Genomic DNA, 72,089 nt, shown 5'->3' on the forward strand with positions numbered 1-72,089 from the left:
TAACGGCTTAAAAGTAAACTCAATAAATACGGGTAGCTTACTAAATCAGAGGTACGTATTCATTCCAATTCTACTCTGAATTCCTTTACACTCACACTTACTTGAGCGTTGGAGTCCCTTTACAGATACCCAACGCTGCCTCCCCATCAAAAGACGACGTTCCACTTCTTTATATCAAGAAAAGCTAGTTCAAGTATTAACAGAGCGAGCTATATCTCAGAGATTACTCCCGCACAGAAACAATATATATTTTTTTACAGTATAAAATATATTTTCATTATTTTATCAATTATTTTACTACTAAAAATATAAGTTATAAAAAAATAAAAAATTCCTCAACTAAATATATAATAGAATGAACATAGTTGAAAATACATTTTTGGCATGTCTATATGTCCGATTATTCCAATGACAAGGATGGCATGCATAAAAAACAGTCCTCTAATAATGAATTCTCCCCGACAATTATCCTTAAAACTACACACCAAATATAGAAATTGTCATCATTCGAAATTAATTCCACGAGAACCTCCGGAATATTATTGACACGTATACACTATACACACGTCCGTGATTTATTAAAACAGCTTTGATATAGGTGTGAGGAATCAACATTTTTCTTATAATAAAAAAGTTAATAAAGCAGTAAATGATTAATTTAAAGATATTATTAGGAGTAAAATTAGTAAAAATAAATTTAAGTAAATGTGCGTTAACTGGAAAAATTTAAAATTTATTTAAAATGTTAATAATAGAATTAAAATAAATTAAATATTTAAAATATTTTTTAATATTTTTAGAAACAAATTTAAATATACTTTATCTTATATTCTATTTTTTAGCATATTTATAAATATTAATTATATATTGACAAAATACATACTGATATATTTACTCAGTGAATATCATTATTATTATTGCATCAATAATATTGATTGATGGTGAATATCAAAATCTTTTGGCAAGTAAGTTCAACTCAGATAGTGCTAGGTATTTAGCTATATATTGTTTTAGATAAGTAGCTAGAGTAGGTAAAGGCTCAGAATTCTCCAGACTAGTCAAGATTACTTGTAGAAGTACAAATATGAGGACCACACAAACAAGCAAGGATAGAACACGACGCACCTTTGATCGTTATTTTTTTTCCTACTCATTATAGATTTATCATTTTTTATTGTCATATAATGTAGGTAAGATTGGTCCACACTTTACCTATTGATAAGAGTGTCAAAGGAGAATTCTAGTTATCAATAACTTGATAATTAATACAAGGCATATATATGATCAATTCGGTCCCCCTAAAAATAGTGTTGTTGGTAAGAGATTAGGATAAGTGTAGCAAATTCATGGTTTATAAAAACTAATATATAAGAAATAGTGAAATACGAAGAATAATATATATGTTGCCCCAAACTTTATTTTTTCCTTTTTCTTTGGTAAGTTACTCTAAAATTTAGTCTAATCTCTCTTAAAATTTGTATTTCTTTTTTATTACGAAATTAATTTTTATCCTTTTCTGAATTTAATATAGCTCTATCTCTAATACAGTATATTGTGATAATAATATGCCTAAGATCCAATCCATCATGATTGGCTCTCGTGTAAGTGGGAGATTGTTGGAAATAAGTAGTATGACCACAATTCAATCAATCACGTGTCAAATAATTTGTTATTGTTATTATATTAAAAGTCCTTGATTAAATTTAGAGATTTATCATTGTGATAGTGATCACAATATTGAGAGATAAATTTTTTATAATTTAATCTAAATTGTTCTTGGTCATAGGATTATTAAAAAGGACATTAATAATCCGGAAAGATCAATATATATATAATAGTCTTCATTGGATGAAGATTAATAGATCTCATTTATTAAATTATATATATAGATGATGCATATAGAGATATGACCATTGAACTGACTCACTTTGAGAATTCCTAATGGTTATAATTACCGTATATTTGTCAATAGGATATTCTCAAGATGAACACAGTAATAGAGTTTCCTTTGACCTGCGACTGTCATAGTAATTAACAATGTATTTATTATACTTTGATTCCGGACACCTAATACCCTAGGGTGCTAGTTGAATGGATATTGGGTATGATTTAAATACTTGTAGAATTAATGATTAGTCAATAAGGAATTCGTCAACTCTCGGTAAAGAGTTTGAGCTCTATGATTATAATGACTGAGATGAATAAAACCTTGGCTAAGGGGATTGAATGAATGAAGAAATGAGTTTCTTAGGTCATTCACAGTTCATTATAATAATGGTAACAAGTTAGAGTTTGACAATTAAACCATACTCTAAGGGTTAACCAAGAGTTGGAAAGATAAAAGGAATTACGAGAATAAAAAACAAGAGTAAACAAGAAATCTGTGTTTCTGGAAAAATTATTTAGAATCATGAATGAGTACCTTGATTGTCAAGTTGTTACTCATACCTATTCCAAATAAATATGATTAAATTGTATCACATACAATTATAATCCCAAATAATTATCTGGTTGTCAGACAATTATTTAACTGAATTATATTTTAAAATATTATATTAAAATGTTAATATAATAAGGTCCTTTATTAATAAAACTCTTGTTTTTTATTCTCGTAATTCCTTTTATCTTTCCAGCTCTTGGTTAACCCTTAGAGTATGGTTTAATTGTCAAACTCTAACTTGTTACCATTATTATAATGAACTGTGAATGACCTAAGAAACTCATTTCTTCATTCATTCAATCCCCTTGGCCAAGGTTTTATTCATCTCAGTCATTATAATCATAGAGCTCAAACTCTTTACCGAGAGTTGACGAATTCCTTATTGACTAATCATTAATTCTACAAGTATTTAAATCATACCCAATATCCATTCAACTAGCACCCTAGGGTATTAAGTGTCCGGAATCAAAGTATAATAAATACATTGTTAATTACTATGACAGTCGCAGGTCAAAGGAAACTCTATTACTGTGTTCATCTTGAGAATATCCTATTGACAAATATACGGTAATTATAACCATTAGGAATTCTCAAAGTGAGTCAGTTCAATGGTCATATATCTATATGCACCATCTATATATATAATTTAATAAATGAGATCTATTAATCTTCATCCAATGAAGACCATTATATATATTGATCTTTTCGGATTATTAATGTCCTTTTTAATAATCCTATGACCAAGAACAATTTAGATTAAATTATAAAAAATTTATCTCTCAATATTGTGATCACTATCACAATGATAAATCTCTAAATTTAATCAAGGACTTTTAATATAATAACAATAACAAATTATTTGACACGTGATTGATTGAATTGTGGTCATACTACTTATTTCCAACATAGTATATCAACAAATAGCTAGAAAGAATAGACACAAAAAAAAAAGTGTTTGTTTCGGTACGACAATAAATTTATACGTATCGATACAATAAAAATGTGGATAAATTAAAACACGACATATGAATTATATTTTCCACGTCAATAATTATTATTTTTTTAAATACATATCCTATCAATGATTTTACTAAATTACCCTTATACTTTAATAAAATTAAAAAATAAATTTTATTTAATTTTTATAAAAAGACTTAAATATTCTTTTTTTGGTATTGGACAAAAACAATCCTAATCCTTTTAATTTAATCAAAATTCAATTAACTTTAATTTTATAATTTTAAATATGAATCAATTTAAAAATCAAAACCAAAATACATTTTATTATTTATAATTGATTCCACGGTCGCCGTTGTGTCCCTCTGAAGATTATTCTCTGGTGTCACCAAAGCAGCATTGGCAGCAGCGCTGGTGATGTTGATGGAGCCGCCATGTGTCTCTTGAATTTGGCCCACAAAATTGGAGTTTTAAAGGTATTGATGGCCAGGGCGATCAAAAGATTCGGTTTTTGTAACGGCGTTAGAACCATGGCGATGATCGAAAAAAATATACGGTAGAAGATTGTTGAAGCTGAAAGGAGAGATTGAAAGACAATCAAAAGCTTCATCTAGGATTTGAATCTTAAATTTTTTATTATTCATAATTGAACCAGAATAATAAAATGTATTTTGATTTTGATTTTTAAATTAATTCAGATTTAAAATTATAAAATTAAAATTAATTAAATTTTGATTAAATTAAAAAAATTAAGATTGTTTTTGTCCAATACTAAAAAACATATTTAAGTCTTTTTATAAAAATTAAATAAAATATATTTTTTAATTTTATTAAAGTATAAGAATGATTTAGTAAAATTATTGATATAATATATATTTAAAAAAAATAATTATTGACATGAAAAACATAATCTATATATTGTGTTTTAATTTGTCTAATTTTTTATTATATCAATACGCATAAATTTATCGTCGTATCGAAGCAAACACAAAAAAACAAAAAAAATAAAAATGTATGTTTTTCCCAAAGGAACAGCCTCGTGTCGTGGCAACCTTATTACCACCATAATAACCATGCTGCTGCTCCTGCATGATGATGATGATGATGATGATGATTGTGATATGAGTTATCCATGCACTATTATTATATGATGGCTTGAGTTTTGTTTTGTTTTTTGCCTTTTTTTTTTTGGGAACTACTCAAATGAAGATGCAAAAAACATCTTTTTATGAAGATGCTTTGTATAAAAGTGTGATTTATTGATTTGGCCACACTTTAAATAAAAACAACATTTTTATAACATATCAAAATCTAACCCTACAATCCATCATCTAAGGGTCAAAAAGAAAAATCATCACATGATGACAATTATAATATCTTCATGGGAGTATCCACCTTTTTTTTTTTTCTTTACCATTATTGCTCTATACTCCCTCTTCGACAGAACGCCAAAGAAGAAGAAAACGTGTAGGTATAAAACTTCGAGTTAGTTGCCAGCAAAATATTAATCCAACCGCGTTCATATAAATATGAGAAAGTCTACGAGTCAGTATTTTTATTGATATTTTTATTGAAATTTGGGTAGCATTTAACTATAAAAAAAATTATTAATCATATATTATTAGATATCATCTCACATCATTAAAAATATTGATGATAGTTAATTAATGGTTAAACATCACAAATTTTACTGGTTCCCTAATACTCATCTATAAATATATACACTTTTATAAAATAATAGAAAATTAAAATCAATAAGAGAAAACAAAAAGTTGCCAATATTCAATACTCAAATAGTATAATCTTTTCATACTGCTGAATTAAAAAGTCACAAATTCGAGTATTTCTATCTTTGATTAAAAAAAAAAGTCGCATTTTTTTCGAACTATGGTTACTACGAAAATATTTTGATACGAAAATAATATTTTAAATAGTTAAATTATCTGATATATTTGATTAATTGTATTTAACTAAATCATTTAATGTTTTACAATAGTATATTTATATAAAAAATATTTTTATAGAAATAACCATCTTTTTTAATTTTCTTTTTATCTGGTTTTTATATGTGCACGATCACTGTTTTTGCATATACATTTTTTGTATATATTTTATTTTTAATATTAAAATTAATAGATTAAAAGTAAAAAATATTAAAAATTATACCATAAATAAAGTATAATTAAAAAATTTGTATAAAACGAATTGTTCAAGTATCATTTTCCATTTAGAGATGGACCCTACCAATGGAGGCAGATCATAAATCCATGTGGCAGCTGAGTAAGATTAGATCGATATTATAAGTGGTACAAAGTATTCCATTTGTCTTTTTTCAAGAATTAGTCAATGCTAATAGATTAGTAAAATTTTTTATTTTTAATTAATAATATTTAAAAATATTTAAAAGTATTGATTAATATAAAATTAAATTATTGACCTTGAAATTTTTATATTTAAAAATATTAGTTAAAGATATGATGTTGGAAAATTGAATTAAAAATATTAAATTATTTATTAAAAATGTAAATTAATATAAATTAAAATTATTAATTTTAAATTTTTTTAATTAAAAATTAATTAAATATTAATAAAAAGGGACAAAAAATATTAGTTTTTTAATTTATTTACAAATATATATCACTATTTGTTATATTATTTTAATTTTTCGTAATATCTCTTACACAATCAATTAAAAATTAATTAATCATGAATTAAAACTCCATTAAAAGATTTGTCACACGCAAAACTAAATTTAAATCACCGATACTTGTTTATAAGACATATAAAAGTGAACTCAATTTAATGCAACTAATTTATACGTACGGCAGAACAGAAATTATCATTGATCACTCGTTTTATTCATGATTGGATGTAATATGATGTTCGATCCACTTAGCTAACTTAGATCCATGTTGCACTTTATTCATCAATGACGAGGGTGTGGATGATTGACGAGTTAAACACTTAAACACTTAAACATAAGATAATGACTTTAATTAATTGATAGAAAAAGTTCAATTTGTTATTAGGCGGCGGAGCGAGGCGGCATCCATGAATTCACAGTCATTACCCATAGCTTCCAATATCTCATAGGAAAGACAAACCTCAATGTCAACACCATCTTCCGCCCCAGCAAAAACCGTTATCTTACCATGGCTCTTGTTCCCGGCTCCGCTTCTCACCGCCACCGGTTTCCCCCACCCGAAATCATTCCCATAAACATCAAACCTTGGCGAACTGCTTGTCACTAAAGCATTGCCAGCCATGCCTCCCTCCGTCAGAAGCCTAGGGTTCTTCACCCAACCCCTATAATAACTCTTCATCTTCTCCTCCGTGTGCAAATCAACTATCTTTCTCATCTCCAACGCACCCTTTCCAAGCCCTCCTTCTAGAAGCTCTTTAACCTTCATGCTCACTGTTCCGTCCTGCACCGCATTCCCAAAATAGTTTTCCGCCAATGCCGGACTCTTCATTCTCCCCCTACCACCTATCAGCAACCTGTAATTCACCTCTTCTTCGGGCTCAAGACCCTGGTTCCGAACCACGGATCTCCACAGGTGAGTCAAAAGCGCTTGCAGCGAAGATATTTTGTTTTTGCTTTCGCCTTCAAGTTCTGCCTTGGCTTTTGTCTTGAGTTCAGCGATCTTGTCTTTACTGAAATGGAAAACTCTCTCGCGTTGCAGTTCTGAGACGAAACCGTAGTAACCACTTTGGATCATCTTCTCCTTCGTCAAAGGAACCCGTATGGCAGACGCGGAGCAGCCATGGCCGCTGTCAAGGAACCAGCGTTCAAGCACGGGAGGCTTGGACAATTTTTCCGAACCACGTGAGATCTCAGCCCAAGAGTTCATGAAATGCCAAAAGGAAGTTCCGTCTCCAACAACGTGGTTCATGGTGCACCCGATGAAGTAACCGTCGTTGAGCTCCGTGACTTGAACCGCCAACAACGGCTTGGTTGTTCCTTCGTGGTTTCTAACCCTGTTGAGCGGGAACAAAGAGTGCACAAAGCGTGGAGTGTAAACGGAACTAACGATATCGTTAACGGAGTAGTCATCCGCAACTGCATGGACAAACAATGCTCCGGAGTTGTTGCAAATAACGGAAACGGAGGAAGTGTTGTCGTCATGTTCCGTAACGGAAAGGCGGCCCGCAAGCGGTGGGAAGAAAGAAAGGGTGGATGAAAGGGAATGTTTGAGGTGTTGGATTATGATCGGTGGAGTGACCGGGTCGTTACGGTAGAGGAGGCCCTTTTGAATGGGATCAACTAGGAGGAGTTGGAGATCCCATGGAGTTAACTGAATCTCCTCCTCCACCGTTGAAGCTTTGTTTGCTGCATGGATTGTACTTGTTGAAATGACTTTCACACTTGCCATATCTATGTGTCACAAAATCTAAATATGCTTATGATGTTTTGTCATAGACTTAGTGGTATATATATATATATATATATATTAGTTTTTAAACGAAAAATGAAAATTAAACCATATTTTTATTTTATTTTATTTTATTTTTATTTTTGCGTGAAGCGGATGTGGGGTTAGTTTTAGACTACTTATAGTTAGCGCGGATGAACATATAGTATATAGGGTGCGTCTGGCCGTCTGGGTATGAGAATGAAATTAAATAAGATAATACATAAATAGTGATATATAAGAATTAGTGTTATTATATTTTATTTAATGATAAATTAAATATAAGAGAGAATTAATTATAAAAGTAATTTATTTTTTTATGAATTTAAGTTTGATGCATTATTAGTCATTATAAGATCTTTATTTATTTGTGACAGTTTTTTTTTATTTGTAGAGGTTTATAACCCCACTAAATAATTTGTAGGGGTTTCTAAAATTCCAAAATTTGAGATGCCACGAGTTCTTTTATGAAAATTTTTAAAAAGTTTCACAATCTATTCGATGGGAGATTTCGTGTGTGTTTAGTAGGAGTTTTATATTAGACTTTTGTGGTGATTTTAAATCACTTTTGTAGTAGTTTAAAACCTCTACAAATTGATTTTTTAATTTAACAAAAATTAACTATTTTGTGCGGTTTTCAAACCTACACAAACATTATAATTATTTATTTATTTTTAATTTCAAATCATTCATTAATCTCATATCATTTACATATTCTCAAATTAGAAATTTATTTTTTAATATTAAAATTTAAAAACTAAATCTTTTATAACACAATTCTTCAATATTTGACATAATTCTATATATAAAATCATTCTCTGAATGCCAATTTCTATCACAAAACAAAGCTAACTTCTTTATTTGAATCAGCAATAATTAATGAAAAAAATACAGAATCCAAATATGATATATTACACAATGATCACCATTGTCAGGCATTATTATATATAATATATTATGAGTCTAGATCATTCTAAAGCAACTCAGATCAGAAACAATAAAGATGCAATAGCAATACAAACAACAGCTATGGTAGCAATAATTGAACCTTGTTCAAGTGATTTCTGTAAACTTGTTCTTGAGAAATGCTGGTAAGCCAAATACACTGCAATCAATAATGAAATGATAGCACCTTCTTTTGTGTCCCTGACAAAGACAATAACATTGAATCGTTTTATGAAGAAAATGCAATGGCTTGATGAACTCAAAACCCAAAAGGATGGATTTACTTACCTAAATCTCATGACCTCATAAGAGGAAAGGATGACCAAGAGAAGTGCTAGAAATGGCAACTCAAGTTCACCTTGAAATAAAGATCTAGCAGAAAATTCTTCATTCAATTAGTTTTTGAAAGTATGAAGAACAAAATAAACAGGAATTATTTGCATTATTTACAGCAAAAATAAGATATTAAAGAGGTTTTACGTGAAAAAGCCGGTTCCTACATTCTCCCCTCCTAATTAGGAATTTTGTCCCCAAAATTCAAATCGCGTGATATATTCTCCACGAAGCGTTCTACTACCAACGTTGTCAACCTAAACAAGTCGTCACAGCATCTCATCCACCGTCATCCTACCGTGTCGATGTTCCCTCTTGCCTTCCGCTGCGTCACTCTGATTATTGTCATTAAGAATCTGGATTACTCAGCCACATCCATCAAAAGCCTCCTTTTCCATTGGTCCCTCTAACGAATCTCTAAGTTCTACCAAACTTATGACAACCTTCCGTAAGATAAAACTAAGCCAACTAGGTCCTAATAATATATCATAACAACTTTATATGCTTACCTCTCATTAGCGGATCTGACTCTGTAACCTCCTTTGCATCCATAGTGAATATTCGGCCTGGTTGCTGACTCCTACCCACATCTCGGTTCCTCCCACGGCGGCAATGCATGGATATATGTCCAGGACGCCCACAAGTATAGCACTGACGACTTTTTCTCATTTGGTGGAACTGAGTATGTTGTCCCTTTTGAAGTTTCCTTGACCTTGAAGATGCTGAGGAGTGTGTCAATCTTTCTTAAAGTTCTGTCCCCTTGGTCCAAGATAATCGCCATGAGTTCGGTTGTCAGTATCACCACGGGTTCCTCTCGCCTCAGCTACCTTCTTGGCACAATCCTCCACAACTCGCACTTTGTTCACTAGTTTTGAGAACATCCTTATCTCCAAGGGAGCTACAGCAGTCATGATGTCGTCCTTGAGACCTCCTTGGTATTTGATACATTTTCAACTCTCATAGGACTTAGAGGCTCCCTGACATACCCTTGAGAACCTACAGAGTTCTTCAAATTTGCTTGTGTACTCTGCTACTGACAATGAGCCTTGCTTCAGCTGCATAAGCTCCAACTCTCTAGCTTCTCTTACTGATTCCGAAAAAATACTTCTTGTAGAACACCATCTAAAATACATCCCAGGAAATCTCAGCATTTGGAAGTCGCAGCAACTAGCACTCTCCTTGCCACCAATGTTGTGTTTCTCCTAACAGTTGATAGGCCGCAAACTCCACGTATTGGTTAGCCAGAAAATATTGAGCCTGTAGTGCGTGCTCCATAGCTCGGAACCAATTGTCTGCTTCAGTTGGATTGGTCGAACCTCTGAAAGTCGGTGGATGAACTTTTAGAAACATTGCCAAAGTCATCGGAGCACCTCCCAAGTTATTACTGTCTCCTTCTCCATTCCCATTTCCATTCCTTTTTTCGTTTTTATTTCCCACTGGTTGACCCAACCTCTGTACAGCTTGCAAAGTCGCAGCAGCATTCACTTCTATAGTATTAGCCAGGTTGGCCATCGCTGCCATAAACTCGGCATGGTTGTCGGCCAGTTGGTCATTCTCAATTTCTCCCCGTGTACGAGTACGACCTCGTCCGCAAGTAGTTATTAGGGTTCCTGTCTACACCAAACAATCAATATCAAGGTGATTAGTCTAAATATCAAAAGTCCAGTACTTCAATTATTCCAAAAAGGCACTCACAAACAAGCATGCTATGTAATATCAAACAGATGACCTAAATAGCATGAAAGAAAAAGACACATAGTACGCAATGAAGCACAATCGATCCATCCCTCAGTGTCACGAGGACGAACCGCTCTGATACCACTAAATGTAACACCCTAATTATCCTAAGCCTTACCTCATGCCGTAAAGCAAAGGTTAATTAAAGGTTATGACAATTCTAAGGCTTATACACAAGTATATATAGAAGGAATAATAATTCTAGAAACCCGATGAAGAAATAAGCTCAAAAACATAGTTTCAAAAGCGCGAAACGTTCACACGAAATTATAAACTTAAGGCACAAGATAAGGATACAAGATAGCAAGATATAAGTATGTAAGAGAGTATAATAGTCATAAGGAACTAGCCTCAGCCTGTGGAGTTTAGGCCGACTAGTCAATATACAGACATACAGAGTTTTGAAAGTTAAAACAGCATATACAAAATATCTCTCTCAAAGTAAGCCTCTAAAGCAAATATAAATACAAAAGTGAGAGAACTAGTCAAAATAACCAAAATGACAACAAAATAGAATAAGGTCCTCCGCTCTGCTACCATCAAGAAACTCACCGAGGTGGGTTGCGACCTGCATCTGAAAAATAATAACAAAGTATAGAATGAGAACCGGAGGTTCTCAGTATGATAACAGTGCCCAGTAATGTAAGATGTAAGACCCTGGGACGCTAGGGACAATCCTAGAGCTTCATACCAAACAGATATCCGGCTTAGCAATAATAAATAACTTAAACCATAAATAATAAACAGGGTCATCTAAACTTAGGGGATTTCTAACTAATACTAATCACACCGCTGTATCCCACAACCTTCACCAACCTAACCTCTGTGCGATCCCATCGCCATCGCCTACTGAACCTCATCAATCCCAGCAGAAAATACAAGTAATGCAGACAAGTAAAGCACAAGTAAGGTACATGTACAGCAAATAGAACAATTAGCAAGTAAACATGTGATTCGTTTAGGCATAATAGAAATTAAGCAAAGCAATCAAACAGATAGAAGATTCATATGATGAATGTCTGTCCTATTGGCTCGTGATATCACTTGTCGGTCTATAAATGCCAACCTGACACATCCTTCCAGATATAGCCTTCCTGCCATGCCCAGAGATATAGGCTCTGCACACTCATGCAGCAGAGAAATATGCCACGCCGATGTTATAGGCCCCGCACACTCATGCAGCAGGAAGTCTGCTATGCCAGAGATATAGGCTCTGCACACTCATGCAGCAGAGAAGGTTATGTGAGTAGGATACAACCTCAGCCCTCACATATCAACGTAAGTGGGATTAACCACCGTCCTTACGCCGGCACCGCGACCTCGACAAGCGGGAGACTGCCACAGCCCTTACCCGAGGCGCATAGCGACTCAACAGTCTCAGCATAAAATAATATATCAGTGGCTTTCACAAATCATTTTCAGTACTCAGTAATCCATTATTCCACTCCGAGTCCTAGACTCATCTCAAACATCCTCAATCGTAATTCCACAATTCATCTTATCAATCGTTGTTACAGTATTCTGTCATCTCTCTCAATTAATCCATCCTCAGTACTCCAGAAACGTAAGTCTCTGTCTTCTAAAATTCATACAAAAAAATTCATCTATTTAAGTCTCTAACTCATCTTTAGTAGTATTAGGACCTAAGCACTAGATAGTATTCTTAAACGGCACTTATTTGGAAAGCTCGAGAACATTTGAAAATGAAGAAAAATAGTTTTTCAGAAAAACAGGGGTCTCGCGTACGCAAGCCCCTATCTCGCGTACGCATGCAGTAAAAAATAGGTGGTCGCGTACGCGAGTGTCCTAACCCGAATGGATTGCTCGCGTCGCGTGTTACAGTTCGCGTACGCAAGGGTCAAAATTCTGATAGTTCGCATACGCATGCAATGCCCGTGTATGTGAGATGCCCAACCCAAATGGAATGGCCATGTCGCGTGCACTGTGTCGCGTACGCAACCCTCACTAGACTTAGAAAAATTTCAGAGTTGCAGAATTCAGTTTTAAATACCAAACTTTAAACGTTCATAACTTCCTCTACAAAAATCCAATTTTCTCAAATTTTATATCAATTTAAAGATCTTTGAATGAAATTTAATTTAAGACAAATTTTAACTAATTTCGAAAACTGAGACTCAAGGTATGATCCAATAAATTTTACCAAAAACTGGTTTTTACAAAAAATTAACTAGGTTCTCAAACTTCCAAAATTCACAATCAAAACCAAATATCCTACAACCAAAACAGTTCCGATAGACCTAAATGATGTTCATACACCTTCCAATTCATTCCTCATCCTACCATCATGCGATTTCACTAATTTCATCCAAAATCCTCCCTTACCTTCCTCAAATTATCAATGTTTAAACTCCAAGCATCATTTCTCCATTTCTAAAATTTATCAATATCAATAAGCTCATAATTCTCTGTCAACACTCCAATCATCATTTTCAAAGCTCATTTCAATAATGAATAACAACATCAAAGTTCAACATCACAATTCATCAAATCAGCAACACCATCATACATAATCAAATTCAACAATTTCCAACAATCAATTCAATCTTATCCTAAGGTCCACTAGCCTAAGTGTCCAGAAATATTACATATTACATAGAGGAAACTGAAACCATACCTTGGTTGATTTCCACCATTTTCAAATTCACCAAATAATCTCCAACCAAGCTTCCAAGCACTAACAAGCAACCCAACTTGATCCAGAAGCTCCAATAATTATCACATTCAAGCTATATATGTACATGATTTATCACAAATCAACCTAGGATTTCATATATACACAAAACCATAAGGAATATGAATGCACTCACCTTACCCAAAGAAAATAGGGGTGAAACACAACAATACTCCAACGCTATATCACTACTAAACAATCAAAATCACAAAACTTCTTCAAAACCCAAACCTAAAAACATGAAAATCGTTAGGGATGAGAAAAGGAGTTTAAAATCTTATTTTTTTTACCAAAAATGCCGAGGTAGAAATGACGGGTTTGGCAAGAGCTTCGCGTAGCCACAAACGGCACGCGAATCGGAGCACTGTAGTCTATAGCTCGAGTTACAAGCAAAAGAAGTTGAATGTGAATAGTGCCACTCTTCTTCTTTTACTCTCAATTCTCAGTTGGGTGTGTGTTGTGTTATGTTATGAATGAGCTGAATGGGGCTCATTTGAGTGTATTTATATGTTGGGTTTAGGTCCAACTTGGGTCCGGTCCAACCCATTAGCGTTTTTGGTCCGTTTGGCCCAAAATTGGACCAAACCTTTAAACTTAGTGCCCGGTTTTCAATTCTAATTTATTTTTGTCCTTTCAAAATAATAAATTCAATTTTTAAAATATTATTTTTCTCAATACATGGTACCGGTCAGACTAGAGCCGGTAGTACCGGCTTAAGTGGCAGTACGCATTTTTACAAAGATTTTATGTGAAGGATACATTTTTCCACTCAGAAAAATTCATTGAATTCAAATTTCACATTTTTAGTTTCAAAATATCATTCCTATATTTTTTAACCTATTTCGGGTGGTTAAAAATTATTATTTTATTAAAGAGATTTTACGTAAAAACGCCGGTTTGTTAAAGAGATCATGCGGGCTAGAGTACCAAGAAATTTTAGAACCCCCCGACATAGATCTCTATGACGGAACGACTGACCTGAGGCATCATCTTAGTAATTTCAAAAGTCGGATGTACCTAGCCGACGCCTCTGATGCTACTCATTGCAAGGCCTTCCCAACGACCCTAACCAAAGCTGTGATGAAGTGGCTTGATAACTTATCTCCCAGGTCGGTAACTTGTTTTGACAACCTGAAGGAAATTTCTTACTAGATTCTCAATTCAGAAGGATATGGTGAAGCATGCCTCGAGCTTTCTAGGAGTTAAGCAAGAAATCGGAGAGACACTCTGGGATTACATGGAAAGATTCAACAAAGCATATTTGGAAATACAAAACTTACCTACTAAAGTAGTTATAATGGGACTAGGTAATGGCCTTAAAGAAGGGTCGTTCTCTCAGTCCATATCTAAGCGGTACCCAACTTTCTTGTACGAAGTACAAGAACGGCAGAGATATATATCAACATGGAGGAGAATTCATGACTAAAATATCCCCTCCCAAGGCCCAGTCTACCCTATCCACCTCGAGAAAAGAAAAAAGAAGCCAAGAAAAAAATAGTACAACTCGAAAAAACCTCGACAGTATCATAATTATACTCCACTTCGAGTTTCTCTTGTAGACGTATACATGGAGATATGCCACACCGAGAAACTTCCACCTCCCCACCCAATCAAACACAAAAAGACAGGAAGTTAGACGAAATACTACGAGTACCACAAGCTTTATGACATTCTACCAATGAGTGTTATGACTTAAAGAATGTCATAGAAAAATTGGTCAGGGAAGGTCGGCTAGACATATACTTAGCTGATAGGTCGGATGACCCAAGAAAAAGAAGGAGAGGTGAAGAAGGAGGTCGGCAAGATCGTCCACATCAAACTCCAGAACGAAACTTACACATGATAAATGGAGGATTTGCTAGAGGAAAAATATCGAAATCATCACGAAAGAGGCATCTTAAAGAGGTGTATCAAGTTGGAAAAGATAATAGAACTCCAGACTTGCCAACCATCTCGCTCACTAAAGAAGATGCTCAAGGGATAACACCTGGCTATGACGACCTAATAGTGATAACAATGATCCTTGCCAATGCAAACCTCCATAGAACCCTAGTAGATCAATGCAGTTCGGCAGATACATTATTTAAATCCGCTTTTGACAAACTCGAACTAGAAGAAAAGAATATAAAGGCATATCCAGATAACCTCTTCGGGCAGAGAGATACGCTGATCCGACCTCTTAGGTTTATTTCTCTGTACACTAATTTTGAAAAGGGCACGAAGTCAAATGATGTTAAGCATTGACTATATCGTGGTTGACGTCACTTTAGCATAAAATGCCCTAATAGGTCGGACAACCTTAAACCAACTTGCAGTTGTTGTTTCTACACCTTATTTGTGCATGAAGTTTTTCACCGCGGAGGAAATTGCTACCATAAAGGGAGATTAAAAGTTGGAACAAAAATGCTACAATGAAAGCTTTAACTTAAAAGACAGCCCGGGAGGAAAAGAAGTTAACACTATCGAACTTAGAGGTGTTTGAACTCAAGAAGAACTACGCTTTCAACCTGCAGGAAAGGTAGAAGAAGTGCAAATCGGAGATCATCCTAAAAAGACAACGAATATAAGGGCTAACCTGGAAGTAGGGATGTCAACGGGGCAGGGCGGGGCTGGGGGATGCCTCCCTGCTCCCCATCCCTGCTCCCATATTTGCTCCCCGTCCCCGTCCCTGTTTCCCACCGTAGAGAATATTGCTCCCCATCCCCATTCCCACAGAGCCCCATTCCCCGTGGGGACCGCATTTCCCGTCTATCTGATAGTTCTAACTAATTATTAATTTTCATATGAATAGAGCTGCAAGTATCTATCCTATACAAAAATAGTAAGATTTTATACAAAAGTCTAAACGACAAGATGGTGACTTCTTTCGAAATGACGCAGTGGAGGGACGCAACAGCAAGCCAGAGGACAGAGCAATGGACGAGGTGAGAGACGCGGGAACAGAGAGGAGAATGGACACGATGACAGAGTTACGAAAAGAAACAACGCAAATAGAGAGCACGACATAGTGAGGGTGATGGCACGGTGAGGTGTGATGATGCAGCGAGAAGAGAGAATGGCGAGGGGGTGGCTGCAGAGAGGCTGGATGGAGTATAGACAGCGTTAAGGATCTCTGAACTGAAGAAGGGTTCTGCAAATGAGGATTAAGATAATTCAATTATTAAGGGTAATTCAATAAATTTATGAATTTCGGGGATTAATGGGGACGGGGCTGGGATCCCCGCTCGGGTCTTCGAGCCTGCCTCAGAAGAATTTTGTCCCCCATCCCATACCCGCGAGAAAAATTTTCCATAGTCGGATCCCCATTCGGGGCAATCCTCGCAGGGATCCCCACATCTTGAGGAGTTTTGCCATCCCTACCTGAAAGGAGGTCTGACCTATGAAGAAATTCCGACCTCTTCGCTTGGAAAGCTTCCGATATGCCTAGTATAGATCCCAACTTGATGTCTCATAAGCTCGCTATATACTCGGGTTCCAAACCTATTCAGCAAAAGTGTTGAAAACTCGAGCCCGAAAAGACACAGGTCTTGGAAGAACAAGTGCAAGCTCTATTGGAAGCATGATTCATAGGAAAGGTAAAATATCCATTGTGGCTGGCTAATGTGGTCCTAGTAAAGAAACATAATAGAAAGTGGAGGATGTGCGTAGATTACACTGACCTCAACAAAGCTTGCCCCAAGGATCCATACCCTCTCCCCAATATCGATGCGCTCTGGTCAACTCAGCCTCAGGTTATCGGTACTTGTCCTTTATGGGTGCCTACTCGAGATACAATGAAATCTCGATATATAAGCCAAACCAAGAAAAGACCTCTTTTATCACTCCTAAGACTAACTATTGTTGTGTAGTAATGCCTTTTTGTTTAAAAAATGCCAGAGCCATATACCAGTGACTGATGAATAAGGTGTTTTTCCCTCACATGGGAAAACTTATGAAAGTTTATGTGGACGACATGCTCGTCAAAACTAAAGATGACCTAAACCTCTTGTCCAACCTCTCTCAGGTATTCTCCACAATCAGAAAACATGAAATGAGACTAAACCCCTCAAAATGCACTTTTGCGGTGGAAGTTGGAAAGTTCTTAGGTTTCATGCTCATTCAAAGGGGCATAGAAGCAAACCCGAATAAGTGCATAGCAATACCAGAGATGAAAAGTCCAACTTATCTCAAAGAAGTCCAACAGCTAAATGGAAGGTTGGCGACGCTATCCAGATTCTTAGCAGGGTCAGCATTAAAGTCTCTTCCCTTAGATTCAATTATCAGAAAGGGAAAGCAATTTGAATGATCCCAAGAGTGTGAACAAGCCTTTCAAGGCTTTAAAGCATTCCTGGGCCAACCACTCATACTCACCCGACCTATTGTGGGAGAAGAGCTCGTCCTCTATCTGGCAATGGCGAGTTAAGCTATAACTTCAGCCTTTGATCCGAGAAGATGAAAATGGGAGCAACCTATCTACTTTGTCAGTAAAGCTTTACAAAGAGTAGAGCTAAATTATTAAAAGATAGAAAAATTTGCCTATGCTCTTATTCTCATCTCTTAAAGGCTCCGACTTTATTTCTAAACTCACACCATAAAAATTTATATTAATCCAAATATACAGACAGATAAAAAATAATAAATTAAATTAATATTCAATAATTACAATATCAATTGTAATAATTGACAAAATACATGAGAAAAAATGTAAGAAAATCTAAATTCACCATGTTAACGGGCACATATCATGTTCTTTAATTTTAGTTGATGCTTCTAGGATTCTTCCCGTGTGAGAAGCTTTTTTCGTTTATTTCCTTCCTTTTTTTTTATGCCTTCCCTTAGTTCATGTACTATAAGGAGAAAAAATATAAGTAAATTATTTTATGGAGTGCTATATAGTAGCAAACTAGCTAGTAATAAAGTTAGAGTCATGTCACAACATCTGTTTGAAAGACATATTTTAAGAATAATATAAAAATATTTTATTTTAAAAAATATTTTTACGACGCAAGATAATTACACCCATAAAGTTATAGGATTAACAATGGAATTGATAAGAAAAATGATGCATAAAAAAACGATGTAACTATATTCAATGATCTTTGAAATAATTGATGATGATAATTTATTCATTACAATAAAATTGTGGACGTCAAATCATGATTTCATGAGTATTATAATGATCACCAATTCACCATTAAGTATTACTGTATTAGGTATAATAAACTTTTTATAAATTTATACTGCTTTCATTTTTTCGAGACTCTGTGTGACTACTGTTCCATTTTAGTCAAGCCAGATTTCCAATTTTGCATAGAAATCACATGTACATATTTTGTAAATACTAATTCCAATGTAGGAAAGGAAAAAAAAAAGGAACGAATATGAACTGAATAAAAAAGCTAAAGACGAAAAAAGAAAACGGGAAAAGACAGAATATAGGCATGGGAAGGAAGAGGATAAGGTGATGTTTATTAGCACAGTGTACATAATTCAAAATTTTGTTCCCCCGCATTCCCCATTCAACATTCACCGTTCACTTGATAAAAAAATTAAAAACAGGAAAAAAAAGAAAAAGAAAAAACAAAAAATAAGATAAAGAAAAAAAAATAAGAAAAAGTCTCCTCAAGCGGCGGAAAATTGAAAGTGCATTACAAAGATAAAATAATAAATATAGTTTATCTCTCATTTAATTTTTTTTTCTTTTTTGGGATATGACTTAGGGTTTCAACTTTCAACTTGCCCCGCCAAATCGCAAGTCCCTTCAGAACCCTTATCCGTTGAATCTGAAGTCTGAAGTTCGGACTACGCATTGTTGCCGGCCAATTCCAGCTGCATGAATCGATCCCCATCCGATTCGCCATTTCCGAATCGGGTCCCGACAAGCTTCGCCAGCATTGTCTCCGTCAATGGCGTCGAAGTCTCCGCCTCTCCCCCCTCCTCCGCCTTTCGCCTCTTCTTCTAGATCAGAGCTTCCCGTCGATCCATCCGTATGCTCTCATTCGATTTTTTCATCTTTCCTTCTTTTCACTGCCTTAATCCTCAATGAAGCTCATGCTAGCTCATTACGTTTCGGTTTCGATTATTGTCTATCTTTCTTTCTGTTGTTTCCATTTTAATCCTTCTTCTTTTGAGCTTCGATCTACTTAGAATTGAAGCTTCAATTTGTATATTTTCTGTGCTTGTTTTCAATCGATTGTTGTTGACTTCACACGACTTTCCCCCCTTTCCCCGATGAGGAGCTGAGCTGGATTCTAAGACAGGTTGAGGCTGGATATATAACTGCATTGTATAGAGGGCTGATTATTTGAGTTGCAGTTGGGTTTTCTCGCTCTTATGGTGCTTATTGTGTTTTGAATTGATAACCTCAGTGGTTCTTTTTGAGTTTTGGTGATGGAATTTGTGGTGTTTCTGTGTCAGATGGCTCAGCCGTAGTCAAATTATATTTCTTTCCTTAGGTTATGTTTTTCCAATAGCTCCCCATGAACTATGACTGCCTGACTTGTTTGAATTTTTTAATGATGGGGCGGTAAGCAGTAATGTATGTTATATCATATACTATTTGTGTTTCGATGCAGGGAAACAAAGCGGAGGAAGTGACTCCGACAGTTAAAGATGTGTCAATGGTTATTGATTCTTTAAAGAAACAAGTTGCTGCAGAACGAATTGTTTCCGTAAAGGTGTGATAGATTGCCTATGATTATAATTTGTTGATCTGAATTGTAACTTTTGCTTGTTTTGTTGTAATGTGCGAATGTGCATGCTTTTGGATAACAGAAAAGAATGGAAGAAAATAGGCACAAGCTGGTTGGTGTCACAAACCACCTCTGCAGATTGTCAATGGAGAGGATGGCATGTAATGAAACTGATACACATAGAAGTCTGGACCTTTTAACAAAGCGGCAAAAGGATGCAATTGATATGCACAATGGTGTTCTTGCAAGTAGTGATGATGGGGAGAGCAATAGTTATCCTGAAGATGGTCATGGTTCTACAGCAGTTCTTCTGGGATCTAATGTTGCTGTGAAGAATGCTGTTCGTCCTATCAAGTTACCAGAAGTCAAAAGATTACCTCCTTACACCACATGGATATTTCTGGACAGGTAGCATGACATAATCTTATTTTTCTTTTTAAAATATTAAAGGCTCTAGAGCTTTGTGTAACTTTTTTAATTAATAGAAAATTCTTTTATAGTTTGCACTTTGTTCATTAACATATCTTTTGTCAATTGAACCCTACTTCTTATGGGAATGCAAACAACTGAAAGAAATCAAAAGGCTAAAAAAGCCTTAAAAATCTTCTTTTGACACTTTCTTGGCTGTGCTCTATTTTTTGAGCACCAAGTCTCTTCCTGTTAACTTATACCTACCTTTCTACAAGGCATTGATCACCCTTTTTATTGCATTGTAACTTCATCTTTCAATTTATTGTTTTCCAGCTATAATTTTCTCTTATTTGACTTAAAATTTGATCTTTTGAAGATATTTGTTTTGACAATTCTGGTGCAGAAATCAAAGAATGACAGAAGATCAGTCAGTTGTAGGTCGTAGACGAATTTATTATGATCAAAATGGTGGAGAAGCACTTATTTGCAGTGACAGTGAAGAGGAAATAATAGATGATGAAGAGGAAAAAAGAGAGTTTGTAGATTCAGAAGATTATATACTTCGGTTGGTATAGATTAGTAAACTACTACCATTTCTTTTATGGTTTCACCCTTTCATTTTTCTTTTGTGCATGAGAAATAGTTTTGTGGATTTCATATTATGCGGTTTGATTTTACAGCATGACCGTTAGAGAATTGGGTTTATCTGATACTGTTCTGGACTCCTTGGCTCAATGCTTTTCTAGAAATACTAGTGAAATTAAGGTTTGTTTTTGTCATTCATTGGTATTGTCCTTATTGTATTTACACTTCATCTCCTTCTAGATTATTCTGATGAAAACTGGTCGTAGTGTAAGCGTTCGTCCAGCCGTTTCCCATTTCCTTTGTGCTGGCTTTACAGAGATATGAAACACCGTCAAACGTCTTATACAGGCCAGATATGAAACTCTTAGTAACGAAGACAATGCTGCTAGGGGTTCCAAGAATGGAGATACCGAAGATATTTCTCAAAGTGAAAAGTCTTTTCTGGAAAAGGATCTTGAAGCAGCTCTTGACTCCTTTGACAATCTTTTTTGCCGACGCTGTCTTGTAAGCCTTTTATCCCATGGGGGGTACTGAATAGCCTTCATTTTCTTTTGCTCTTTATATCCCGCCAGCGGCCCTAATGTCAATTTTCACCTTCTCAGGTTTTCGATTGCCGATTACATGGATGTTCCCAGGATCTTGTCTTCCCCGTAAGTTTTATTGATAGGTAATTATCTTCATGAATTTTCCTGCATATTTCTTGACTCAATAAATTTAACAGGCTGAGAAGCAACCTCTGTGGAACCCTCCTGATACTGAAAATGCACCATGTGGGCCGAATTGTTTTAAATCGGTATGCAGTCTTTGCTTTTGATTTGTCTGAAGAATTTTCTGAAACAGTTTACTTAAGGTGCTTGAATTATTTTAGGTACTTAAATCAGGAAGGTTTTCCAAAGCTACCTCTTCTGCCCAGGCTGATGTTGAAGAGAAATGTTCAGGTGGTTCTTCATCTAGGAAGAAGTCTTCTGCTAAAAGGCGCATAAAATGCAGCCAAAGTGAAAGTGCCTCATCTAATGCAAAGAACATATCTGAGAGTAGCGACTCAGAGAATGGGCCTGGAAAGGATGCTGTTTCAGCCTCCCAGTCAGCACCACCTAAAGCTAAACCTGTGGGGAGAGGTGGACTTGGTAAGAGGAACAGCAAGCGGGTGGCAGAACGTGTTCTAGTTTGCATGCAGAAACGGCAGAAGAAAACAGTGGTTTCTGATTCTGATTCCATTGTGAGTGGTTTTCTCAGTTAAGGGATGTGCTTTTAACCTCAATTTTCACTAAGATAAGGAAGAAACATGCATTTTTATAAAAAAATGTCAGATACCTTGAAACTATGGTGTAGAAAGAGTGGATTCTTAAAATGAACTCTATGTAAATGCAGGTTGAAGCTCATGATCATTCATCAAATGACATGATTACTGACCCACCTGTCATCAGCAGTGAAGATAATGCAAGGAAAGAAGAGTTTGTGGATGAGAACATTTGTAAACAGGAATCCACTGACAATAAATCTTGGAAAGCTCTTGAAAAAGGACTCCTAGAGAAAGGAATGGAGATATTTGGGAGAAACAGGTCAGCATATGCTTGGGTCAAATGTATTACTTGTGCCTTCTCTGATGCTTACTTTCATGTGAACTTACTTCTTTTCAACACTGTGGCTTGCTGTATGATCTTTTTTAGCGCTTTTATTCGGTCCTAACTATTGAGTGTTGATCACCTGGTAAGTAGTAATAGTTTTCTGCTCTTATGCAGCTGCTTAATAGCCAGGAATCTTCTAAATGGTCTAAAGACATGTTGGGAGGTTTTCCAATACATAAATTGGGATGAAGGAAAGATGTCAGGTTCTGCTGGGGATGGTGCAAATTCTCTTGTGGAAGGCTATTCCAAGGTTGCTTTTAATTCAACTATAATTAGTTTACTTTTGCTTTGTTCTTTTTTGCTTTCACATGTTGCTCACCTAAGTAGTTATGGTGATAATCAATGTAAGGGTAATAATGAAGTGAGACGAAGATCAAGATTTTTACGCAGAAGAGGTAGAGTTCGTCGCTTGAAGTATACCTGGAAATCTGCTGCTTATCATTCAATAAGGAAAAGGATTACAGAGAGAAAGGATCAACCCTGCAGACAGTACAATCCGTGTGGTTGCCAATCAGCTTGTGGAAAGCAGTGTCCATGTCTTCAAAATGGAACCTGCTGTGAGAAATACTGTGGGTAAGCTGTTAACCAACCTGAATAATAACAAGAGGGATGTTGGATTTTATTGCTAATTTTCCACATGCCTTGCTTCCCTTGGAAATTCTGGAGATATTATTACATACTGTGTTTTGACCTGCCTACATTTTGTGCCAAGATGCCCGAAGAGTTGCAAGAATCGATTTCGTGGCTGTCATTGTGCGAAGAGTCAATGCCGAAGTCGTCAATGTCCTTGCTTTGCTGCAGATAGGGAATGTGATCCTGATGTTTGTAGGAATTGTTGGGTCAGGTGAGATTTCACCATTTCATGGTTTTCTGTATATTACTATGCAATTCATTCATTTATAAATCCCAAATGTGTTATTTCTCATAATTCATTCATTCAACTGTATATGTGGAGTGTCTATTTGCCATATTAATTTCTGCCATTTGGGTCAAATTATTATTGCAGCTGTGGTGATGGTTCTCTTGGGATACCTAGCCAAAGAGGTGATAATTATGAATGTAGGAACATGAAGCTTCTCCTCAAACAGCAACAAAGGGTAATTTTCTTTGATTGAATGTTTCTATCTTGTCTACCTTTCAATCATACACAGCTACATGGACCTGCTTGCTTTCTCAGAAAATATTTTGTTTGAGCAATAGTAGATTGAAATATATTTGGGTTATTAATTGAAAAAAAAAACATTCATTTAATAATACACATCAAGAACTATACATTTGTTTCTTAATTAATAGAAGTGCTTGAGAAACAAAATTTTCTGTAGTGCTACTGGAGATGTGGGTTTGCATAGACATTTTGGTGTATTCCATCTTGCAATATTCATTCTCAGCGTTTCCATATCTATGATCTTGTGTTTGTAATTAAGTCATTGAAGATGTTCCTTTCTGATCTTCTGTATACAATGATGGCATCCTTATGTAATATGCTTACAGGTTCTTCTTGGAAGGTCTGATGTATCTGGCTGGGGAGCCTTCTTAAAGGTATATACCAAGTTGATGATATTATATTCCAGTGGGTTTGCAACATGCAGTTATCCCGTTTACTAATGCAATAAGTTAACCTTCCAGAATAGTGTTGGTAAGCATGAATACCTTGGAGAGTATACTGGAGAGTTAATTTCTCATCGGGAAGCAGACAAGCGAGGAAAGATATATGACCGAGAAAATTCATCTTTTCTCTTTAATCTAAATGATCAGGCAAGTCTAGATGACTGTTTTCTTTCAGTTTTTGTGGTGCGATTACATATTATTTTTGGTTGTTCGTGTATATATCGAATGAAGGGTGAATCATAATTCTTTTGTATTCAGTTTGTTCTTGATGCTTACCGCAAAGGTGACAAGTTGAAGTTTGCAAACCATGCTCCTGATCCAAATTGCTATGCAAAGGTATTCAGTTTTGAATTTCTGATCCTCATCAAATCCTTTTATCATTGTATTTCTTTTCCATTAGTGTCAACATCATTCCCTGTTGCTATCTTCTTAAATTGTTGCAGGTTATTATGGTTGCTGGAGACCACAGAGTAGGTATATTTGCCAAAGAACGGATAATGGCTGGGGAGGAACTGTTTTATGATTATCGATACGAACCTGATAGAGCTCCTGCCTGGGCTAGGAAACCAGAGGCATCTGGATCTAAAAAAGAGGACGGTGCTCCTTCAAGTGGTCGTGCAAAGAAGCTTGCGTAATGGGAGTTTACTTAAGAATTAAATATCAATTCTTTTGTTATTCTTTCACATATAGAGGAAGCAATCTCATTTATAGCGGAAAGCATTTTTTTAGTTCTTTTGTTCGTGGCAAGGCCATGCAAATATGCAATTGTTGCTGCATAGGTAACTAACTACCATTTAAACAATTCATTCTGATATTAGCGGACTCTTTTCGCTATTCCTGTTGTAACTTGTAAAACACAAGCTTACTGAATCAATTATTCCTTGCCATCTTCTCTGAATGGCAAACGGTCAATTCCATTCAGAGGAAGATTTCACATAATTATAATGGTCTTTATATCGTTACCCATTCGAAGATTTATTTAAAGATATAATCCGAGCGAGGAAGGATTAATGACATTATTCAAGCCTTGATGTGCTTGGTAACTTTTAGTCTTCCTATTTATGATGTGAATATGAGTCTCCGATTAGTACATTCGACGGCGGTGCGACGTTTATATATACGCTACAAGAAATAACTTGGTGCTGCATGACAGTGTCTTAGTTTCGTGTTCTCTGTTTTCTTTTTGTTTCTTCTTTCTTTACACCAAAAAATGAATATTTGTTTGTAGATTTTTTTTAAAAAAAATAGATATTTATTTAAGAAGTAACTTGCGTGGTGGGGCTAAACCCGAAAAGAACTCCTTTCAAAAGGTAAAATTGAAGTGCACCAGGGTGGCTTCACAAGTCACAGTGTTAGTGCCTTCAGTGCTAAGCTCAAAGCCTCAAACACCGTTGCACCCTTGTCCTAAATCTCACATAAATGCAGAGTAATAAGCATTTACCTCCTTTCTTATCCTTCTACTTCGTGTTTTTTCCTTTCGCCCTTGAATAAAAAACTAAATATACATAAAAAGTAATGACTAATAACTAATAAGCAATGAGTGCAACAATGATGGAACTTTAAAGTAGTAGCATCAAAATAAGAGAAAACAAAAAAGAAATAATTAAAGGTGATAAAGCCCCGCCTTTGATACCCAAAAACCTATGAACTATGATCAACTAACCTCTCAGTTGTTATTTCCTCCTACACAGTGAAAGTGTGAACTTTCTTCTTTCTTTAGCTTTCAAGTTTTGAAGGAGGTGGTGCCTGGTGCCTGGTGCCATGTGCTGGCCTTTGTTGGATTCTCGTACCCAATGTATAGCACCTTCCATAATCATCACCTACCTCTTTCTGTCACTCTTCTTCTCATCCCTCTTCCTCACCACTTCCTCCGCATGCTTCAATGGCAATTGCCAGGTTCTCTTCCTTTTCTCCCATCTTCTTTCCAACCCAATCAACCGAACGCACTTTTTTCTTCTTTTGACATCAAAGCTGAAAACTTTGGCAGGTTCTGGAGGCATGTTCAGCTGCTACAGATTGTGGGCCAGGCCTATATTGTGGCAATTGCCCTGCGTTGGGAAGGAAAAAACCTGTTTGCACCAGAGGCCAAGCCACCCTTCCAACATCAATAGTAATATCCATTGATAAATGCTTTACTTCACTTGAAAAAAAAGAAGCACTTCTTTTTTTTTGGTTTCAAGTTTCAATTGTGGTTTGATGAGTTTCCCTTTATGGGAATCCAGGTTAATGGGTTACCTTTCAATAAGTACACATGGATCATGACCCATAATTCATTCAGCATCGTGGATTCACCTCCTCTGCCTGGTATTCAGAGACTCACTTTCTACAATCAAGAAGACACTGTCACAAATCAACTCAGGGTATGTGTTTTGTGGTGAAAGCTAAAAGTAAGGGTTTTTTTTGTTTCTCCCAAACTTTCCAATGTGATTCAGTGGTTCTTATTAAGTTGTTAGATGATTCTTATATTGCATAGAATGGAGTGAGGGGACTGATGTTGGATATGTACGATTTCGAGGATGACATTTGGCTGTGTCATTCATTTCGAGGGCAATGCTTCAATTTCACTGCCTTTGTAATGATCTAACCTTTGTTGTTGACTCTTGTTATTTACGTGAGTATTTTTTCTATATTTGATTTTGTGGGGTGTATGTTTATGAATGTTGTCAGCAACCTGCACTGAATACTCTAAAAGAAGTGGAAACATTCTTGACTGAAAATCCAACAGAGATTATCACCATTGTGATTGAAGACTATGTGCATACTCCAAAGGGGTTGATTAATCTGTTCACAAGTGCTGGACTAGTTGAATTTTGGTTCCCCGTGTCTGATATGCCAAAGAATGGCGAAAATTGGCCTACCATAACAGAGATGATTCAGTCAAATCGTCGGCTTCTTGTGTTCACTTCTGATGCATCAAAGGAAGATGAAGAAGGAATAGCTTATCAGTGGAGGTACATGGTTGAAAATGAGTGTAAGTGCAATGCTATTGCAACACTATTTATAGGATACATGATATTGAACAACAGATTCATGTAATTCATTAACTTTCAGCTGGAGATCCTGGTATGAAGCAGGGTTCTTGCCCACAGAGAAAAGAATCAAAGCCATTAAATTCTAGAAGTGCATCACTATTTCTGCAGAATTATTTTCCAACATATCCAGTTGAAGCTGACTCTTGCAAAGAGCATTCGGCTCCACTTGTGGATACGGTGAATACATGTTTCAAAGCTGCAGGCAATATGCTGCCAAACTTTGTAGCAGTTAATTTTTACATGGTAGTTCTTGTCCTTCTGAGCTGTTAAATTCATATTCAATAATGCATGAAATTCCTTGCAAATCCATTTCATAATCTGAATGTAGTTTATGCAGAGAAGTGATGGTGGTGGTGTATTTGATGTTGTTGATAAAATGAATGGCCGTACATTGTGTGGATGTGATACAATAACTGCTTGCCAGGTTTGTCTGCATTTCTTGTTCACATTCATGTTGTTTTTATGCCATTTGTCTATGAACTTCCTTCTTCACTCTGATGTTTTCTTATTTCCATGTTTCTTCTATTACCATAGAACATGGAGCCTAGTTGCTTAAAATAACTCAACACTAAATACAAAATCACGGAGTTTAGTTTTTTAAGTTCAATAATCAATGTTCATCCATTTGGAATGGTTGTCCAAATGAACAAGAAATATCAGACCTTGATATTTTTATATCTCGTGGTGTTTGGTGGTGTTTATCGAGTGACACAGCAGAAATGTAGAGTCCTTGATGTGGATGGATCTTTCTATCTTCACACAACTTCGCTGTGTTCAAATTCAGTATAAAAAGTTTATGCACAAGATCATGTTATCATCACAATTTTGCAGGTAGGAGCACCTTTTGGATCCTGCAAGAACATTGCTGTACCTAGTAAGAGTCCAGGGACGAACACAGGTGGAAGCTTTACTGGATATGTGCAATTTGCTAGATCAGCTTCGCCAGACCATTTTCCAAATTGCTTGCTTGTCCTCTCGTTTTATTTCCTGCTTATTGCAGTTTTGTTGTGATCATAATGAATGTTAATTTGTAAGAATACAATATACAAGCTAAGTCATTCAAGAAGAGCTTGTATTATCATGTGCACTGCAGTGTTGCCTCAATCTAGGATGTCATGTAATTGTCTGAGTTAGAAAATTTGATAAGAAAAATTTTGAGATTCCTGAGGCTATATTGGAGAGGATCTGCGAAGTCATCTGAGGTAGATAGTGACCAAGAGAGGTCAATAAGGCATCTGGAGCAGTTCAGGTATGTTTTTATTCTTGACAGCATAATTCTTGATGCTTACACTTCCTTTAATGAGATTGGCAAAATGATTTATAGACGATGGCATATGCATTAATCTTAAGCTAGGGTAAGTTACACTGATCTCCCTGGGATTGAGCATGTTAGAAAGGGTAAGAGAGAACAGTAGAAAAAATGTTTGTGTATATTCAAGTTGTATAGAATGATACAATATAGAAGGATATTTATAGGTGCTAAGAGAATTGATATAATAAAGACATAATATTCTATAATAAGTATTCAGATATACTAAATAATTCTAATGAATGCTAATTGATCCTAATATATTCTGATTATACAACAGTTGCTACCTCTTTATTTTATAAAATGTGACACAGTTTTCCCTTGCAAACATGGCACTACCTCCCAGTATAAGCATGACAAATCAATGGATGGCGTGTGTAATATCATCTAAACTCGAGGAATGTCAGTGTAGTTTACTCTTGATCTTAGGCTGTTAGCAAAGCAATGTTAGCTTCTTCCAATTTAATTTATGTGGGTTTGTTAAGGATTTGAGATGCTGCAAATTGTACTTGTTAAAAACAGCTACTTTGGGCTTTGCCACCAATGTTTGCAATTGAGATAGTTCTTTTCCCCCAGGATTTTTGTGATTTAAACGCAATTATTGATAGCTTTTTCAGTGCCTTTATACACAAACTAATCATGAGATGGTTTCCAACGACCATTAGTTGAATACAACTTTTTGTCAAATTCTTGTTTGTGGTTCCATGGGATTGTTGACATTCCAATGAAGTGGTGGATCCTATGTCTTAGATGGTAATCTGGTATCCTTAAATCATGCTATAACATTTCCTTCATTGTGTTTCAGGTAATGTACCAAGGCATCATTCATTAGTCAAAAGATAAGAAAAGGAAAATGCGTACTACAATATCAGGATATCATGGCTGAAGCTCTTGGTCCACAGTTAAGGATTATTATAATTGTAATTTGTACCCTAACAAGTATTGTTAAGTACTTTTCACATACAATTTATCATGTTACTATAATATGGTCCATATCAACACATGGAGCATGTGGCATTCAATTACAGAAATACTTTACCTGAGGAATCTATATGAGTTTTGCAGGCTTTTAAGAATGAAAGGTTTTTAATTATGCTATAAACCATATATATCTACTTTCTGTAGTTTAAAAATATAATGAATCCTTCAAGAAGTTTCTTCAGTTGGAAGATTCAAAAGAATCTAATCGTGATATGGGGTTAAATATCATGTGATCATTATTTGTTCATTATTTAATTAAATAGTGTAGTTGACGTAATTATGAACGCGGCATAATAAATAACTTGGGGAATTCACACCCTGAAACTTAATAATGTAAAACATGAAACTAAATGAAAGCACAAATCTCCCAGAACCTATGTTATTTCTTCATACTTATCACCAAACATTGAAAAGCAAAATACCATGTGATCCTGGTTTCCTAATACGAGATAACTTCATCCAATGGGCTAACTTGTCGTACCAGAGTTCCTCACTTCAGCATTCATATTATCATATACAATGTTTAATCATGTAAACCATGTAAGTAGACCAATCCTTTCTTATGGTTTATATTATTTATTGCGAATTCAACATTTACAACAATAGAAAGGGTCAATAAAAGACAATAAATAAATTACACGATGATGTTTTCTATACATGAATGGAATTTGACATATTCATCTTTTCTGGTAAATTACACTTAAGAATATAAGGTTACATTCTATACATAAAATAGCAGTGATAACACTAATAAATTAAGAATCAGCACTTTAGGCATCAATTTTAGAGCACTCCCCAGTTTTACAATTTAATCTGAAGAGTTGGACTTGTAATAAGCAAGGTTTTAAGGCTGTCCACAGGAACTCTTGTTCCCCATACGTTCATTGATTTCAGCTTGGGGCATTTATCAACTAAGGCAAAAAGACCACTCTCAGTTACTTGACGGCAGCTCCACAGAACAATAGTCTGAACAAGAAGCAATCATGTATGACTTGAATGGAATACCATAAATATATAATCATCTTCATCTAGTCATCTTGTTATTTACAATGTTTTACTATTATTTCTCCTATGTGGATGTCATATATCTTATCCGAGTTTCACATTCAAATCCAATGGTGAGAAATCAAATATGAGAAAATTAAGCAAAACTTAACATCAGAAATTTTCTACACTACATGAGAATTCAATTGGTAATTCCCTGTTCTCCTGATTACACCAAAAGGAGAATTCCAGATACCTAACATCTGAGTGAAAAATGTTACATCTTACAAACAAATGTGCCTAACAATATGCCTAACAACCTAACGACCCAACTTTCCTCCTTATTAGAGTATTAGGCATACTGTGAAGCATTTCGATATACATAAAATTTTATCATAATAACTAACTAACCTTCAAATTTGGACAACTTGTTGCTATTGCAAAGAGAGATTCATCAGTGATAAATGTACCACCAACATTGAGATGCTCTAAGAATCTAGTTCTTGATATCTGTTAGAATAATAATGATCAAGAGAGAGGAGCAAAAAGGAATTAAAACCATAAGCAAAATAGTTGAAACACCTGACAAAACGCCAGAATACCAATAATTAGCATAGTCTTATCATTGTTTGTGCAATCAATAAAAGCTACGATCTAAGTAAAAGCAATATCATCAAAGTAAGTTCTGGAAACAGAATTGCAAGAATGGCGTACCAGATGAATAACACCTTCATCTGTGATGCCAGTCAAACCCCAGAGTGATATGGATTTGAGATTGATGACACACTTTGCCGAAGAAATTCTGACAAGTCCAGTATCAGTTATTTGGCATCCCCAGCGGCTTCTTGGTCTTAAAATTAAAAAAGCACAATATCAAATAAATCTAGTATCAGTTATTTAACACCACCACCACCATCATCATCAACATCATCATCATGCAATTCTAACCACAAATCATGTCAAATAGGTTTATCTCAATTCGTTTGATTATGATCTGATGCATCAACTAAAAGGTTTATCTCTGAATTGTACAAACAAATCAAAATAATTAATACATACATGTCGAGTTTAGTGAGGTTGTAGGCATAGCGAACGAGGCGAGCGGTGGAATCATCATCCATCTTCCAACCGGCAAAGCTGAGGTAGCGTCTCCGAGCCAGAGATTCCTTCACCCCTTGCTTCCATTTCTTGCAAACACTGCTTGCTCTTTTTCATCATCATTCAGAAACATCAATTAAAATTGTATTTCTGAATTAATATTATATGTATATACACAAACACAACAACTTACTGTGCCAAATCAGTGAAGGAGGTTAAGAGAACAAAGATATGAGCCAACAAGTCAATTGGCAACCGATCAATCTCACACTCGCACTCTGCTCCTTCCATCATATTACACGTTAATTGCTCTTGTCATATTTCAATTATATATAATTTATAGTTTAAGAAAAACAGTGTCCTCATGTTTTCGTCATCGTTTCACCATCTTTTTCACTTGCCACGTTCTTCTTTAACTTTCACTTTTATTACATTATTATTACCATTTCAACTTTTGTACAATACAGATTCAGTTTCGAGATTCAAGAATCAGAATCTGGATTCTTGGATTTCTATTGGGGAGTAAAGCCAGAAAGGTAGGTACATGATCGTAGCCATTGGTGTGGAACACATTAACGTGGATGGCCTTGATTTCTTCTGTTACAATATCTTCGAGTGGCTGCTAATATAAATATAAATTAATTTTTATTAAATAAGAGTTTAATTTTGAATTTTGATGTACTGTTGTAAAAAATTTTACAAAATTGCTGTTTTTTATGAATATTTATATAATTAATATAAAAATAATTATTTTTATTAATATAATGTTATGTGATTGAATGCATGTATAAAATAATTTTATATTTATAATATATTAAAATTAAATTTATTAAATAATTCTTTGTTTTTGCTTTTTTTTTTTGGGACAAATCAAAAGCCGTGTTGATTATTTTGATGTGTAAGACGGCGACGAAGGACTATTAGTTCGTTTGGAGGGTGTTAAGTCTAAAACTCTCAAACATTATTATTATGATTGCGTAAAAGAAAAGCACTTGCACAATATTTGAATATTTTCCCACTTTTCTTGTTTAACTTGCTGTATATTTTTTTTATTTTTTATTTTTTAATTTACCTATTAGTATATTATAATTTAAGTGGATAACATATATTTTTATGATTTTTTAATGTGTAACTGTTAATATTTAAAAATACATATTTTTTTTGTCAGGTCGTTATTGAGAATTACACAGACAAAGCAAAAAAAAATTAACAATAAATGAGATTTTTGTTATAAAATAGCTAAATAAATAAATAAGAGGTAACAAATATAAAATAAAAAAAAATATAATTAGATAGCTTTAGTAGTAATGTTCACTAGAATTACTATATCAATATAATAGATATAATTATGTATTGAATAATATTAAAATAAAGTATATAAGAGAGAGAATAGTAAGAGAGAGAGAATGTTGTTGTTATTGATGTGTTATCATACGAGGCTTAAGCCTCTATTTATACACATACAAAATCTTGATTTTCCACACTTCATTAATTGAAAATCAAATATTCTTTCCTTGAGAAACTGAGCTGCTCAAGAATTAAATGGGCATCCAACTCATTTCTCATTCTTATCACAATACTCCCCCTTGGATGACCATTTAGGAATATGCCTCATTAAAACCTTACTAAAGAAAACCCAGTGAGAAAAAAACTTTAGTGAAGGAAAAAGAGTACAATATCCTTTGTGATGGGGACTGCCTCATTAAAAACCTTGTCAAGAAAAACCCAATGGGAAAAAAACCTGACCAAGGGAAAAAGAGTACAGTCTCTCCCTCTTGCCGACATCATTTAATGTCTCGAAATCAGCGCATCCCAATCTCATGTACCAATCTTTCAAAGGAGGATTTTGGGAGTGACTTTGTAAATAAATCTGCCAGATTGTCACTTGAGCGGATCTGTTGGACATCAATTGTCCCTTGATTTTGAAGATCATGAGTGAAGAAGAATTTGGGAGAAATATGCTTTGTTCTATCACCTTTGATATATCCGCCTTTAACTTGAGCAATACATGTTGTATTATCTTCAAACAGGACAGTTGGAGCTATGTTATAGTCAATCAATCCACATGATGACAGAATATATTGAACCAGGCTCCTCAGCCAAAAACACTCGCGACTAGCTTCATGAATTGCTAGTATTTCAGCATGATTAGAGGAGGTTGCTGATATCGTCTGTTTCGTAGACCTCCATGATATAGCTGTTCCACCATATGTGAACATTTATCCTGTTTGAGATCTCTTTTTATGTGGATCAGACAAGTATCCAGCATCTGCATAGCCAACTAATTGTGACTTAGATCCATAGGGATAAAACAATCCCATATCAACCGTTCCATGAAGATATCGAAAAAATTGTTTGATTCCACTCCAATGTCTTCTGGTTGGAGAGGAACTATATCTTGCTAGTAAATTCACCGCGAATGATATGTCAGGACGCGTATTATTAGCAAGGTACATTAGCGCTCCAATGGCACTAAGATATGGTACTTCAGGACCAAGGATATCTTCATTCTCTTCTTTAGGACGGAATTGATCCTTTTTCACATCCAAAGATCTTACGATCATTGAGGTACTCAAAGGATGTGACTTATCCATATAAAATCTTTTCAAGATCTTCTCTGTGTATGTTGTTTGATGAATAAAGATCCCATCTTTTGTATGCTCGATCTGCAGGCCGAGACAAAATTTAGTCTTTCCTAGATCTTTCATCTCAAACTCTTCTTTTAGAGTTTTTATAATTGTTGGAATCTCTTCAGGAGTCCCAATGATATTTAAATCATCAACGTACATAGCAATTATAATGAACCCAGATGTAGTTTTCTTTATGAAAACACATGGGTAGATATCATCATTCTTGAATCCGTTTTTGGCCAGATACTCAGTAAGACGATTATACCACATTCGTCCGGATTGCTTTAGACCATATAAAGATCTTTGCAATTTGACTGAGTATAACCCTTGCGAATATTCATTGGATGGTTTAGATATCTTTAGTCCTTCAGGGACTTTCATATAGATATCCCGATCTAATGAGCCGTATAAATAGGCTGTTACCACATCCATTAAATGCATATGCAGTGTATAATATGCAGATAAACTGACCAAATAACGCAATGTTATCGCATCCACTACAGGGGAATACGTTTCTTCATAATCTATACCTGGCCTCTGAGAAAAACCTTGTGCTACAAGTCGAGCTTTGTAGCGTACAACTTCATTTTTTTCATTTCGTTTTCTCACAAATACCCATCGGTGTCCAACAGGTTTTACATCTTTAGGTGTACGGACTACAGGTCCAAAGACTTCACGTTTTACAAGTGAGTCTAATTCAGCCTTCATGGCTTCTTTCCAATCATTCCTTTATCGACATTCTTCGACTGATCCTGGCTCAAGATCCTTATTTTCATGCATGATATTCAGTGCCACATTATATGCAAATATTTCATTGACAATTGTCTTATTTCGGTCCAATTTCTCTCCTGTAAAGACATAATTTATTGAGATCTCATCATTTTCACAATTTTCAGGTACCTGAACGTCTTCTGGCATTAATACTATATCAGAATTTTGGACAACTGCAGGTGTCTTTACTATGTCTTTTTCAACAGGAATCGTATTTACCTCTTTTCTCTTTCGAGGATTTTTATCTTTGGAACCGACAGGCCTGCCACGCTTCTGGCGTGTATTTGCTTCAGTGGCTACTTGTCCTACTGGGACATCAATTCGAATTGGGGCATTTTCAGCTGGTATATAAGATTTGGTTATCCTCTTTGTATCGAAAAATGCATCAGGCAATTCATTTGCTATTCTTTGCAAATGTATAATCATTTGAACTTCTAGTTCACATTGCCCTGATCGAGGATCTAAATGCATCAATAATGATGCATTCCAATTAAGTTCCTTTTCAGGAAGCTTATTCTCTCCCCCTAATGTTGGAAATTTTGATTCATCAAAATGACAATCCGCAAACCGGGCTTTAAATACATCTCCAGTTTGTATCTCAAAATACTTCACTATAGAGGGAGAATCATATCCAACATATATCTTCAATTTTCTTTGGGGTCCCATTTTGGTACGATTAGGTGGTGCAATGGGAACATATATCGCACACCCAAATATTCTTAAATGGGAGACATTTGGCTGCTGGCCAAAAGCTAATTGCATAGGAGAGAACCGATGGTAACTCGTTGGCCTCAAACGAATAAGTGTTGCGGCATGTAAAATGGCATGCTCCAAACCGAGGTTGGGAGATTTGTTCTCATAAGCAAGGGTCTAGCAATCAATTGGAGGCGTTTAATAAGTGATTTTGCTAACCCATTTTGTGTGTGAACATAAGCTACTGGATGTTCAACACTTATTCCATTAGCCATACAATAAGCATCAAAAGCTTGGAAAGTAAATTCACCAGCATTATCAAGACGAATTGCTTTGATTGGATTTTCTGGAAATTGTGCTTTTAATCGAATAATTTGAGCCAGTAATCTCGCAAACGCCAGGTTGCGAGAAGATAATAAGCACACATGTGACCATCTCGAAGATGCGTCTATCAAGACCATAAAATATCTAAAAGATCCACATGGTGGATGAATAGATCCACATATATCACCTTGAATCCTTTCCAGGAATTCAGGGGACTCAAATCCAATCTTTACTGGTGATGGCCTTAAAATTAACTTCCCTTGAGAACATGCAGCACAACAAAATTCACTAGATTTAAGAATCTTCTTGTTCTTTAGTGAATGTCCATGAGAGTTTTCAATAATTCTCCTCATCATGGTTGTTCCCGGATGACCCAATCTATCATGCCAAGTTATGAATTCATTTGGGTTAGTAAACTTCTGGTTTACAATGGCATGTGATTCAATTGCACTAATCTTTGTATAATATAACCCAGATGAAAGTGAGGGTAATTTTTCTAATATAACTTTTTTATTTGGATCATGAGTTGTGATACATAAATACTCATGATTTCCCTCATTCATTGTTTCAATATGATATCCATTTCGACGAATATCTTTGAAACTCAACAAGTTCCTCAAGGACTTGGTAGATAATAGTGCATTATTTATTATAAATTTTGTTCCTTCAGGAAACAAAATTATAGCTCTTCCGGAGCCTTCTATCACATTGCCCGAGCCAATAATAGTATTAACATACTCTTCTTTTGGCACAAGATGGGTAAAATATATATCACTTTTAAGAATAGTGTGCGAACTTGCACTATCCGCAAGGCAAATATCTTCAGAATATATCCTTGCCATTTTTCTTCAAACACAAATGATAATAATAATAAAATGAGTAGAAGTACATGCACAGTAAAATATTCACATGAATACTTAACAAACACATACACATATCAAACTATTCCATCATTGATCAAATAGCCAATATTTCCTTCAGAATCCTTAAAGAAATTAGATACATCATAATGAGTGGTGGAATTTTCATCATTTGAAACAAAATTTGTTTTCTTTCCTTTGTCATCCTTTTTCAAGAATGCTTGATAAAGATCAATTAGGTGCATTGGGGTACGACAGGTACGTGACCAATAGCCCTTTCCACCACAACGGAAGCATTTATCCTCCATTGATATACTTTGCCCATTGGTTCTTTCTTTATCCCACTTCTGGTGAGATCTTTTCTTGTGAATATAATTCCTTTTCCTTCCATAATTTTTCTTGTTATCAAAATCTTGCCATTTACCTCTTCTGGAGTAGTTTGCCGCATTTACTTCAGGAAATGGGGCGGCGCCAGCTGGGCGCGCTTCATGATTCTTTTAAGAATAACTCATTGTTGCGCTCAACAACAAGAAGGTAAGAAATTAGCTCAAAAAATTTTTTAAATCTTTTTTTTCTCGATACTGCTGCTGTAGGAGCACATTCGAGGCATGGAAGGTTGAGAAAGTTTTCTCTAACATATCGGGCTTGAGAAAATATCACATGATTGTACCTTTCTTCAAGGTCTTTCCACAGATCTGCAGGATCTTTTAATGTGGGATATTCATTTTCCAATCATACTTCAAGATGACGATGAAGGAAAAATATGACTTTGACTTTATCCTTCTGGGATGTATTATTTTCAGCCTTAATGGTATCTTCAAGATCCATTGAATCAAGATGGATTTTAGCATCTAGTATCCATGGTAAATAATTGTTTCCAAATATATCAAAAGCATTATATTCAAGATGAAAGAGATTCGCATAATAAAAATTTGTTACCTGAAGTCTTCCTAAAATTTCGTTAGAGCTTCGTGCTGATAACGTGTTATAAAATAACTAAATAAATAAATAAGAGGTAACAAATATAAAATAAAAAAAATATAATTAGATAGCTCTAGTAGTAATGTTCACTAGAATTACTATATCAATATAATAGATATAATTATGTATTGAATAATATTAAAATAAAGTATATAAGAGAGAGAATAGTAAGAGAGAGAGAATGTTGTTGTTATTGATGTGTTATCATACGAGGCTTAAGCCTCTATTTATACACATACAAAATCTTGATTTTCCACACTTCATTAATTGAAAATCAAATATTCTTTCCTTGAGAAACTGAGCCGCTCAAGAATTAAATGGGCATCCAACTCATTTCTCATTCTTATCACAATAATTTTGATTGAATTGATGAAGAAGAAGAAAAAAAATGCAAATACAACGCGTTGTTTGAGTTAGAAAAAAAATTTTAAGAAAATATCTTTTATAATTTTTTTAACCAAATTTTAAAACGTCTAACCTCCAATATAGCACTTTTCACGTAACGAACTTGCCATCTTGGCAAGACTATGATCAGCTACAATGCTACTTCACCCCATAATATAGTCATCTATCTAATTAGGTCTCTTTTTGATCTTAGATAATTTGAACTCATTGCTGGAGGTCCACTTTCACTCTTCTCACTCTCCTGATTTTGTATTTCTTTTTTGTTCATGACTTCTTCAATTGAGTTTTCATTTGAGCCAATGTTATGAGAGCTAACATTTATCCTCTCTCCCACAATGACCTTGTCCTCAAGGTCAAGTTCAGGGAATAATCTCAGCAACTCGTTTGCATCTTTTCAGGTGGTCTCTTTTCATGTAACACCCTCCTAATCAACCAGCAGTTGCACACAAGGACCCTCAGGTGTCACGATTTTGTGGCGGTTCAGAATAACGATGGAGTGCGGTTGTAGTGATGGCGGCAACTTAGGTTTTAGCACCATCTCTGACGACAGCTCTCCAACATACTGTTTTAGCACTGAGACATGAAAAACAGGATACAAGGCACATGATGATGGTAAGTTCAGCCGGTAAGTTACCTTCTCCACCCGCCGAGTGATTTGAAAAGGCCCATAAAACCGCCTCTGTTACTTATTGTATCCATTCCCCATTAAGGAATGCTACTGGTAAGGTTTCACTTTGAGTAAGACCTAATTACCAACCGCAAATTGTTTCTCTCGGCAGTGCTGATCAACTTGTCTGCACATCTTCTCCTGCGCATGTTGCAACGAATGCCGTAATTCTTGATCTAGAACCTTCCTAATTCTGAGGAGGTCGTCCATTGCCAGCACAACAGCTGATCCTAGTGTATAACCGAGCAAAGAATTCATAAGGAAGCCATAGAGAGACTCATGGGGGAGTCATGCCTATTGATGAGTGAAAGAAACCATTGTAACAAAATTATGCCCAATTCAAGTAAGATGCCCACTGATTCGGGTAGGAGTGTGTGAAAACTTTAAGTATTGTTCAAGAGTTCTATTCACAACCTCTGTCTGACCATCGCTTTGGGGGTGGTATGCCGTCCTGAAATGCAGTTTCGTTCCACTACATTCGAACAAATTCCACCAAAATTTGCTGAGAAAAATGGGGTCTCTGTCTGAAACTATAGTTTGAGGAAACCCATAAAATTTGACTACTGAATTGATGAAGGCCTATGCTGCATCTTTAGTTGTGAAGCCTAACTTTTGGGGAGTAAAGTGACCAACCTTACTGAATCTATCCACCACAACTAAAATGGCATTGAACCCCAATGATAAGGCAATTATACTATAAAATCCAGAGAAACATCTACCTATAATCTGATAGGAGCAACCAGTGGTTGTAAAAGGCCTTGAGCTTTAACCTGGCAATGTATACACCTTTCAATGAACTTGTGCACATCTACCCTCATCCCTGGCTAAAAGAATAAATCACTCAAGGCTTTGTATGTCTTGAGAACACCCCCATGACCACCTCTCACTAATGAGTAAAACTCTTGGAGCAACATTTTGTGCAAGCCTTGAAAAATTGGAACCCAAACTTTCTGCACAATATAGTCTTTCGCGAGCTTACCCTGCTCCAATTGATCATGCAATTCAACCAATTTCTCACTGCTGATTGGTATCCTTCAAGGTTTTTTGCAAGGCTGCTTGCATCGTAGTTAATGCATGAAATTCAGGCTGAGAATAGGAATCGGGATGACGAGATAAGGCATCTGCCACTTGATTAAGTCTTCCTAGTCTGTATTTTATCTCGAAATAATAGCCGAGCAACTTAGCCAAGTAGTACTGTTGCTCAGGGGTTAAAATGACCTGTGACATGAGTTCCTTGAGGCCCTAATGGTTAGTCTTAATCACAAAGCGCCTACCCAAAAGATAGTGGCACTATTTTGCCAACGCTTGAGTAATCGCATACAATTCGCAGATATAAGACAAGGACATCATCAGTTTCTGATTCAGCTTCTTGCTAAAATAAGCAAGTGGGTGACCATTTTGTGACAAAACTACTCCAATTCCCATTTGTGATGCATACGTCTCAACTGTGAAAGGCTGAGTGAAATCGGGAGGGGGGGGAGGAGCTAAAACCGGTGTCTTTATCAATGCAGCCTTAAGCTCCTCAAATGCTACATCAGCTTTCGATCCCCAGTTAAAATTATTTTTCTTTATCAACTCAGTTAAGGGGTGGGCAATTTGAGCATACTTAGCAATAAATTGCAATGAATTTTCTACGATAGGGTTGAAATATTTTGTTTAGCTTGGAAGGTGGATGGGGCATTCATAAGCTTGAAAAGCATCATAAAAAATTCATAGTGGCCTTGGTGGGTTTGAAAGGCGGTCATGTGAACTCCACTCTCATTCATCCGTATCTGATGATAGCCGAAGCAAAGGTCAATCTTGGAAAAAAATTTTGCACTAAAAAGTTCATCCAGTATCTCCTCAATGGTGGGTAACGGGAATTTATCTTTAATGGTGATTGCATTTAGTGCCAAATAGTCAACACAATCTTCAACTTCCATATTTTTTTCACTAATAGAACCAGGCTAGAAAAAGTGCTTTGGCTTTCGCGTATAAAGCTCGCGTTTAACATCTCTTTTACTAATTGCTCCATATCTTCTTTCCAAAAATGAGGATACTTATAAGGCCGTACACTCACCAGTTGCGAATCCAGTGTTAGGTGAATCTTGTGATCAATGTCACGATGTGGTGGTAGCTGATTTGGTTCCTCAAAATCAGCATAGTGCTCATCCAACACACACTGCAGTTCACTAGGCACTGCTTTTTCCTTTGAGTCTTCTACTTTCTCTACCACATTCAAGTGATACAAAGTAGTATCTTTGGTTGTCAACATTTTCTGTAGCATCTTATTACTAATGGCCTCGGATTGGAGCAATCTCTCCCCTTGTAACTTGATTGGTAGCCCATTAATCACAAATTCCATCATGAGTAATCCATAGTGAGTTGTGACATAGTCCAAACACATTAATCATTGTACCCCCAACACAATATCAGCCCCTTGCAAGTATAAAACAAATGTACTGATCGTGAATTGGTTTTCTTACATCACTAATGGCACATCATCACAATATGCCTTGCAACCAATGACATCCCCATTTCCCACCAGCACATGAAGTGGAGTGGTTTATTTCAATGGGAATTCAATTCTTTCCGCCACGCTCCCCTTTACAAAGTTGTGTAAGCTTCCCCATCGATGAGGATCATAACTGGCTGCCCCCTTGTAGCTCCCTTTTAACCTAAATGTAGTGGGTTGGAACTATCCCACCATAGTATTAAAGCTAATCTCTAGTTGCACTGGTTCCACAATTACAGGATTTTCTGCTCCTCGGGTGTGAATAATTTCTGGTTCAGGTTCTTTTAAGATTTCCTGCATCACTTCTTCACCTATCAATAAGTAGCTTGAGGTTTTGAATTTGTGATCCGAGGACCACTTGTCTTCGCAGTAGTAACACAACCCTTTTTCTCTTTTTAATTTGATTTCTGAAGCAGATAGTTTCTTGAAGGGTGGATTCGAATGGTATTGTGATTGGTATTAAGTATGTGGTTTTGATTAGATGGATGAGAATTATATGGTACAAGAGATATAACAGGTTTTGGGGTGCTGGTGGTTTGGTTAATGGGGTTATGGTTCGGTATGTTCAAAGGTGGCAGTGAATTTGTAGTTATGGATCGTTTGTGGTTTAGGTTGGTTACAAAGTGTTTCTGTTCGTGTAATCTAGCCATTGCTACAGCAGTCACATATGAAGTTGGCTTAGCTAACAATAGTTCATACTTTCAAATAATCTTGAAGTCTAGCCACAAATAAGAAAACCAGCCACTCTTCACTTAACCCTGTGACTTGGTTTGATAATTTCTCAATTTGGCTTTGATAATCAGCTACTGTTGTGGTTTGTTTCAACTCTTTAAGGGCTGCTTTAGGATTATAAAATTGATTCTAACTGAACCTCACGAGTAGTGCATCCAAAAAAGAGTCCCAAGTATGTCTAATGTTATTGTTAATCACGCAGCAATACTAAGAGTAAGTAGGACCAGATAGGTGAAATGAAAGCATACGTACCCTCATGTCAATAGGAATTGAGTACCACTAAAAATACTCCCTGGCCTTAAAAACCCACCCCTCTACTCATTCATCGTCGAAGATGGGTAATTCAGCCTTGAAACTTTGAACGACTGGTTGGAAGGTACCGGATCCGCTAAAGCGAGAGTCTTGCAGGGAATCTCGTTCTTCAAAATCATCGGACATCCTTCATCTTCAAGGCATCCTTGAGGAGGCTACGAATCTCCCTCAGCGAATTCTCCATTCCGTCCATTCTGACGTTGGCGTTGAAAAGTTGACATACCACTTCCATATGACTGCGCTGAAGAGCAGCAATCTCAGCATATGGGTTGAGTTCTTTAGAAAGGGTCATTTCTCTTCTTAACAAGAGCATCGGATGTTAGGTCGTTATTGAGAATCACACAAACACAGCAAAAAAATTAACAATGAATGAGGCTTTGATTAAATTGATGAAGAAGAAGAAAGAAATGCAGATACAACGCCCTATTCAAGTCAGAAAAAAATTTCAAGAAAATATCTTTCACAATTTTCTCTAATCGAATTCTAAAACACCTAGCCTCTAATATAGCACTTCTCACGTAACTAACTTGCCATCCTGGCAAGGCTATGATCAACTACAGTGCTGCTTCACCCCATAATATAGTCATCCATCTAATTGGATTTTCTCTTGGTCTTAGATAATTTGGACTCATCTGTTGGAAGTCCATTTTCACTCTCCTGATCTTGTATCTCTTCTCTACTCATAACTTCTTCAATTGGATTTTCATTTGGACCAATGTTAGGAGAGCTAACATTTTTAGTTAATTTTTTTGCTTTATAAAAATATATATAATACATTTTAATTTACTGCCATACTATCTATCAATGTCTTTAATATTCAATACTTAGTCAATAATTATATAAATGGAAAAAAAATATTTGCTTGTTAATGAAGATAAAATACTAAATTCTTCAAACATTGTATTGCTTATAATTCTTATAATTTTCATAAGATTATTTTAATTTTTTTTAAATATTTTTCAATAGAGTAACTATTTATATTCTAACCCACAATCAAAATCAAGACAAAAATAATAAGTCTAATCCTACAAAATTTTAATAAAAATTTAGAAAATCCACTCTACCAAGCAACTTGATTCACCTGGAGCACGAATCCCTTGATTAGTGTCACCTGACTTATACAATAAGAAAGGCCTTTGAACTATGCTAACATATATGCCTATAAGCTTGCCACTATTTAAAATTTGGGATAATAACTTCTCTTTAAACCTAGAAAAATAACTATCCATCATTATAGGTGAAAGAGTACCCTTTTAAATACAGGCATCTCTCAATTCTAATTCATAAAAGTCTGCCTCAAATCCTTGCTAACTTTAAGTATTGAAGTCCTTTATAAGTACCACCTACCATCATCACTCAAAGACATTGAATGACTTTGTCTTGTTAAAAAAGACGTCAGAACTCTCATTAAAAAAAATCAGAACCTTATATTTAGACTCAAATCACATTAGTTTTAGATAATCCTCAAAACAATAACATACATAATATATAAATCATATATTTATAAGTATAACTTTTTTTTTATTTATTTAAACGAAACTAACGTCCAACACTACACAACTACAAAAATAGTACTGGGGTAAAACTACCTCTTTACAATCATATTCACAATGTATTTCAGTTCACTAGGAGGTTGATCATGAAACCTTGGTTGGCTTTGAAGCTTTCCTTTGCGAACCAATACACCGATTTCTTTCTCATAGTTATAAATTGAAATTGATCCTTTTTTTTTTGGTCAGTAAATAGAAAGTTGTCTTACATGGATATATTTTTATTTTTGGACTTTGATTTTTCATGCATTTGTGGCTCAGAAAAGAAATACCCACATTAAAATGTTATAATTAAAGTGGATAAGCCAGTGACGAAAAAAGGAAGACAAGCCCAACTCACATAGACGGACGCACCTAAATGTTTTTTTTTCTGGGCTTAGCTTTAACCAATGCAAGAAAAGATAAATGAAAAATAAAAAATTATCAAAAGGCTTTTTATAGGAAAAAAAAAAGAAGAATAAAGTGTTTTTGTTTAGAGTTTAGAACCAAAAGAGAAAAGATAACTCTATCATCATCTGTATAAAAAATTTATACATTATATTGATTTTCAGATTATATTTTTTCTTTTTTATTTTTGTGTTTTGTGTAGTTAATATCAACGTAGAAGAGAAAAAGGAATACAATATAAGATGGGAAGACTTTCTAGTATGCCAACGTATTGTTTAGAAGAGCGAAATTTCAAATACGAATTGGTGGTAGGTGTTGGTTTTATTCTTTTGTGGAGTAAAAATGTCCTAAATGTCCATAGAATGAGGGGAGATTCTACTACGTTGAAAGCTTCTCCTTTTTTTAGGTGCTAAAGACACATGTACAGATTATAGGGATGACACTCTGGTGAGTGAAAAAGTATAGAAAAATTGAGTCTCTACTTTATAGTAGATCATGGGTTTCACAAAACAGTATTTGTCGGTTATTTACACAGCTGTTTATAATTATAACGTTAGGTTAATCTTTGTAGTAACTAAAATGTATAATATTTTTATAACTACTGTTGGAATTTATTGCAAAAATTATGTTGGGTTATTTAAAAAAAAAGTAACTTAGAGTTAAAAGACTAATATGTTTGACCTTAGCTAAAAAAAGCTTTAGTTTTATTAAAATGTTATTTGTAGCACATAATTTAAGAGTAGATTGCAAGACAAAAAAAAAAAAAAAACTAAGTTAGATGGACCTAAATAAAGAAAAAAGAGTTATGCTTATAAATATACATGGTTATAAAGACTATTAAATAATCATAAAATTAAATAATTAGTAAAGATTATTAATATATATAGTATGAAAAATAATTTATACATAGTAAATATTATTAATATACATAGTATGTATATTAATAATCTTTACTAATGATTTAATTTTATGATTATTTATCTTCATATTTTTATTTTAATTTATTTTTATAACCTTTCTATTTCTATTTTTTTCATATTCATGTTTCTTATTTTTATTTGTATTTTCATTCACTTATTCATGTTAATTGAAATTATTAACAATTTAGAAAAAATAAAAATTATAAATATAACAATAAGAAAATTGAATAACAAAATAACTGGGACTATCGTATTCTCTACGTTACAAGTAAATAAAGGTAATTGCTATTGACAATTAATTTTTAAGAAATGGTGTTTAATTTCATAAAAAAAATTAACACTTAATTTTCAATCCAAAAATTATATTATCACTATCTTTCATCCTGCTAGCAAATGTGGTCACAACTTTAATTATTAAATTCCATATTTTTTATAGATTTTTTTTAATAACATTTTTATATAAGACTTCCTGGGAAAACAACAAATTTTCTAACACGATAAGTATAACTCCTTTTTCTTTATTTTGGTCAATCCAATTCAGTCCCTTCTTTGTTTTGGTCTTATAATTCACTCTTAAATTATGTACTACAAATAACATTTTAATAAGACTAAAATTTTTTGGCTAAGTCCAAACATATTAGTCCTCTAACTCCGAGTTACTCTTTTTTAAAATAACTCATCATAGTTTTTGCAATAAATTTCAACAGTAGTTACAAAAATATTATACACTTTAATTACTGTAAAGATTAACCCAATGTTATAATTATAAACAAGTGGAACAATGCTAGGGAACCAAAAGGGTATTAGCCAAAAACCAGCCAAAATACCTTTAGGTGAATCCAAAATCTCTACGAATTAATATATATTGATGTTTCTTCTGCTAAGTATCAGAAGATTTCTTTTTCATACTAAATAGATGTTCTTTTATATATTTTTCGAATTTTTTTTGTATTACAGATGTGAATGTCTCTATTTCTTTAAGAATTTCATATTTTTTTTTAAATTTTATAGATATTTAATTATTTTTTCTAAAATATAACTGGATATTTCTTTTGTTAAGTATTAGGATATTTTTTTTTCATATTAAATGAATATTTTTTTTATATTTGGGATTGAATATTATGGTAGAACTGTTAGTATCAAGATTCTTCCGGTTGGGATTCACTTGGGACAGCTTCAATCAGTTTTAAGCATGTCCAAGACTGAAGAGAGTTTCTGAGATCATTACAAAGTTTACTGATGAAGGCAAGATAATGTTACTTGGTGTTGATGACATGGATATCTTTAAGGGAATAAATTTGAAGCTATTGGCAATGGAGCAGCTCCTGATTCAGTACCCTGAGTGGCAAGGAAAGGTTGTGTTGGTTCAGATAGCCAACCCTGCAAGGGGAAGAGGGAAGGATGCGAAGGAAGTGCAGATCGAGACCAAGGCGACCGTAAAACAAATAAACGAAACCTTTGGGAAGCCAGTGTATGATCCTGTTATTCTTACTGAAGAGCCACTGAGGTTTTATGAGAGAGTTGCATACTATGTTGTTGCTCAAGTTCAACTCCAATTGCAACGGCGGCTCCGATAATACATCTGATTCACGAAAGGGAAGCGATTCTTGTCGATGGTGGCGAATCCGACAAGTCAGATGTCGGTGATAGAAGAGGAGTGGGTCGCGGTGGGGAGACGGAGAGGGACAGTGAGAGAGAGATTTGTGTGTGATTGTTGGAGGTTGGTAGGTTAATGTGAGAGAGAAAATGAAGGTTTTTATAGGTTTTAATTAGGTTTACTTAATCAATTTTAAATTTTTTAAATTTTAAATTTAAAAAATTTAAAATTAATTATTAATATAAATTAATGTGATTTTGTTTAGTTTTTTGCTAGTAACTTCTTGGTTCCATATACTTTTCCTAAACAAGTGTGTAAGCAACCGACAGATGCTGTTCTATGGGACCCATGCTCTGCTATAAAGCAGAGACTCAGCTTCCCCATACGTTTTCACTCACAGAATGTCATCCCTACCGTCTGCACATGTGTTTTCAGCACCTAAAGAAAGGAGAAGCCTTCAGCATAGTAAAATCTCCCTAAAATGAAACGTTAAAAAACAAAACAATGACATGATCATCCACTTAAAGGGCACATTTTTTCTGGCAATTTAATCAGTAGTCAAAGAAAAAAAATAGTAAATGATCCACATGTGATGATTTATTGTTGTGGGTCACACGAAACTATAGAATTTTTGTTTTGTTAGGAGATGGTAATAAGTTAATCATTTTTTCATCAACTACACAACATATATTTATAGTTTTCTATATCATCTTCTAAATGGCAACCTATTCCGCCTTTTCGCACCGCTATTAACACCATTAATATATAAATATCCTCTTATACGTCACCTGTAGTCTTGTAGTATATAAATATCTACAAATTTTACACACACTGTCACCTAATATGGTTGAATTATGCCATCATGCCATGTTTTATTATACAAAATATTATGAGTAAACTACCATTTGTACTCACGAAAGTTGAAAACGCTGACATATCTACCCATAGAAAAAAGAAATTACCATTTGTATCCATAAAAAATTATTTTTACAGGCAAAATTATCCAAACCCTAAAAAATTATCTAAAATCCCTAAATTACCCTTATCTTCACCACCACACCACCTCCTTCACCCAATCACCTTTCTAACCCTAACCCTCTTCACCCAACCACCACCCCTGTTTTCCTTTCTAATCTCAAATCCCACCACCACCCTCTTCACCCAGCCTCCACTCCTCTTTCCCTTTCTAACACACTCTCACCATTACTTTCCACTCAGTCCCCACCACTGCTCCAATGGCTCCTTGCTACACTCTCCTCTCTTTCATCTTCACAGTCACAACAACACTTGCTGCCGCTTCCCCGGAGAAGAAGAGCACCTTCACGGTGCAAGTCCACCATGAAGCCAAGCCCTCCATCTTTCCAATCCACAAGTACTGGTACGAATCCTCTCTTTCTTCTATTATCAACCATGCCACTGCAGCTGAAACCACCACCACCGCTGCCTCTACCACCGTCCTTCACACTTACGACACTGTCTTTCATGGCTTCTCAGTAAAGCTCTCACCTTTAGAGGCCCAGAAGCTGGAATCCCTGTCCCACGTCGTTGCAGTAATCCCGTAGCAGGTCCGCCAACTCCACACTACCCGCTCGCCGCAGTTCTTGGGCCTCAAAACTGCCGACAGGGCCGGCCTCCTCAAGGAGATGGATTTCGGTTCAGATCTTGTCATTGGAGTCGTTGACACCTGTCCTGACAAAGAGAGAGGGTTGGCGCTGTTCCTCCCAACTGGAAGGGCAGCGGCGGTGGTGGTTCTACAACGCAGAAAGAGGTGAAGATGGTTGACTATAGCGGCGATAAGGTAGCCTGAAGAGGAGGGTCTCTGACGCGGTAGGCTTTGGTTTGAGGCCGATGGTGATGGCGGCGAGGAGAAGCTGGCGCGGTGCTCCTGGGCTGGCGGAGGTCCGCGACGTTGCTAGCGGAGAAGGGTGAACGATGATGAGGAGGGTGAGACGGTGGTTTGTGGTTGATGCTGGGATTGGGTGGCTGAGAACATTGAGAGAGAGAGGAGGGAGGAAGGAGATGATAGTGTGGAGAGAAGGGTAGGGATTGGGTAGCTGAGAACATTGAGAGAGAGAGGAGGGAGGAAGGAGATGATAGGGTGAAGATAAGGGTAATTTAGGGATTTTAGATAATTTTTTAGGGTTTGGATAATTTTGCCTGTAAAAACAATTTTTTATGGGTACAAATGGTAATTTCTTTTTTCTATGGGTAGATATGTCAGCGTTTTCAACTTTCGTGGGTACAAATGGTAGTTTACTCAAATATTATTAAATCTGTGCGTTATACGAACTAAAATAAATTAATTTTTATATATAAAAAATTGTATAATAAAAAATTAAAAATTTATATTAAAATTATTTTCATTAATTTATTTTAAAAAATTATATTTAACTAAAATTACTTAAATAAACTAATTGTTTATATTTGTAAGCTAAAAATAATAATTTATGTTATTGGCTTTTTTTTATAAAAAATAAATTGTTTTAACCTACTTTTCTATTAGCCATGAGTACACACACACATACATACATACATACATAAATAGCGACGACCCGGGAGCGGATTCCCCACCGGCAGGGGGACAGGAGACGGCCATCTCGAGGCGCGATAATGCCAGTCGAAAGACAATGACTCAGAGCCGCTCCTACAGCTACAGTGAGCTACTAGATAAAACTTCCAAACCAGATAGAAAGCATGGATAGCATTGAAGAGCTAGATCATAGCCGGTATCAGGCAACGTAGCGTAGGTGGAAGAAGATCGGACTAAGTTCCTTTCTCCCATTCATGAGCAGGCTTGACCCTCGCTACAGCTGAGATCGGAGCAACAAGAAACGCCTAGACGTCTTCATCCAATGATGCCACTTGTTGCCGTTGATGGCCGTTGCAGCAGCACCGGTGATGAGTTCATTGCTCGCCGGTAGGTAACTATATATATATATATATATATATATATATATATATATATATATATATTAAATTTTTTCTATTTTAAAAGGCATCGTTTACAATCCTAAAATATATATAGGAGTACTCAAATAGTATTGTATCATCACAGTTTTTGCAATACATTTCAACAGTAATTACAAAAACACTAAGCACTTTTTTTTATGACTAGTATTTTTTGGTGACCAAAACACTACACACTTTAGTTATTGTAAAGATTAACCCAACATTATAATCATAAATAGGTGTGTAAGTAACTGACAGATGCTATTCTGTGGGATCCATGATCTACTGGGATCCATGATCTACTACAAAGTAGAAACTTTAACTTTCTCATGTTTTAGAATTTTTGCATATGTGTCTTCAGCACCTAAAGAAAGGAAAAGCCTTCAGCATAGTAAAATCTCCCTAGAATGAGACATTAAAAAACAAAACAATGTCATGATCATCCACTTAAAGGGCACATTTTTTCCAGCAATTTAATCCGTAGTCAAAGAATAAAGAAATAGTAAATGACGCACATGTGATGATTTATTGTTGTGGGTCACACGAAACTATAAAATTTTTGTTTTGTTAGGAGACGGTGATAATTCAAGCATTCTTCTATCAACTACACAACACATATTCATAGGTTTATAGTTTTCTATACCATCTTTTAAATTACAACCTATTCCGCCTTTTTCATCGCTATTAGCACCATTAATAAATAAATATCCTCTTATACGTCATATGTAGTCTTGTAGTATACAAATATCTACACACCTAATATGGTTGAATTGTACCGCCATATCATTTTTATCAGGAAACTTCTATGGTACTGATACCAAAAATCAACATGTTATAATGTCCTTGTGTGTCAATTGTGGGAGCGTAATACGTAGTCTCTGCTACTAGGGTCAGGTTTTATTATTGACTGTTACAGAATGATTTCAGCAAGTTTAATTAGCTACAATTATATTGTTAACTAAATAGAGTCTTTGGGCTGGTTACATGGTTTTAACTAAAAAATGAAATAACCCAGAAACTCTATTTAGTTAACAACATAATTGTAGCTAATTAAACTTGCTGAAGCTATTTTGTAAACCCTGGTAGCAGAGGCTACGTGTTGCGCTCCCATAATTACCCACATGGATATTATGACATGTTGATTTTTGGTATCAGCGCCATAGAAATTTCCTTTTTATTATACAAAATAGTATTGGATATTTTTTTGGTGTCTAAACAAGGAAAGAAACAAAGCGAAAACTATCCTAAATCCGAGCGGATGATTCGTTGGAGATCAACACCAGGCTCAGACCAAATAACATGATTAGAGTTACTCTTGGCACCATATTTAGCCATTCAATCCGCAGCTCTATTTGCTTCTCGGGACACCCATTCAACGTGAACAAGCCAAGGACGAGATAAAAGCTCCTGAATCTTGTGAACCAAATCTGTTACTTCAGATGAATACCCACTTGTAAGCTCATGCATGATGGGCAGAATGTCAAGACAATCCGTTTCACATATAATATCCCTCAAACTGTAATCCCAAGCTAAAACCAGCTCCCTCCAAGCAGCAAATAATTCACATCTGATTATAGACCAAGGGGAATATTTCCAGAGCAGCCCGAGATCGAATCTCCCTTAGAATCACTAATAATACACCCAAATTCCGCTAAATTTGAATCCATATGCAAGCTTGCATCATAATTAACTTTAAAACTATTGCCTACCGGTGGTTCCCAACACAGGCAATTTCAGAGAGACCTAAAGGCATTGCTTCGATTCCTGTAAACCTGTAAGTCCTTGGCAGTAATTCTGGCCAAGGCAACAACCTTATGGTCTGTCCAAGGGTTGTCAGTGTTGAATATGTCATTGCACCTATGTCTCCATACCCACCAAAGCCCTGCACCAAAGGACGCCTCATTGTTAGCCAAGGCCTTCCGAAACCACTCCTCAAGAGCAGTACCAGCCGTCGAGTCCAGGATACTAGGATCCAACATATACCAGATTGCCTTTGATCGTTCACAGTCTCTAAGGCAATGCTCCATAGTCTCCTGCGCCTTGTTACATCTCTTACACATATCTGAAGAAGCTAAATCCCGCTTGAATCGAAAGGTCTCAGTTGGTAGAGCATCATGTAAGCTAAGCCACATAGTAAATTTGAACTTCTCTGGAATGTTTGTGTTCCACAACCAGTTCCAATTACTGTTAGCATTCCAATTTAATGTTTTCTTTAATAACCATCTGTAACCCTCCCTTGCACTATACTTTTTTGTTGCTGCAGGCCACCACTCCCACTGTGGCTCTAACTTAGTCAAACTAGGATATCTCAGACCACAAATAAAATGCTTAATCTCATGCGGAATAGGCGTGGTAAGACTATCAACCTCCCAAGACACCCCTTTTCACAAGTCAGCCACCATGAAATCTGATTCAAAAATATGTACATAAGGAACAAGGTTGCAAAGCTTACCAAAAGGAGTCCACTCATCATACCAAATTGATTTGTGGACATCTCCAATATTCCAATGAAGCCCTTCCTTGAGATGCTCATAGGCACTAACAATGTTCTTCCAGGTAGCCGATGAAGAATTTCTACTGTTTCCGTTCATACCAAATTGATTCCTGAGATATTTATGCTTCAGAACCTGCACCAATAACTTCTCACTATTATTTAGACAATCCCATACCAACTTTCCCAGAAGCGCCATGTTAGCACAGGAAGTATCCCTAATACCCAATCCTCCTGCCTTTTTAGGAGTTATGGCGACCTCCCACCTGACCAGAGGCAGCCCTTTTCCAGTCGCTTGGCCTTTCCACAAGAATTGTCTCATCAAGGAATCAATTTTATTACATGCATACTTCGGGAAAAGAGAAATTTGCATTTCATAAACTGGGATAGAGGCCATAACCGATTTAACAAGACAAAGCCTCCCTGCCTTATTCAGTAGGCATCCTTTCCAACTGGAGAGCTTCCTCAAAATTTTTCCAATAATCTCCTGAGCCGTCTTCCTGGAAGCTCTGGCATGACCGATGTTAATTCCCAGGTATTTGCCCAAATCATTACAGAATCGGATGTTAGAGACCCCTGAGAGAACCCCTTTTCTCCTCTCCGACACCCTCTTGGAACACTGGGCCTTTGACTTATGAAGATTTACCTTTAAACCTGACGCTTTAGAAAACAAGTCCAAACAATGCATGACCTCTATTACTTGAGCTTTTGATGCCTTACAGAAAAGCAAAAGATCATCTGCAAACATCAAATGAGAGAGTCGTGGTCCATTCCTAGAAATCGCAACTGGGTTCCACAAACCTTGGGAAACTCTATGAGAGATAAAGCAGGCAAGCATTTCCATACAGAGTACAAATAGATAAGGAGACATAGGATCTCCTTGCCTCAACCCTCTCTTCGGATTGAAATTTTAGAGCCTGTTCCCATTTCACAAAACTGCCAACGAAGAGGAATTCACACAATTCAATATAAGATTAATGGTAGCCTTTGGAAACCCAAACCGGACCAAAGTAGCTTCCAGAAAATACCAGTCTACCCTGTCATAAGCTTTTTCCAAATCAATCTTGAATGCCATGGTCCCTTTTCGAGACTTGGTGTTCCTCATGAAGTGCATAATCTCCTGAGCAATGATAATATTCTCTGTGATTCCTCTTCCTGGAATGAACCCTCCTTGCAAAGGACCAATGATCTCCGACAGGAAAGGTCTAAACCTGTTAACTAGAACCTTTGTGACAATTTTATAAATTACATTACATAAGCTAATAGGCCGAAACTCCCTATAAGGAAGAGGGAACTTCCACTTTAGGAATTAGAACAATGAGAGTATCGAAAATAGCCGCATTCAGTGACTCACCCTCAAAGGCTCGCTTGACCAGTCTACACACATTGTTGCTAAGAAAGTCCCAGAACTCTTTGTAGAAAATTGCTTGAAATCCATCTGGCCCTGGGGCTTTAAACGAACTCATGGTCATCACAACTCTTTTAACCTCTTCAGACGTCACCGGTTTCACTAACTTTTGACAAGCCTCAGTACTAAGAGACGGGCAAGGAAAAGGCCCCATGGCGTCCAGGTCAATATCCTCCCTTGTAGAAAAGAGCTTTTGAAAGAAAGAATTTGTCGCCATTTCTAGAGTTGTAGTCTCTGTGGCCCAAGACCCATCCTCTAAAAATAACCCATGAATTTTGTTCCTCTTTCTCCTGATAACTGTCTGCAGATGAAAAAATTTTGTATTTCTGTCTCCACATCTCACCCATTGTTCTCTAGATTTTTGATACCACAACAACTCTTCTTGAAGAAGGATAGCATTCAGTTCCTGATGCAAAACTTGCTCTTTGATCCTAAGCTGTTGATCCTCCCGACTCTCCAGAGTAATCTAAACGTCATTCAAAAGCCTCTCCAACTCCCTTTTCTTAACAAAAATATTGCCAAAAACCTTTTTATTGAAGCTAGTTGCATCTTTTTGAACCTCCAACAAACATTTGACTACATCCGGAGCTCCTCTATTCCAAGCTGTATCAACAACATTCCTAAAAAGAGGATGAGTCATCCACGGAGCCTGGAATCTGAACGGACGATGGCCCTTGGTAGCCCTCTTTGCCATCTTGCACCTAGTGAATAATGGGCAATGATCAAAGTGAAGGCGCGCCAGCACCTCAGTATAAGCCTCCGGAAACATTAGTTGCCAGTCCTGGTTGATGACTGCTCTATCAAGCTTCTTGGCCACCTGCACCCCACCTTTCACCTTCCTATACCAAGTGAATCTTCTCCCAATAGCCCCTCATATCAAATAGCCCACAATCCTCCAATGTTTTCACAAATTGTTCTGCTCTGGCAAGTCTAAATTGCCCCCCTCTAACTTCACTCTGCAACAGAACATCATTAAAGTCCCCTAACACAATCCAAGGTCCGTGGATCATATTAGCAATCCTTGTCAAGTCACCCCACAGTTCTTTACGCCGATGTATATGCGGATTAGCATACACCGCACTGCAGTAACTAGATGTATTGCCCATAGTGATTTCAAAACTGATACATTGATCAACTACATCCAATACTCTCACAGAAATATTTGAATTAGAACATAGAACCCAGATACCCCCACTATGACCATTAGCCTCAACAATACCAACAACCTGGTAACCTAGATTATTCCAAAAAGATTTTATCCTCTCGAAAGCAATATGGGTTTCAAACAGAATGAAAAAAGTAGGGTGAAATTTATTCGCTAACTCCTTACTATGAACCCGGGCCAATTTATTAGAGGCACCTCTAATATTCCAAAATAGAAAGCTTAAATCTAAATAATCCATAAAATAATTTGTATTGTAAAAAGGACCAACCTCAGCTGAAGTCCCTAACGAGATGATGAAGATCCACCATCATATCCCCCTGAGCCTTGCTTGTCCTTGTCCGGTTGTTGCCCGGTTTGTCTATGTCCCTCCACTGACAACCCTTCCAATTTGCCGATTTGCTGCTTGCTGGTGTCGCCAAGGCAGTCCGGAGTCGACGGCGAATTCTGCAAAGAAGAAGGGCGCAACCTCTTGTGTCCGTTTTTGATAATGGCAGTGAAAGTCGGCACCGCAACGGAGACAGCTTTGCCCTTCACCCCTTGCTGTTTGGAAGATGCCATGCGTGCCTTAGATCCGCTAACCGACCCGGTCTTCACCCCTGATTCGGCTCCTCTCATACGTAGCCCAAAGTCACGGTTCTGGTCCAATTTCTGATTTGAGCGCACCGGCATTTTATCTTTAGATGTTTGTTGGGCTTTGTTTGATTGACTCAATTTTCCTCTCCTTTTACCGTTGACTTTGGTCCAGCCAGCCTCATTTTCCAAATACTGGGACCCCACTTCCTTCCCATGCAACGTATCATCTAATTCCTCCCCAATTTCTGCAACTATCACTGACTCTTTGGGATTGCATCCAAATTCAAAAATTTTCTCTTTTGAGGCTTCCTGTGGCTGCACCACCCAGGCCGCCGTCTCGGTCACTGATGTTTCCTTTCGATCCACCCTTTCCGAATCTATTGGGGTCATTCTGCAGTCAGTTGCTGGATGCCCGAAACAATTGCACTTGTCACAAATAAGGTGTAAGCATTCATACTCTACCTTATATTCAAACTCATCGACAATCACACTCCGGACCACCGGCAAACCAAGATTAATTTGCATGCAAGCCCGAGCAAATTTTCCCCTCTCCGCCAACTTAGTAGCCAGATCCACCTTGACTGGTCTTCCCACAGCAGAAGCGATTCTCATCATGGCTTTATCCTGATAGTACCATATGCTCAAACCAGAGATTCGAATCTAAACCATAGTCTCCCCGAAAGTGTCCTCACAAGGTTTAAAATCCGGTGTCCATGGCTTGACCGCAATATAGTGACCGAAGATCATCCATGGTCCCCTAGTAAAACCTTCTCTCGATCGTCTATGCGATCAAATTTAACGAGGAAGTACCCAAAATCAACATCCAAGATTTCATATCCACCGGTGATCCTCCATACCCCTTTCAATTTGTGAAACATGGCCGTGTAACTAAAGTTTTTTCCAAGAACCTTAATCACAATTGCTTCCTTGTATGGTTCAGAAAGGATGTTCCTAGCCTCTTCGGAGAAGCAAACTCTTGGAGGCATAGGATCTCCTTGTTTTCCAGCGACCACTGCCATGGAATCCTCATCTAGAGCTTCAGCCCGATTTATCCCTGTGGCTACCGTAGAACCAATAACCTTGTCACGGAACGAAATCTTGGAAGTCACCCTGGAACTAAGGTCGCCCTTACTTGATCCCTCCTTCACACCTGATGCAAACCCTCCCACACTCTCCCCCTTATCTCTTTCAATGGCATGGCCATCTTCTTCACCTGTTTCACCCTCAAACGCTCTCTCCCGCTCTCTCCTTCTCTCATTCTCTCTGAGTACGGAGTACGTACTCTTTCTCTGCTAGGATTTTTTTATGAAAACGAGCTTAATTACTTTGAAGGGTTTGTTAATTAAATAGTATTGGATATGCACGTTCTACGAACTAAAATAAATTAATTTTTATATATAAAAAATTGTATAATAAAAAATTAAAAATTAATATTAAAATTATTTTCATTAATTTATTTTAAAAAATTATATTTAACTAAAATTACTTAAATAAACTAATTGTTTATATTTGTAAGCTAAAAATAATAATTTATGTTATTGGTTTTTTCTATAGAAAATTAGTTGTTTTAACCTATTTTTTTATTAGTTATGAACACACACATATATATATATATATATTGTATAAAACTATATCAAATCTTTTCTATCTTAGAAGGTATCATTTACAATCCTAAAAAATTAGAGTACATAATTTCTTATCCTAGAATATATATGGGGGTACTCAAATAGTACTGTATCTATACTTAATTATAGAAATATTATTAATATGATACATGAATATACAAATATGAATATTTATATTTATTTATCTTTAAATATGAATTTTTTTTTAAAATTCATATTTACTTATCTATATAAATACAGTTTAATTAGAAATTATATTCTGTATAAAAGTATATACATGAACATACAAACATGAGATACATTATATACAGAATGTGTTGTACATGTAATACAATTGGATTAAAATTATACATCTAAATACTCATGTCCTCTTGCATGTACAATGCTTATCAATAAGGTTTTATACTTTATATTCTGCTCCGTATTTTTTTATATTCGCAAAAGTTCTATTTTTTTCTTCTCATATTTCAATTTGAACCCACATTTTCTTCCCCTTGAGGTGATGTGAAGGAGTATTTTGGTTCATTTTAATATCAACTAACGGCATGCCAATTTACAATACAAAAAAGAAAACAATAAAAATAAACCAGTATAGATGATGCGAATCTTATTAAGGATGATGTGATCACTGGAAGCCAAGATGAAGATCAAGATCAGGAAGTAGTTAACAATTAGCTTGTAACTATTATAGTTATGTTAGTAGGTGACTTAGCTTAGTGTTGAATAAGTCAGTGGAATTTGTGTATAAATTGCTCTCTAGCTTTACATTCACTTGCTAGGAGTTGTAATCATTTTGTTTGTATCAATGTCATTCTATATTTCAATAATAGTTTGATAATTTTTTGTTCAATTAATTGTTCTTGCTGCATTTTTTCTGTAGATTTATTTGTTCGGTTTATGTTACACTATTCTTCTTTTCTTCTAATCCAAGCAATATGAGCTTGGAATAATTCCAGATGGTATTACGAGCTTTTGGATTATGAATCATGGATTCTTCTCCAAGGAAATTCCATCCTACAAATTTACATCCGTCTAATTCTGTATACAACAATAATGCGATCATCAACAATCTCAACTTCCCACTACACCTTCTAAATTCTCGTCTATTCACACCTATTGGAGACAAGTTTGGAGAGCGCAATCACAAAATATGAGAACAACAAGCCTTGACTGCACTTTGTGGTCAAGACTTAGAAGATCATCTTTATTTTTCAAAGCTAATGTTTCTCAGCATTGTGCTTCTTTAGAAGATCAACAATCTGGTGTTGAATCTGCAGCCTACAAATAATGGCTTTAAGATGACTACAATCTTCAATCATAGTTGTTGATATCTATTGACACTAATTTCAAGAATAAGATAGTTGGTTGTGTCTTTAGTGATAGAAATAAAACACATAATTCCCTACTTGCAAGAATTAGAGGAACACCAATATCCACTCATAACAAGTATTAACACCAGCACAATAATACCCAATAGCAGCGAAAAAATCATATAAACCAGAAATTAGAGACAAGCTAACACACCAAGATTTTTAACGTGGAAAACCTCCTCAATGAGAGAAGTAAAAACCACGAGTCACCAAGATCAAGAAATAACTTCACTATGATGAAAAATAGGGTACAAGAGAGTCACAAATTACTGCACAAAATGTGCATACAACAAGCCAAACAACCCAAGCTTCAAAGCTTTCAAAACAAGAACAAGAAGATGAAAATACCACAAAAATAGAGCTACTATACGTGGCCAATATCTCTAGCTACATACATTGAATTAAAGATCCGAACAGTGAAATCCAAGAACCAGATGTGTAAAACATACTGTCCAAATTTAAGCTCGATCCAATGGTTAACGAATCTGTAGAGACCAATTTGCAGAGACAGCTTTGTGTATGTGCAAAAATAACTTTCTCTCTTCTTTTCTCTCTAGTGTTTGGTGTTCTCCTTTCAAAATGACCTCTCTCACTCAACCCTAACTCATCTCGACCACTTCAACTATTCACGGGCTTGGATACTAATATTTGGGCTTTTTTTTCACATAGGAAGGGAGCCCAAAAAATCCAACAAATCTCTCCCTCACGACTATGTGGAGGTAACTGCCAATCCGGTGATTAAGCAACAAACTTAAAACTTCCATCTTGGTAATGCCTTGGTCATCATATCAGAACCATTCTCATCAGTATGAACCTTTTCAAGTTCCAACAACTCAGCATCTAAAACATCACGTATCCAATGATACCTCACATCAATATGTTTGGATCGAGAATGAAAAGTAGAATTTTTACCAAGATGTATAGCACTTTAACTATCACAAAACAATACATACCTCTCTTGAGTAAACCTGAGTTCTTTCAAGAATTTTTTCATCTAAAGCATCTCCTTGCACGCTTTGGTAATGGCAATAAACTCGGCCTCGGTAGTAGACAAAGCAACACATTTTTGCAATCTAGATTGCCAAGACACAGCTTCATCCACAAAATTGATCAAGAAGCCTGAAATGGACCTTCTAGAGTCAATATCTCCTGCCATGTCAGAGTCAGTGTAACCAACTAGAATAGGCTTATCACTTCCATAACACAACTTCATGTTAGAAGTACCACGAAGATATCTCATTATCCATTTTTACAGCATTCCAATTCTCGAGCCACCACTAAGTTGCCTTTAGTAAGCTTCCATTATCCAAAGCCGAAAGTGTTTTTACAAGGCCTTCATTATCAAGCCTTTTAACTGAAACCAAATTCAAGCGAACATCTGGAGCGTGTCTAACATCTTTGAATAGCAGCTTCATTCCCATATTAGTCTCAAGACAAACATCTGCTACACTAATAACCTTGGCTAACCCATCATTACCCATATTAAGCACTCCAAAATTACTTGGAGTATAAGAAGTGAATAACTCCTTCTTCGGTGTAACATGTATTGAGGCGCCACTATCAATTATCCAGCTGAACTCATCATCAGAAATAAGATTGACCTTGTATTCATAATCAACAATATCAACAGTAAGAAGATCATCTGAAATAGAAGATACACGATCATTACCACTATCATCCTTCTTTTCTTGCTTACCTTTGTTCTCCTTTTTCTAAAGAAAGCAATATTTTTTAACGTGACCCATTTTGTGACAGTAATGACACTCAACATTCTTGTATCTTGACTTGGATTTGCTCCTGTTTTTACCTCTACCCTTTTGACCTCTATTCTGATTTCTCTCCCTGGTTTCAGGGACTAACATTTTAGAGTGTGACGAAGAATTCTGCATCGTCCTTCTCATCTCTTCATTTAAAATGCTACCTTTAACAAGTTGCATACTCACTTTACCATTCGGAGCAGAATTAGTAAGAGAGATACGAAATATCTCCCAAGAATCTGGTAAAGTATTTAGCAACCACAATCCTTGAACCTCATCTTCAAACTTGATTCCCATGCTTGACAACTGATCCAGAACTCCTTGAAATTTATTCAAGTGATCTAATACTTGTGACCCCTCCTTGTATCTCAAATTCATCAACATATTCAACACGTACAATTTATTATTGCCAAACTTGGAAGCATACAAGGATTTAATTTGATTCCACAAAGCCCTAGCATGAGTTTCGTTAGCAATGTGATTGTAAACATTATCATCCACCCATTGTAAACTTTCATTCTTCATCTATTTTAGATTATGGTTTTTGTGTAGAAAATACGGATAAATGTAGATTTTTGACAAACAAATCTTTTATTTTGCCCTTCCATAGATGGTAATTAGTGCCGTTCAAACTTATCATCCTAGTAGAATGATTTGCCTCCATCTTTTAAGCAAGTTATAACCAAATACCCAAAACTGAGCTTTGATGCCAATTGATAGAAATAAAACACACAATTTTCTACTTGCAAGAATTAGAGGAGCAACAATATCCACTCACAATAAGTATTAACACCAGTACAATAATATCCAATAACAGCGAAAAAATCACATAAACCAGAAATTAGAGACAAGCTAACACACCAAGATTTTTAACGTGGAAAACCTCCTCAATGAGAGAAGTAAAAACCACGAGTCACCAAGACCAGAAAATATCTTCACTATAATGAAAAATAGGGTACAAGAGAGTCACAAATTACTATACAAAACGTGCATACAACAAGCCAAACAACCCAAGTTTCAAAGCTTTTAAAATAAGAACAAGAAGATGAAAATACCACAAAAACATAGCTACTGTGTGTGGTAAATATCTCCAAATACAGATATCTAATCAAAGATCCGAACGGTGAAATCAAAGAACCTGATGTTTAGAACATATTGTTCAAATTTGAGCTCAATCCAACGGTTAACGAATCTGCAGCGACCAATTTACAGAGACAGCTTTGTGTATGTGCAAAAATAACTTTCTCTCTTCTTTTCTCTCTAGTGTTTGGTGTTCTCCTTTCAAAATGACCTCTCTCACTCAACCCTAACTCACCTCAGCCACTTCAACTATTCATGGGCTTGGATACTAACATTAGGGCTTTTTTTTCACATAGGAAGGAAGCCCAAAAAATCCAACAAATCTCCCCCTCACGACTATATGGAGGTAACTGCATGCCAATCTGGCGATTAAGCAACAAACTTCAAACTTCCATTTTAGTAATGCCTTGGTCATCATATCAGAATCATTCTTATTAGTATGAACCTTTTCAAGTTTCAACAACTCAGCATCCAAAACATCACGTATCCAATGATACCTCTACGTCATTATCCGATCTTTTTAAAGAGGTCGGACTTATCATAAAATCCACCTTTATTGGTAAACGTTTTTACATTATTAGGCCTGACTTTCATTTTGTTGGAGTCCTGGACCAGAGTGTAAACATATACTATGCTAAACATAGGATAAAAAAGCAAAGAATGAATCACAATTTACAACTATCACACTAGCTCACGTTTTAAGCTAACATGTAATAATCCCTTCAATAATTCTTCAAGAATAGAAAGAACTGCTCCTTCTTGAAAATTAATCTTATATATGAGCTACGCTAGCTTTTTTAATTATAAACCACTCTAATTCATAATATTTCCGGTTGATGTCCATAGCCAAGATCCAATATACTAATAACAAGTTACAAGTTCATTAGCTATAAAATTTTTACATAAAAATTATTTTTACATAAAAATAATTATAAAATTTTTATTATAGTCTAACTTATGGCAAAGTAAAGGTATTAAACTATGACGGATATTTTAATAAAAATTTTATAATTATTTTTATGTAAAAATATTTTATTTTAATTATTAAATAATAAATTGTAGAGTTTAATTTTAATATATTATAAAATATTACTAAACAAATAAATTATAATTTTAAACAAAATTTTTTATAAAAATATGTTTTTAACATTTTTATTAAAATAATCACCCAAATATTTATATATGATTAACAAGGAGAAAAACTAAAGGACCTTTTCATCTGAGGAGAGAGAATTAGTGAGCAAGGAGGAACAAGTGAGCACACCTATTTCGATGCAGTTTTTCGCATTCGTCACCTTAATCAGCATACTTATTAATTATCTTTCGTTATCTTTAAACGAATAGAAAGAAATATATAAATGATATAATTAGGGTGGCAATATACATCTTATTTGTGGATATTTAACTCGATCCAGTCTAATTGGATAGAATTGTCAAATCGATTTGCAATGAGTAAGGGAGAATACGGGTAAAATTTTTGTGTGAGTCGGTAGAGTGCGGATAGGATTAAGTCTTAATCCTACTCAATCAATTCATACCCTAAATATGTATATGTTATATACTTATATAAAATTATATTTCAAGTGAATATTAAACTAATAATCTCTCACCAAATACAAAAGATTCTTAGTCACTAACAGAAGAAGACTAATAATTGATAATTTAATGGAAAAGTATAAGGAACTAACATTAACCAGCCAATTTTTTAAATAATTCTATTTAATAATTAATTTTAAATTTTTTAAATTCAAAATTTAAATAATTTAAAACTAATTAAATAAACCATTAAACCCTAATTAAAATCTTTCCATTTCTCTCACATTCCCATAGCTCCACAGAAATCCTTTCCACTCTCCCTCTCCCACTTCCATAGCCGCGCCATCCACATTCCTCTCCATTGTCATCATCACCAAACCACCCAGCGCGAAGCCTTCTCTGTCCTCCTCAGCCACACCAACCCTCTCCTCCTCTCTCCACAAACTAGACATTTGCACCTGCCCCTGCATCGTTGCCGCCAGCAACCCAGGGCCGCCAAACACTAGCTCCGGCCTCTCGCTCTGTGCCACCCTCTTACACTCTCAAACACTGAACCAGTAGAACAGCCAAAGCTCCCTGAGCTCAGCCAAGCTTTGACGCAACAGAGGACAACCCCTGTTCCTCCTCCTTCCAGCGAGCTTTGAGACGCACTCTGGCTATCTCCACCACCGCTGCAACCTCTACTTTTTTCCTAATTTTTTACTCTGTTATTCTGTACAGGTTTTGAACAAACTCAATTTTTTAATTTCTTTATTTCAGTTTAATTTGGTTTAGTTTTGATTAGAATTCAGGTTTAATTTTCAATCAATTTCATGATTAGTTCAACTTAGTTTTTGATTTTCTTTTAGTGGATTTAGGTTGTATGATAAGATTAGCTTAGGTTATTATGTTTTGAAAAGTGTTTGGATTGAATTGTATTGCTAGAAATTTCTGCTGAATTCGTTTGAGCCGAAAGTGTTGAAATTGTTGATTTGCTATAACTGCTGCTGGAATTAACTGTATTCATGATTTGCTGCTTTGTGCTGAATCAATGAAAAATTGGCTGTTGAGATTGTGTGAAAATTATTTGCTTGTGTGAAGATTCACTGTTTTACTGTCCGATTTCGTGAATATGTTGCTGAAACTAGTGGGTTAATTGTGTGATTGTGTTGAAAATTGCTGACGATTTTGTTGAGAAATTGAAAATATTCTGAGTTTACTGACGATTTTTTTTTTTTGAAAAATTGTTGCTGAAAGTATTTGAAACTATTCTGAATTTGCTGATTGAATTGATGGAATATGCTGCTGAGTTCATTTAAACTGGTTTAATTGACTTTCTTTTGAATTAATGGAGGAATTGTTGTTGGCATAGTTTGAATACTGTTGGGTTGTGTAGAGATTTTCTGTTTTATTGCTATTTTGTTGAATTTGTTGCTGGAGTTGTTAAGATTATTTGATCCTGTTAATCCACTATGTTACAACCGATTTTGCGAAAATGCTTGGATATGCTATTTGATTTGGTTTAAGTTGTTATACCCCAAGTGTTTGTTATTATGCCTCGAAGAGCTTTTAATACAACTTTGGTTGTCGCAGCAACCACCAACGACGCAGCAACCTCTGCCTAGATGTGTACGCATACAAGATTGGAAGGATGTTGTAGTGAAGATTATGAAAAATTTTCAAATGACTATCAAGCTAGTGAAGAGTCCGATAGATCTATCGGCATAAAAATATAAAAAATAAAAATCTTGCTAGAGGGACTATTAATGAGCATAAATTTTTAACTAAATAATGGCCTTGATCCCATTAAATTTGTCATAGCCTCAATGCCATTTCTATTGACAATTTCATTATGTTTATTATATTATATTCGAAAGTTGGTATTTCAAATTTCAGAATCAAAACGAATAAAGTTTGTATCCTTGTATGGAATTAATCTTTCATCATGTTGTTGTTAAAGTAGTTTAGAGAGCTTTTTTTAAACCAACATGACATGTTGCTTGGGAAGGTGGTGAAGAAATTTAGAGGCATCCATAATTGCTACACAAGGAAATTCACAAAAATATATAAAGTAACATCTATTTAGTATAAAAAAGAAACATTCTAATACTTGACAGAAGTAATATCTATTTAGATCTTTGCAAAAATAGTCAGGGACCTACACGGAGAAATATGTCGTGTAGTATTTAAAAAAATGCCATATAATTCTTAAAGAAATACAGTCTTTTACAACAACAACACAAGAAAACTCGAAAAATATTTTAAAGTAACATCCATTTAATATGAAAAAGAAACATCCTGATGCTTAACAGAAGTAACATCTACTTAGATCTATGCAAAAACAACCAAGTACCTACACGGAAAAACATGCCAAGCAAGATTTAAAAAAAAAGCCATGCAATTCTTAACGAAATACAGATATCCACAACTGCAACATAATAAAACTCCAAAAATGTATAAAGTAACATCCATTTATTATCTAAAAAAAAAAATTCTGATACTTAACAGAAATAACATCCACTTAGATCTTTGCAAAAATAATCAGGTATCTACATAGAGAAACATGCCGAATAGCATTTAAAAAAAATATATCAAAAGTGTCTCAAACGGTAACGGCATCCCATGTATACATTATCTTGAATTTTTTAGGTATCCTTTTTCTTCTGTGGTATGACCTTAAAAATTCCATGTCTTCTGCAATGGATGGCGAAGAACAAAAAACAAGAGAGAAGGATAAGTTTCATAACCGAATCCACATGTGTGGGTATCTTGATGATGGCGTGCGATGGTCGGTAACAAGACTTTTCAGGAACATAAATCAGGTGATTTTGTAATCTGTAAAGATCTTTGTGTAAGACTTCACACAAGCAGAACTTTTAATATAATTCCACGGAAATGTATATAACAACCATACATTGTCGCCATAAAAAATTTACTGGAATCCACCAATTCAGATAAGGAACAAATGTATTAAAAATAAGTGACATACACTATTTAAATGGGATAGAGTTTTAATTTTTTTAGACAACACCATCCATTATCTAATCACAGCAACATCTAATATCTAGTTACATACAATCCTTGTTCGTGCTACAATTTTAATTACACATATTCAGATCATATACTTAAACCTCTAAATTTAATTAATATTACAACATTCAGCAATTCAGAAATCACCTACGAAACACACCCTAAATGAACATGAACAAAAATAGTCAAATAAATTTTAACTATTTTGCCGTAAATTGCAACATCCCCAAACTCAGTAAAAAATCACCAACATACATAGCAAAACAAACATACTTTTTTATGTGAACAGAAACATCTAAAAATCGGAGAGGAAAAAAAGTTCCCAATTCACCATTTTTAGATAACTGAATTAAGTGCGATTGTGTAGTTAGATTTCAAACTGTGCATATAACATACAACCCAGTTGAGTATGTACAGGTAGAGTCAACTAAATTATAATTATTCCCAATAAATTTTAAAATCATCTGCATACATATTTAACTTCACATCTATGTTCTTGATAATAAAAAAACCAACAATGCTAAAAATAAATAGAGTCTTGCACCATATTTGAGACCAAACTTAAATTAAACCAAAATTAATGTAAATTTAATCTAATTTTGGCATTGAACGCCCAAATCACCTTTACAAAATAAAAAGTTTGTGCAAAGCGTGCATGCAGAATCCACCAATTCAGAGAACAAACAGCGGTATAGGAAACAAATTAAATCATCAACTTTTTGAATCGGAAAGAACAAAATTTTCTTATAAAAAAATTATACAATTTATAATAACAATAACATCCAATTTATAATCGCATCTAATTCAGCATTATTAAACACAAATCAAAGGAAAAAATCCTAATTACTTCTTCCCTCTAATATAGGGTTTGAAAAAAAGAAACAGATACATATTCAAACGCGGTAAAAGCAGAGGACTCACGATAGGAGGGTGGCAGCGAAGCGCGCGGCGGGTAGCGCCGCAAGGAGGAAGGTCGGCGAGGATGGTGGGCACGGACGTCGCTCAGAATGCGCGTGGAGGCGCCAGCAAAGACGACGCCTGGAACTGGGTGGAGGCGGCAGGTTGGGCGGCGCGGTGTTGGCGAGGACGTAGAGGTCGATCGACGTGGCGGCAGCAACATTGAACGGAACGGAGCTCGCGACTGGCAGCGTTGGCAGTGGAAGGCTCGGCACTGGTGGCCGTTCCACGTTGGCGGTGACTTCACCGGCAGATGGTGGCGACGCAGTAGGAATGCCGAGTAAAGGAGGAAGAGGAAGGATTGTGCAGTGAATTTTTGGATGTGAACTTGAAAGGTGAGACTAGGGTAACTAGTGGGTGAGTTTTTGGAGTGTTTTTTTTAGTTCATTGGGCTTTTTGTTATTGAAGCTATTTGAGTTGGCGGGTAATTGGTAGATATTGAGTTGGTTCCCTAGCACTATTATAATTTAATACGTTTTTTTCTTACATAAAAATCAGTTCTATTTTAAATTATCATCGAATTATATAATAATGTTACATCTTTTTGGTAACCCGTGAATAGAATCGAGTATCTGTAGATTAAAAACGGATAGAAATAAGATTGAAATATTCTCAACCCGTAAATAAAATATAGTTAAATTTATATAAAAATATTAACTGCGAATAGAGTTAGAATTGAATCCAAACTTTATCCTACCCTCCTATCCTATCTATTGCGATATAACCCAATTACTACATATATCAACATATTGAATTGGTGAAGATTATATATATGCCACGGTATGGTGGCTGCTATGGGAAGTTAAATGTTGACCCTCTAATAAAGTGTTCACAGAATCACATATGTTAAAGTTGAATGTCAAATTAATTTTCTGGTTACACACTAAACACTCAATTAATTTTGTACACGTAAATTAAATATTTTTGCCGCAATGGCATTTGCGAAAATTAAAGAATAATTGAAGTTAAGGATGTAAATGTAGTTCTTTTCCAGATGTTTCAATGAAATCCAGTTCCTCTTTTCACATGAATTGAATGTCTTCTTCAAGCAAAATGTATAAGGATTTCTTTATCGGTGAACAAAGGTGAATGAAATGCTAGATGAATTTCAATAAAAAGATGGTAAGATATGATATTGTTGAAGTTAGGAAACAGTCGTTTCTCTTGTGTAACATAAATATATAATTGAACAAGTATGTAATTAAATGATAATATATATTTTTTTATGACTAACAAACACTATATATCAAAATTAATCTCTTGCCACTGGATTATTAATGTGAAATAATTTTATGAAAATTTTAGATATTATTTAAAAAAAATAATTTTAGTCAAATGAAAATATACATCATAATTTTAATTAAATTTATAAAAATAAGTGTATATTGTAAGTTTATAATGCACAAAATTTCAAATTTAATACAATAGGATTTCAAACTAAATGTAAATATAATAATGAATATTTTAGTAAAATATTATGTGCACATTATCAACTAAGATATATTTGTGTATAATAAATATGTATATTATTTAGTTAATTAATTTGGATTAGTTTAATGGTTAGTTTACTTAAGTAAGTGCTGAGAGTTCGAATCCTGTCTTATATATAGAGTAATTCATTAGTTAATGACAAACTCTTAAATAAAATTTCGATCAACAATAAATTAGTTCTTGACCTATTAAATTGAAAGATACAATAAAAAACTAAAAAATATGTATTATTTAATTCATTTAATATATATTTTATATTTTATTAATATGTATTTTATATAAATAAATAATTTAATAACTTATTTTATATACACATAACATAATTGATCTTTTATAAGCATTGAAAGAAACTAATTAAAGAAATTATTTTACTTAATTTGTAAATTTTTTTATTTACTCATTTGTTATCATTTGAAATGATTTATATGTTCTATTTATATTAGATTCTCTTTTTTCATTAAATATTAAATACTCAAGACATGTACATCAAATGTATTATTCAAAGTTAATATTTGGTTTAATTATTTTAGAGTAATTATTTAAATCAGTCCCAAAGATTTTAAAAACAGACATTTTAGTTTCTAAGAAAAATTGATACACAAATCAATCTCTAAGATTTTACTCCGACAGACAGATCAGTCTCTAGTTCATTTTTTGGTAGAGTAATTACCCATACCAGTCCCCAAAAATTTAAAAAATAGACATTTTAATCCCCAAAAAAATTAATACATAGATCAATTTCCAACTTTTTTTGTCAGACATAATAGTCTCCCGTCCATTTTACTTTTATTATATGCCGACCTTTATTATTATTAACTTAGTTTTGTGCATGTAGATATGACGACATATACACTAGCATGTTAATACACTATTTTCATTAGAAACAAGTAAGGTGAATAATGATGCTTTGAAATTTAAATTAAAATATTTTCTTTTAATACAAACATATTTTTTAAAATAGGATATTTTTTATTATATTAAATACAAAAATATCAAATAGTTTCAACCTTAAATTTCTTGTAGAATAATCTCTAATAATTTTATTGAATATTATTATTATTATTATTATTATTATTATTATTGATTGGTTATATATATACCTTTTATATTATAATAAATTTATCATTACTTTTGTCCAAAAAAGTACAAAAACATTATGGTACATTATTATTATTATTATATAATTGATAATAATAATAATAATAATATTTTATTTTATTTTTTTGGATGAAGGACTGTTATGTCTGACGGAGTAAAATGTTAGAGATTGATCTGTATGTTAATTTTGTTTGGGAATTAAAATATCTACTTTTAAAATTTTTGGGGACTGATGTGGATAATTATTTTGCCGAAAAATAAACTGGGGACTAATTTATCTGCTGGAATAAAACTTTGGGGATTGATCTATGTATTAATTTTTTTAGGACTAAAATGTCTGTTTTTAAAATATTTGGGGACTAATTTGAGTAATTACTCATTATTTTATTAGTTTCTATACTTTTACCAAATTTTAATTAATTTTTGTACTTTTTTAATTAGGTTCTTATACTACTTTTAATTTTGTAATTAATTTTTTTATATAAAAGTTATTAGAATTAACAGAAGATTTCTTTCAAAATACATGTAGTCAAAGATCTAATTAGATTTTTAATTATGAATACTTTTAATTTGCGAAAAAATATTTTATTAATTCTAACATTTTTTACATTAAAAAAGATCTACTTATAAAATTAAAAGTAACGTACAGACCCAACTAAAAAAAATAAAAAATAAAAACTTAATTACAAATTGAATAAAATTATAAAGACTAACAAAATAATTAAACCTTAATATTCTAAGGTATGTTTAAGGTTACTAATAATAATTCAAAAATTCTTTAAAAATATTACTTATTGAAACACAAATACTTTTCGATCTATTATTTCTGTTATATATTCTCTGATTTCTCTCTCTTCAATAATTATGGTTTGTTTAGTACTATTATTGTTAGCTTACTTTATGAGTAACTAATTATGCAATTTAGTTAACATGTGTTTTAAAAATATATCTTAAAATTATTAATTAAAAAATAATTATATATATATTTATTATATATTTATTAAAATAAAATAATTAATTTTTAAATTAATTACTGAAAAATTTATTTAAATGTATGAATTTAATTAGATCATTATATAAAATTTTATAATTTTTCAATACATTAAAATTAAAACTTTTTTATTAAAAAAATCATCAATTAGTGAATTATATCTGAACTTTTAATTATCACGTTGACTTTTTTTGGTTTCATAATATTTATTAAACTGTCACTCTCATTTTTTAATGTAATATTTTTAATTGAATTATCAATTATACTGTAATAAATAAAAATATTAAAAATTATTTTACTATTTTCTTTTTTCATTAATTAAGAGTTATTTAGTAAAACTAAATTATATTTAGATTACTCTTGATTTATTTTAACTCTCTTATTAATTGTATTTTTCAAACAAAATGATAGATAAAAGAAACAAACGAAATAAATTAAAATAAAATGAATGATTTTTGTTATAAATTTTGTATAGAAAAATAATATTTGACAAATATTATAATGAAATAAAGAATAGAGTGACAAATAAAAAATAAAGATAGTATATTATATATTAAATAAAATTTATATTAAGATATTGGATATGCATTATTGTATCATGTAAATGGATTTCATTTTAACCTTCTGACATCATATATATTTTTTACCTATATATAAAGCATAATGTATTAGCTGTTTATTTAATGTATAAACACAGTTCATGAAATATTAATGGCAAAAAAATGGAAAAAAAATAAATTAACTAGAATTTAGATGTAAACGTGGATCAGATCGGATCGGATATGGCCAAAATTTTGATTCGATTCGCACTAAAATAATCATCGGATCGGATCCAATATCCGCAGTTTTTAAGCTTAGATCCGATCCGCGCATTTGCGGATTGGATCGGATATCGAATATATCCGCAAAATACAAAAATATTTTTAAAAGCTTATTTTAATTAAATAAAAATCAATAAAATTCATTTTTTCTTTTTTTTTAAATATGTTTACTCTTAAAATAATATTAAACATACATTTTTTAAATAATAAATTAAACTAGTACAATATATATGATAATTATTTGTTGAAATAAAATATAAAAAGAATATTTATTTATTTATTTTTGTGGATACACAGATATGCAGATATCTACACAAAATTCGCAATACGACTCTATTAGTGTACGGATCTGATCTGATCCGATAGCCATACGGATCGGATCCATATCTGCAATTTTCGAATCGAATTCGGATAAACACCGCAGATATACCGATCGGATCCGATTCATGAACACCCCACTAAAATTCGCTCATACTTTCCCTTTTTAAGTAAGAAATATATATGAATATTTTCCTTTCATCAATTTTTTTTTAAATAATGTAATGAGTCTATATGCATTTTCCTACTTTAATAAATTGAGAAATAAGGAATGTATATAGATTATCGCCTCATCACTCTTATA

The 72,089-nt window shown here is 34.6% G+C and overlaps 5 protein-coding genes across 8 annotated transcripts; 2 read left to right on the forward strand and 3 right to left on the reverse strand.

Annotated features, from left to right (window-relative positions):
- Positions 1-6,224: 6,224 nt before the first annotated feature.
- Positions 6,225-7,981, reverse strand: LOC112748572 (uncharacterized acetyltransferase At3g50280). The gene has a single exon (XM_025796800.3). It carries the CDS (start codon positions 7,768-7,770, stop codon positions 6,412-6,414), a length of 1,359 nt encoding a protein of 452 aa, XP_025652585.1. The 5' UTR covers positions 7,771-7,981; the 3' UTR covers positions 6,225-6,411.
- An 11,153-nt stretch (positions 7,982-19,134) lies between these two features.
- On the forward strand, positions 19,135-25,358 carry LOC112748576 (histone-lysine N-methyltransferase CLF). The gene is made up of 18 exons (XM_025796802.3): positions 19,135-19,482; positions 20,071-20,172; positions 20,270-20,595; positions 21,002-21,163; positions 21,279-21,363; positions 21,532-21,687; positions 21,786-21,833; positions 21,905-21,976; positions 22,052-22,402; positions 22,555-22,745; positions 22,926-23,061; positions 23,161-23,384; positions 23,524-23,655; positions 23,818-23,908; positions 24,303-24,350; positions 24,438-24,566; positions 24,678-24,755; positions 24,863-25,358. Exons 1-18 carry the CDS (start codon positions 19,402-19,404, stop codon positions 25,052-25,054), a joined length of 2,604 nt encoding a protein of 867 aa, XP_025652587.1. The 5' UTR covers positions 19,135-19,401; the 3' UTR covers positions 25,055-25,358.
- A 394-nt stretch (positions 25,359-25,752) lies between these two features.
- LOC112748577 (PI-PLC X domain-containing protein At5g67130) lies at positions 25,753-29,807 on the forward strand. Of its 4 annotated transcripts, none has more exons than XM_025796804.3 (9): positions 25,753-26,315; positions 26,407-26,529; positions 26,642-26,779; positions 26,893-26,991; positions 27,087-27,390; positions 27,471-27,694; positions 27,780-27,875; positions 28,283-28,700; positions 29,566-29,807. In XM_025796804.3, exons 1-8 carry the CDS (start codon positions 26,181-26,183, stop codon positions 28,460-28,462), a joined length of 1,299 nt encoding a protein of 432 aa, XP_025652589.1. In that variant the 5' UTR covers positions 25,753-26,180; the 3' UTR covers positions 28,463-28,700; positions 29,566-29,807. The 4 variants fall into 4 exon arrangements, with proteins under 4 accessions (XP_025652589.1, XP_025652590.1, XP_072074643.1 ...); XM_025796805.3 differs by having other exon boundaries at positions 27,789-27,875; XM_072218542.1 differs by lacking the exon at positions 26,893-26,991 and having other exon boundaries at positions 25,759-26,315; positions 27,789-27,875.
- Positions 29,808-30,286: 479 nt separating this feature from the next.
- On the reverse strand, positions 30,287-32,321 carry LOC112748578 (F-box protein At5g67140). The gene is made up of 5 exons (XM_025796807.3): positions 32,017-32,321; positions 31,785-31,931; positions 31,440-31,575; positions 31,137-31,235; positions 30,287-30,707 (listed from the first exon to the last, which is right to left on the reverse strand). The coding sequence occupies exons 1-5, from the start codon at positions 32,115-32,117 to the stop codon at positions 30,543-30,545; spliced, it is 648 nt and encodes a 215-aa protein (XP_025652592.1). The 5' UTR covers positions 32,118-32,321; the 3' UTR covers positions 30,287-30,542.
- A 22,139-nt stretch (positions 32,322-54,460) lies between these two features.
- LOC112747813 (uncharacterized) lies at positions 54,461-59,967 on the reverse strand. The gene is made up of 5 exons (XM_025796005.1): positions 59,741-59,967; positions 56,500-56,980; positions 55,447-56,356; positions 54,934-55,228; positions 54,461-54,833 (listed from the first exon to the last, which is right to left on the reverse strand). Exons 1-5 carry the CDS (start codon positions 59,965-59,967, stop codon positions 54,461-54,463), a joined length of 2,286 nt encoding a protein of 761 aa, XP_025651790.1.
- Positions 59,968-72,089: the final 12,122 nt, after the last annotated feature.

Source organism: Arachis hypogaea, chromosome 15 (assembly GCF_003086295.3).
Source record: "Arachis hypogaea cultivar Tifrunner chromosome 15, arahy.Tifrunner.gnm2.J5K5, whole genome shotgun sequence".
NCBI lineage: Eukaryota > Viridiplantae > Streptophyta > Magnoliopsida > Fabales > Fabaceae > Arachis > Arachis hypogaea.

What these genes read in the sequence shown, in the direction of transcription:
- LOC112748572 (XM_025796800.3), bottom strand. Translation starts at nt 7,770, where the DNA reads ATGGCAAGTGTGAAAGTCATTTCAACAAGTACAATCCATGCAGCAAAC.
- LOC112748576 (XM_025796802.3), top strand. Translation starts at nt 19,402, where the DNA reads ATGGCGTCGAAGTCTCCGCCTCTCCCCCCTCCTCCGCCTTTCGCCTCT. An exon ending in AGCTTCCCGTCGATCCATCC is followed by an intron (nt 19,483 to 20,070) that starts GTATGCTCTCAT and finishes GTTTCGATGCAG; the next exon opens with GGAAACAAAGCGGAGGAAGT. An exon ending in TCAGAAGATTATATACTTCG is followed by an intron (nt 21,164 to 21,278) that starts GTTGGTATAGAT and finishes TTGATTTTACAG; the next exon opens with CATGACCGTTAGAGAATTGG.
- LOC112748577 (XM_025796804.3), top strand. Translation starts at nt 26,181, where the DNA reads ATGTGCTGGCCTTTGTTGGATTCTCGTACCCAATGTATAGCACCTTCC. An exon ending in CCACCCTTCCAACATCAATA is followed by an intron (nt 26,530 to 26,641) that starts GTAATATCCATT and finishes ATGGGAATCCAG; the next exon opens with GTTAATGGGTTACCTTTCAA. An exon ending in TAGCAGTTAATTTTTACATG is followed by an intron (nt 27,695 to 27,779) that starts GTAGTTCTTGTC and finishes ATCTGAATGTAG; the next exon opens with TTTATGCAGAGAAGTGATGG.
- LOC112748578 (XM_025796807.3), bottom strand. Translation starts at nt 32,117, where the DNA reads ATGATGGAAGGAGCAGAGTGCGAGTGTGAGATTGATCGGTTGCCAATT. An exon ending in TCCTTCACTGATTTGGCACA is followed by an intron (nt 31,932 to 32,016) that starts GTAAGTTGTTGT and finishes ATGATGAAAAAG; the next exon opens with AGCAAGCAGTGTTTGCAAGA. An exon ending in CAAGTTGTCCAAATTTGAAG is followed by an intron (nt 30,708 to 31,136) that starts GTTAGTTAGTTA and finishes CTTCTTGTTCAG; the next exon opens with ACTATTGTTCTGTGGAGCTG.
- LOC112747813 (XM_025796005.1), bottom strand. Translation starts at nt 59,967, where the DNA reads ATGAGATATCTTCGTGGTACTTCTAACATGAAGTTGTGTTATGGAAGT. An exon ending in TTTATTGCCATTACCAAAGC is followed by an intron (nt 56,981 to 59,740) that starts GTGCAAGGAGAT and finishes GAATGAGAGAAG; the next exon opens with GAGAGAGCGGGAGAGAGCGT. An exon ending in CAGAGTGAAGTTAGAGGGGG is followed by an intron (nt 54,834 to 54,933) that starts GCAATTTAGACT and finishes CACTTGGTATAG; the next exon opens with GAAGGTGAAAGGTGGGGTGC.